Source organism: Drosophila guanche, unplaced genomic scaffold (genome assembly GCF_900245975.1).
Source record: "Drosophila guanche unplaced genomic scaffold, DGUA_6, whole genome shotgun sequence".
NCBI lineage: Eukaryota > Metazoa > Arthropoda > Insecta > Diptera > Drosophilidae > Drosophila > Drosophila guanche.
The window spans coordinates 4,040,864-4,110,891 of record NW_022995753.1 but is presented as its reverse complement, the minus strand read 5'-3'; the positions used below and the strand labels follow the sequence as shown (position 1 = coordinate 4,110,891).

The 70,028-nt window shown below is 47.9% G+C and overlaps 6 protein-coding genes and 7 non-coding genes across 13 annotated transcripts in view; 8 read left to right on the top strand and 5 right to left on the bottom strand.

Moving 5' to 3' along the window:
- LOC117588710 overlaps nt 1-185 on the top strand; it is a 387-nt gene extending 202 nt beyond the window's left edge. The window contains exon 1 of the mRNA XM_034280159.1: nt 1-185. This exon is cut by the window's left edge and continues 202 nt beyond it. Within this exon, the coding sequence (XP_034136050.1) occupies nt 1-185 (185 nt within the window).
- A 9,307-nt stretch (nt 186-9,492) lies between these two features.
- On the top strand, nt 9,493-9,574 carry Trnas-aga. Its single transcript has one exon. It is a non-coding gene; the product is annotated as a tRNA-Ser (tRNA).
- A 1,327-nt stretch (nt 9,575-10,901) lies between these two features.
- Nucleotides 10,902-11,258, top strand: LOC117588709 (sperm flagellar protein 1-like). The gene has a single exon (XM_034280158.1). The coding sequence runs from the start codon at nt 10,902-10,904 to the stop codon at nt 11,256-11,258; it is 357 nt and encodes a 118-aa protein (XP_034136049.1).
- Nucleotides 11,259-16,147: 4,889 nt separating this feature from the next.
- On the top strand, nt 16,148-16,495 carry LOC117588708. Its single transcript, XM_034280157.1, has one exon. It carries the CDS (start codon nt 16,148-16,150, stop codon nt 16,493-16,495), a length of 348 nt encoding a protein of 115 aa, XP_034136048.1.
- An 11,981-nt stretch (nt 16,496-28,476) lies between these two features.
- Nucleotides 28,477-28,896, top strand: LOC117588707 (sperm flagellar protein 1-like). Its single transcript, XM_034280156.1, has one exon. The coding sequence runs from the start codon at nt 28,477-28,479 to the stop codon at nt 28,894-28,896; it is 420 nt and encodes a 139-aa protein (XP_034136047.1).
- A 654-nt stretch (nt 28,897-29,550) lies between these two features.
- On the top strand, nt 29,551-29,632 carry Trnas-aga. Its single transcript has one exon. It is a non-coding gene; the product is annotated as a tRNA-Ser (tRNA).
- Nucleotides 29,633-40,336: 10,704 nt separating this feature from the next.
- On the bottom strand, nt 40,337-40,418 carry Trnas-cga. Its single transcript has one exon. It is a non-coding gene; the product is annotated as a tRNA-Ser (tRNA).
- Nucleotides 40,419-40,940: 522 nt separating this feature from the next.
- On the bottom strand, nt 40,941-41,022 carry Trnas-cga. Its single transcript has one exon. It is a non-coding gene; the product is annotated as a tRNA-Ser (tRNA).
- Nucleotides 41,023-41,329: 307 nt separating this feature from the next.
- On the bottom strand, nt 41,330-41,402 carry Trnar-ucg. Its single transcript has one exon. It is a non-coding gene; the product is annotated as a tRNA-Arg (tRNA).
- A 978-nt stretch (nt 41,403-42,380) lies between these two features.
- On the top strand, nt 42,381-42,462 carry Trnas-aga. Its single transcript has one exon. It is a non-coding gene; the product is annotated as a tRNA-Ser (tRNA).
- Nucleotides 42,463-46,366: 3,904 nt separating this feature from the next.
- Nucleotides 46,367-46,448, bottom strand: Trnas-aga. Its single transcript has one exon. It is a non-coding gene; the product is annotated as a tRNA-Ser (tRNA).
- A 6,301-nt stretch (nt 46,449-52,749) lies between these two features.
- On the bottom strand, nt 52,750-53,139 carry LOC117588706 (sperm flagellar protein 1-like). Its single transcript, XM_034280154.1, has one exon. It carries the CDS (start codon nt 53,137-53,139, stop codon nt 52,750-52,752), a length of 390 nt encoding a protein of 129 aa, XP_034136045.1.
- A 15,953-nt stretch (nt 53,140-69,092) lies between these two features.
- Nucleotides 69,093-69,485, top strand: LOC117588705. Its single transcript, XM_034280153.1, has one exon. It carries the CDS (start codon nt 69,093-69,095, stop codon nt 69,483-69,485), a length of 393 nt encoding a protein of 130 aa, XP_034136044.1.
- Nucleotides 69,486-70,028: the final 543 nt, after the last annotated feature.

The window sequence follows — 70,028 nt, the reverse complement described above, 5'->3', positions numbered from 1 at the left end:
TCAACTGGCGCGTTTTCAATGCTCGAGTCCTCAAGAAAATGAACATGGAACTCACTCCAAGCGATGAGGATAAGTTGGCCAGGGGCGAGGAGTGGGTACTGGATGCGCTGCTCCATCAGCTGATGATGAGTGTTGTTCGGAGAGTGAATGTCGCGCAGGACTTGGCGTCTGAGCAGAGCCTCTAATTCTAATTGAAGCACATTTGCTTGCACTTTGCACTCAAAAAGGATGCAACAAAATAATTGTGAAAGGACAAACTGTAGCTTCCACGAAAGGCGTATTCCAAAATAAAAGTAAATTCATTAAATAAACTCATCTTTAAAAATTGTGCAAGGCAAAATACTGAGGTACTGAGACGCACTGCTTGCTGGAGCAGCTTGTAAGGGAAATCGAAGCAGCTGTTCAGGTTTTATATGACGCACTGCTTGCACCAAGCCTGCGGCTCTCAGAAGGTGAACTGCTTGCGCAAAGCGTTCAGGTTTCGGCAGTGCACTGCTTAAAGCCAGCTCTCAGGCTCGGTGAACTGCTTGCTGGCTAAGTTCAAGTGAAAATCGAAATTCGAGTGGAAATTCGATGAAAGCAGCTGACATTGGAGTGAAATCGAATGCCGATCTGCTGTGGCCTGCTGTGTGACAAGCACAAGAGGCAACAAGCGTGGCCTTCCCCATTCCCCATTCCCCTATCCTCTGCCCGTAGGTGCATCAAATGAATGGAGGCAGCCTTGTGCCCGCCTGCAAGCAGTGCACAAAACATGCAATTGCATTTGTAAATCCTTGTAATCCGCGCATTAGTCTCCACTCCCCCACCCTGCGCTTCCACCATTCTTACTGCATGTCTCTCCCTTCCTGCCTCTGCCGCGCTTTACCTCTATTCTCTATGCGTTTCGCCCTCTTTCGGTCTTGGAAAAATTACCTTCACGACCCAAAAATAGTGTGTGCCAAGAGGAAGGGCTGGCTGGGAAGCCTGACAAACCACATGCGATTACAGCTGGTGCCAGCAGCAGAGTGAAGGCGCCAGAGGGGTGCTGGCGTGTGTGTGGGAGTCTTGGGAGCGTAACAAATCGCTGAAAATATGCGATGCGTGTGTGGCGCTTCCCCAGCACGGGATGAGTGGCAACAGCAACAAGCGCCAAGGTAATGCATGCCATGAAATGCTCCAAACAAGTACAGTAGTTCCTCGTCCCGGGATCCTAGAACTAGCTAAAAGAGGCTTGCAAAACGCTTCAACCATCACGAATTATCTGGATATTTATCCATGATGCTAATAATTACGCCTACAATGTGCGGTGCTTTCCGCCATGCCTCACTGTGGCATCAGCACCCGCCATGTGCACACTCTCCTCCTGAAAGAGGCGCCCAAAAAGATGGCGGCGTGGGCAAACAAGTAAAAATCGTTTGCAATTTGAAGAAAAATATGCGAGAAGTAAACTTTTGAAACGACGCATTTTTTGTTGTTGCCAGCCCCAGCGCCAAGTACTGCACTCCGCCCCCATTCCACACCCCCTGCTTGCTCTCACAATCCATCCCTTGGGCGCCCTGCACCCTGCACCCCCCACCAGCCTCTCTGCTCATCATAGCCATGAAATGTGCAAGTGCGTTAGCCCCAAAACCAATTTTCAGTAATGACTGCATTTTGCCGTCGTCTCAGCTCTGTAGCCCCCGTGTGGATGCCACAGCGTGCCCTGCCCCTGCCCCTACCCCTACCCCTCGTTGTCGGTTTAAATGCACAAAAGCGCGCCAAAGGACATGCCAAGGACAAACGTTAGTTGAACTGAGACGACGACGACGAGAACGTGGGAGTAGCACCAGCACCAGGATGTGGAGTACAGGCACGAAGACGAGGACGAGGACGAGGACTAGGAAGACTAGGATGACTAGGACGACGCCTTGCGTAATTTGCTGCGGCAATGGCGGCAAAACACATCGCAAAATGGCGACATATCCAACAGAGACAGAGAGCGAAAGAGAGGGGGGAGGGGAGAGCGGCCACCCTCAGACGCTTTTGCGGGTTTTACAATTTTAAGATTTATTTACGTGCTCCGGGGAGTTGCCCCCCCCCCCCCCCCCCCCCCCCCCCCCCCTCCCCCCCTTTCCCTTTCCCCTTTTTTTCTGCGCTGTCTCCTGCAGTGTTTGTTGGGGGGCGCCGCCGCCAAAGTTCCACCCAACACCCCCCGCACCCNCGCGCCAAAAAGTTTTCCCACAGACGCCACAGCCCCACACCCCCAGCCGTACGCCAGCTGCATACTAAATGGTTACGGGGGAAGGCAAGGCAAGGCAAGGCAAGGCAAGGCAACCCTGCTGCTGCCAGGGTTTGCATGTGCGTGTGTGCATGACTGCAAAAGTCAGCCTGTGACCTGTTTGTCCTCTAAAGTGAAATATTTTGCAGCAGGCGAAATGCAATTTTCTATGCGTTCTCCCCCCACACACACACACACCCAAAGATAAAGAGAAAGAGAGAGGGGGAGGGGGAGAGAGGAAAAAATCGTAAAAAAAGGCAACTCTGCTGCAGCGCGATGGCAGCGTGACACGAAGTGGAAGTGGCTGGAATTTGTGCAACAAAATGTAGAAATGATTTTGTTTATTTTACAATTGCAAAGCAGCAATTTGAACAATGATAATAATAACAAAGTTGAACACAGTTTTTAGCATCTTTGAAATGTTTCTTAAATAAAAGTTTGCCTGGCCCGACTTCCTGTTTAAACGTTCATTGAATTGAGTTCAATTGATTGACAATTATTAAAGCAAATAAACACTTAAATAAAAGATTTTGGTAAGTTTTAGTTCCAGAAATGGTTACATAGCCCCAGGTGCCATCGCTAACTGCGTGCTGGAGGAACTATCGGCCATTCGTCCATTGCGTAAGATGTCGCTGGGGCGTCATTTAATGCGCCGCCAGTTGTCTTAGCAGGAGAAGCAGAGGCAGCAGCAGCAGCAGGACGCACATTGGGGGCCAAAAATGGAGAATGGAGAATGGTCGGTGGGCGTTGGGCGTTGGGCGCTGGAGACGTCGCTGGCATATTTCATTTTCCAGCTACTTTTTTGCCGCTTCATTTGACAGGGAATGCGATGGGGGAGCCGCAGTGCAAAAGGGATCTCCATCATAATCTTGCCTCTGTGCTGCTTCAGCTTCAGCTTCAGCTACGACTTTGACTACTGCTCCTTGCTCCTGCCGCCTGGCTGCTCTAAAAGCAAAGAATGTATTTGAAATGTTTCAGCATTGATAAATAGTTCTGCGCTGTCCTGCGGGGCTGCAGTCGGAGCTCTGTGGCATCTACTCCCGCCAGCCAGCCAGCCAGCATCCCCTGCGCGTGTGTGGGTTGGCTTTCGAAATTAGGAAAATTAATGTGGCAAAATGCTGTTGGCCCCCAAAGTGGAGCGAACGAGCCGAGGCGAACAAACGCATTTCATATATCAAAACCGAAAAATGGCGGGCGTAGCGAATATACGAAATATATATAAAAAAATGTATATGCATGTTTATGTATAACTGGCATTGATTTTCCACTGAACTATTTCCTTTATTGCTTTTTTTGCAACTAAAAAATCATCAAATTTGTTTGCAGTTCGAATATTTATGGGTTCCTTTTTAGCTGTTTTATTACTTGCTTTTATGTCGATGTCTTTGATGTACTTAAACACCATTCCAATGGGCAATTGGGATGATATACTTTGGTGCTCCCTCCGACCGTGGCTGACTGGCTTTGTGGCTTTTTCTTTTGAGAGCTTCCTGTGTGCTCTTGTCGCCTCTTCCGTCTGTCAAATCCAATAATCGCTCGCACCTCAGCACTTAAAAACAGCAACAGTAAAAGTAAACAAAAATTGAAATACAAAGAACTGGCACGAAATTGCAGCAACAACTTTTGGCAGGCTGGAAAAATTGTAAGCAATTTGCACGCAAGGCGATAAAAATCATCTTAAACGCGCGATTAATGTCAATTTTTATCAATAAAATTATAAATAAAGACATGAAAACGAGCCGCAGAGTGGCGAGTGAAGGGGCAGGATAAGTCCAAGTCAAAGTCGAAGTCGAAGACGAAGACGAAGACGAGATAAACGCGGAATGAAATGCGAATCGAAGTCACAGCAGTTGGAGGGGCAAGCGGAGTCAGCAGACAAGGAGGACAGCGTGCAAATTATTGAGTGTGGCACACACACAGCTCACGTTGCATGTGGCAAGAGGAACAGCAGCAGCAGCAGCAGAGAAGCTAAAACGCAGCTGCGGCTGGCTGGGGCTGCCTGGAGTGCGAGAGGGCAGGCAGGCAAATGCGCAGCTGCCACATGCTCTGGCCTGCCAGAAGCCGTTGCCATTGCAGCATGTGCGGGTGCACAGAAAGAGAGAGAGAGATAGGGAGAGAGCGGTGCGGTGCCAAAAGTGGCAATTCGGCTAAAAATTTCATTTCATTTCATTCAACAAGCTTAGCACGCTGCGCACTGTGGCACCAACGATAAAGGCAATGCTGCGAGTGGAAATGACATTTGAATGTTTGTGAGTCCTTGGGCAAATATTTCGGCATAAATAAAATCCAGTGGAAAGCACAGCAAAACCAACAATAAGGTCATCTACACACTTTTTACACATTATATTTTGAAAGCACAATTGAAATCTGGTTAGAGTTCAGCCAAAATTCAATCTAAATTGAATTTGCTTTAAGTACATTTGATCAGCTACCACATGGCAGCTGTTGCTGTCTTTGTTTGTGCCACTGTGCCTCATCTGCGGCGTTCGCCGTTTCCCACGCCGACTGTCAAGTGGGCGACGCGTCGGTTCAGTACGGTTCAAACCGTTTTTTGCCCGCCAAGACTTCGCTTCCAATTACACAAACGATTTTGCTGAGAGCTCGCCAGAGAGGAGAGGCCACCTACAAAATAGAATCCGAATCCGAATCCGAATACCGAGTATTTGAATCTGAAACTCTCTCGAGGCTGGAGGCTCGGATTATGTTTTGTTTTCCAGTGAAATGTGAACCAAAAATAAATAAATAAATTGGGTTCTGCTGGAATATCAAAGCGGTGACTTCGCTCCGCTCCTGCTGTGCCACTTGTTGCCAAATTGAAAATTAAACTCTCGCATGCCAAAATGCCTCTTTCCGATTTTCCGCAATTTTCGCTTTTGGGTTTTTTTTGCGCCGATTTGCATAAACTTTGTGTGCGATTTTCGTCTCAAATTATGCCTATGGCTCGGCACTCCCCTCTCCCCTCTCCCCTCACCCCTTGCGCCTTTGTCGGCGTTTGCTTTTGCTTTGGCGTTTGTCGTCGTCGTTGAAGCGCGCAGAAATTTTGCTTAATGAGCTACAAACAATGCTCGTAAGGCAAAAGCCGAGCCGAAAGCCAAGCCAAATTAATCGCCACGTAGCATGCGATGCTAATTTGTTATTGTTATAGTTATAGTTATGGCCTGTAACTAGTTTGTCCAGCCAGAATTGGAGCTGGCAGAGCCAGCCTGAACACTGAAAGACACTGCCAAAGTGTTGACTGAATTTATAGAGTGTCTGTCTCTCCGGCAAAGAATTTTCGATGAAACGATTTCGAATGTTTTTGTTTGGGCAGGTCGTGGGTCCAAGAGCTAATTACTCATCAGACAAATGTGTTTACTCCCCTCGCTCTCTCTCTCTCTCTCTCTCTCTCTCTGCGCTCCTCTCTCTCCCGCTGGCGACTGTAATTACAGTTTACGAAATCAAAGTGCGGTGGGGAGCTGGAAAAACAGCCTCGGATCAGGTTGACAATTGAAAATAAACTAAAATAAAAAGGGCGCTGTGGCAGGGGCAAGATCAATGCAGGAAAAGCCGCCACACAGTGGCAAAGGCTGTGCCCGAGACGAGGAGCGAGAGGATGGCAAGGGGAATGAGGCTGAGGCTGAGGCCTAGGTGCGATCACCCAAACTAGTGGCAACGTCAACTGCACTCAAGTGAGCTGCCACAAGGAAATTGCAACTGCCACTGGCACCATGCAGCATGCACCATGCAGCAAATTAAAAGCGCATCTCACAGAGACAGAAGCCAGCGGACAGAAGCCTCCACAGAAGAAGAGGCTGCTGGCATATTGAAATAAGATCAATATCGGCTGGGGCAGCGCGTAGTTGCGTTTAAAAATATAACTACGATTGTTCATGCCACAAGGCAGGCTACAGCTACAGCTACAGCTACAGCTACAGCTTGCTGCTGCCACAAGTCCAGCCAGCAACAACAACAACAACAACAACTGTCAAACAAGCAACAAGACATATTACGGGCGCGGGCAGAACTCCGCTCCTCAGACGACGGCGACCCTTGAGACTCATTTACAACTGACCGAATGAAAGCCTCCCCATCCTATCCCATCCCATCCCGGAGAGTATCTAAGTATCTGCTAGTGTGTGTGTGTGTGTGTGTGTGTGTGTGTCCAACACTTTGCGCCAAATCGATTGTCCTGCCCTAAACAGATGTTGAGCATGGGATCTTTTGAAGGTGTTCCTTCCGCCCAATTGCCAATGATGCGGCCACTCCACACGACCAGCCAGCAGCAAAAGCCTTTCTGGCTATAAAATGGCTAAAAAGACAATCAAATGGAGCCCAAAAAACTGCCAATAAAGCGTGGAAATTGTATGAATCGATATACAAATTCTAAGCGAAACTTGCACTAAAATAAGTTTCGGAGTTTTTTGTATAATTTCAATTCATGGAAATCCTTCAACAAAAAGTGTCTTTGTTTCTTACTTAACCATTAGTTAGTGCTTATGCATATTTAAGTCGTAATTCAACTAATATATATATTTACTTAAATATTTGTAAAGCAACTAAAAAACCCGCCAGATACCTTCAATTCATGCTGCGGTTTGTCTCGGCTCTGACTCGAGAGCTTGATTCCTTCTTGTTTTTATTTTTTGTTGGTTTTTTTTTTGGTATTTTTGTTGCTGCTGTTGCTGTTTTTTGGTTGGTGTTGTTGTTGGGTTGTTTTGTGTTTGCTGCCGCTTCAGAGGCACCGCCGCCAACGCTGCTGCTGCTGCCGCTGCCTGCCTGCCTGCCTGCCTGCCTGTTGCCTACCACAAAAACAATTGTTGTTGCCACGGCCCTGTACTTGATGTTTGTTGTAGTTTCCTTACGCTGTGTTGTTGTTGTTATTGTTGTTGTTGTTGTACGCAATTTAAATGGAATTTCTGCTACTGGGCCCACGAACATTGATCGCCATAAATAATCGCACAGTTGCTGCGGCCCCAGCTCCATCTCCATCTCCATCTCCATCTGCAGCTCTCTGGCTCTGGCTATGGCTCGATCCCAGTCGTTGCTGCTGCATCAATGGTGGCGGTGTCGGCGGCGACAACAACTGCAACTGCAACAACAACAACCACATGAACAACGAGAAACTGCAACGGCGACCGCATCTCAGATCGGCGCGATAAGGTAATTGGACTATTATGTCAAAAAGTATTTGGCGTTTAAGAAATATGGCCTGGCATTTGACATTTCGGCAGCCAGTAGTCGTTGTGCCCTCCTCCACCTCATCCCTCCGCCCCTCATCCCCTCATCCCTCATCCCTCATCCATCCTGCTTCTTGTACAATTGGAGTTGCAATTGCCACAGAACAAAAGGTGCACATTAAAAACTGCAGCAGCAGCAGCAGCAGCTCGGGGCTGGGGGCTCAGTTATCGATTTCGCGATTGCATTGATCGTAGCAGCATGGAAAGGGGTGCAGGGGGATGCAGGGGGATATCGTGGTGAGGGGCAACGCATTGTCACCAAAGTCGGCTCTGGTTGAAAGTGTTTTTTGTTGTTGTTGTTGTTGTTGTTGTGGAATAACCAAATGATCAAAGCCCATGTGCGTGGTCATGTAATTGATTACGCTCCGATCGCAGATCGTTGTTCAATTGAATGGGGGGGGGGGGGGGGGAATGGTATAATGGATATGCTCCAGAGGGGCGGGGGAGCAGGTAGCTGCAGATAAGATCTACCTAGAGATTAATGGCTGAGATGATGAATGGAGTGCGAATCATCTGCAGCAGGCCTAATGACTGCCCCTGAGAGTGTGTTGATTGAGCATAAGATTGCAGATTGGGAAAACAATGTGAAATAGATAGAGTTGGATGCATAGTGGAATTAGGAATAGGAAAAATAGAATTGCTTTACATTAAAGCTCCATAAAAGCTCTGGGTTGTGGGTTCTGGGCTCCCGGTTCTGGGTTTCTGGTTTCGGCGCTGTGTTCTGACTCTGTCAAGTCGATGGAAATGCGTATCAATATCCATACACTGTTGGCTTTTCGCTGATTCCAGAAGTCCCTGCCAAGTTCAGAAAATAAACAAAGTAACAGCAGAAAGGCTTAGCCAGCGGAAAATTCCGCCGATCGGTGTCAGGCTCAACGATCCCCGCCTAGCCGCCCAGCCGCTTGGAGCTTGGAGCTTGGAGCTTGGAGGGCGGCGGCCCTGCAATCGATCACCTGTGGGTGTGGTGCATTCGTGTAAATAAATACGCACAAGGTGCATGTGCACATAAATGTACACCTGTGTGTGAGGATGCATTTATATGCATTTGAGCTTTTATAATTATTTGTTTGCCATTAAAAGCGATTTGTTCAGTACTGCTGACATATTGGGACCACACGGCCACACGCTGGACTCGGGTGCTCCTGGATCATCCACCCCAATTGCTTGAACAAACCAATCAGATATTAACACTTGGATCTAGAGGATAATTTCTGGATTGAGCAGCAACTTCTGTAAGTACATCGAATGCTTTAAATCATTTATTCAAGTTGATACTTTTGCGGGGGATGGCCTCCATGTCCGCTGAATTTTATTTTCCGATTTGCTGAGCCTGCTCCGATGCCTTGGCATCTCATCTAAGCACTGCTTTGGCTTTTCATTTGGTTTAGGATTTCATTCGCAGCAACTTATTTACTGACATTCAAAAGGGAAAATACTTAGCAAGCAAAGAGCTGCAAGACATGTTGATACAAATGCTAACTCCATAAAAGGAATTTCCGGAACTATAAATGCGAGTCGCTTGGGGAATTACTGTTGTTGTAGCTAACAGCTAAACAGTTATCACTTATTCGCATGAAGCAGTGGCCGGTAGCAGCGTCATATTTCCAGTGCATAGGCAAAGATCACGGGCAGCGGGCAGCGGGCCATCGGCGCACGCAGCGAACAGCGAAAAAGCTTCGTGTGGCCTCGGCCCACGCACAAAGCAACAACTACGTATGGGCCACGGCCTACGCGGCAGAGGACGCGGCAGAGAAGCAAGAAACGTTTTTGTCTGTCTGTCTGTGCATGTCTGTGCATGCACAGATGCACCGAATCCTCTGAGTACCTACCTGAGTGGCGAATAACAGTTACATAATTGAAAGCAAAACCAAAAGTTCCACCACTCGAACTTATCTTTCAACGTGCAGATAATCTGTATTCTCTGTTGTTTTCTCTGTCAATTATTTATTTATTTATCTTGCAAATCTATTTATGGACGGATCGTTTGCATAACCCTTGCCGCTGATTTGGTTTTAGGGGGGAGCATGTCCACTCCACGTAGCAGTCGTGGCCGAGCGGTTAAGGCGTCTGACTAGAAATCAGATTCCCTCTGGGAGCGTAGGTTCGAATCCTACCGACTGCGTTGCATCTGCGCGCTTTTTGTTTGAAAATATATTTATGTGAATTATCAAAAGCATTAAAATGCCTCCGCGCTGAGCATTTAATTAGCCGCAGGCCAGCGAAATTGAACATCCTCATACTCAATGGCCAGGAGGCAGGCAGGCAGGCTCTCAGGCAGGGGGCAGGGGGCAGGGGCAGGAGGGATGGGAATGGGAATGGGAACAAGATGAATTACCTTTTGCCACTGCACGTGAAACTGACACGCCAAGGTGTTTGTGTGTGTGTGTTTAGCAGGAGGGAGAGACTTCGAAACGGAACACCCCCCAGCCCCCTTTGAGGGCCATCATGCCACACATGGCTTTCAACACGTTTTTGGCCATTTCCTTAGCCTTTGTCTTTGCTTTTGCTTTTGCCTTTGGCTTTCCCTTAAGCTGCAGTTGCCGTTGCCGTTGCAGTTTGCTGCGTGACGACTGCGAGACTGCGACTGGGACGAATGATGGCTTAATTCATTTGCTCGCCCAAAATGCATTTTTAATTTAATTTCAACAGCAGCAGCAGTAGGGAAAATAATTGAATTATTTACTCTGCACAGCGATGTTCCACAGGGCTCGACAACGAAGCCATTAAAATTACTTTCAATATGGCTGGATGGATGGATGGATGGATGGATGGAGGCTTTCGATTTGGATTAAGTGGTGGCCACGGCCACAGTGTATCAGTTCCCGCTCTACCGCACTCCCTCGCCCCGTACACTCCATTTTAATTGCCACCTCAATTATGATAAATAGAAGTTTGCTCCTCTCTCCCTCTCTCCCTTTCTCTCGCTCTCTTTTTGCATAATTTTCCAGCGCGGATTATGCTACGCAAATCGTCATTGTTGGGCCGCAGCTAATTTTCGTATATTTTTCCTTGTGTTTTGTTTCCCCCCTTTTTGTATCGTGTTCGTTTTTCGCTTTTCATGCATTTAATTGGAGTTGGAGTTGGAGTTGGAGGAGTCTTTAAGCGACTGCGATTACATTCTAATTATGAAAAAATTCTTAATAGCCAAATGATACAAGGCGGCATGAACAGGAAGAATGTGGGGGGGATGTGAGTATGCCGCTGATGGTTGGTCGGTAAACTCTGCCTCTGGTAGAGGGCGGGGGGAAGCCACTGTTGAACGATTTTTCAATCTAATGAAAACTTATCTCTCCATAGGACAACTAAATCAAGAATTGTATTGCTGCTGCTGCCTGGAGAGCTGGAACATCACGAGTCGAGCACAAATTGTTGAAGCCTAAAGAGCAGAGCCCAAGGCTGACACAAAACTCTGCTTCAATTTATAGCTCATTTATATAGGACAAGGGATAATGTCACGCCTCGTGAAACTAACTGACTCACAGTATGAGATGCTGTACGATTGGCTGGAGACGCACGACATCCAACTGAATCGTCACACTAGGAATCAGTTTCGCGACGCCGTGGCCATTGCCCGTGTCATTGAGCGGATGCATCCCGAGTTTGTGGCTCTGCACAGCTACCAACCGCGCACCGGTGTGGCCAGACTGATTGACAACTGGCAGATATTCAATGCCCGCGTCCTGACTAAACTCAATATGGGCATCACACGCTTGGATATGCAGCGACTGGCCACGGGCAACGAAGATGCCTTAGAGTCGCTCCTCTATGGCCTAATGGTCGCCGACTACAGCCTGCTGATGCGTTAGGAGCCGGAGAAGAGGGATTCTTCAATCAGCTGGGAGGATGTTTGCTTCGAAGTATTTATGTATTTATGAAACTACAAATTATATGTTCAGCGAATGCAAGACCAGCAGTGTGCAACAAAACAGATTCCATAACTACGCATTAGTTTATTCCCCAAAATATTATCCAGAAACACTTGTCACTTAGCAGCTCTTTTAGTTCCAGTTCCCAAAAGGAAACCATGTTTAGCGTCGATTGTTAATTGTGTAATTGTTTACCAGTCAGTCAGTCAGTCAGTCAGTCAGTCAGTCAGTCAGTCGGTCAGTTGTGCTTGTTTGCATACGGCTAGAAATTGTTTTGGCCATTTATGAACTCAACGATTTCTATATACTTTTATTTATATTTGGTCAGGTTGACGTGTTGTTGCCCAAATGCGCATATCAGCCATCAAAATGCGCAACATTTCAACGTCTTTGGCCACAGTTCGGCATCGAACATCGAACATCGAGCATTCAGGCAAGTCAGTTTGGGGCCTGACAAGGATTTGAATATCGCCGCAGAATTTGTGTCATTTTGTTGTTGTTGTTGTGCTGTGTGTTCGGTTTGGCTGCAACCACTGAATGTTGCGGCAACATGTTGCCGCACGGCGATCACTTGTCAAATGTTTTTGTCAGCAGAATTTTTAGTTCATTTTCGCGGCACTCTAGCAGCTAAGCTGAGCATTTGTGCAGAAACCAAAGACAGCTTACGGTTTTGTGCCATTTATAGGCCAGCATGCCCGCGTTTTGCACCGAGCACAGGGTACGCACGACTATTGGCCAATTGCAACATTTGACAGGCAGACTGCAGAATTTGGACAATGGAGACGACGACGACGACGATGACGATGACAAAAGCAGCGGCGGCAGCAGACAGACAGGCGGACAGCAGCGGACATTGGTTATGCGGACAGCGGCTGTGCGTGCCACCAAAATACTCGTGCATCAGCCCTCTCTCTCTTTGTGCTGTGTGTTGCACTTAATTGAATGAATGAACAGCAACATCAGTGAGTGGCAGCAACAAAAATACAACAATCTCAACAACAACAACAATGAAATTTACAACAACTGCAGAGGGAAATAGCAACAAGGCCTTTACGATTTATTACTCTAGCAAAGATAGAACCAAAACTAAAATATTGAATACTTCAGCCATCATTGACTTCACTTTTTATTCAACAACAGCGCCAAAAAATTGCAGCAGCTAACTGCAACTACAACAACAATCCACAATCGCACTTAAGAAAGTATCAAACTGATTTTCATTCATTCTTGATACACATTTTACTTATTTATTTCAATAAAAACTTGAACACAAACGCTTCACCAACAACGATCTTTTCAACAACCTTCTGCGTTCGCCGTTCTGCAGCCTCCAACTAAATTTCAGCCAAATTGCGAACGTCAGCGACGCTATCAGCGGCATTTATCAGTGGTGGGGCTGCTGCCTACCTGCCTGCCCCATTCTGTGTGCTTGTGCCTGTGCCTCACCTGTGCATGCGTGTGTTGCTGCAGTGTAGAGGCTGCATGGGCTGCATGCTTTATCGCAATATTTAATTGGCAAAATATGCGTCTAAACGCACATAAATTGCATTGCTAACGCGTTTGTCGCGTCTCTCCGCCGCTCTGCACTGCTTGTCAGACATCATCTTCTTCCGCTGCTTCTCCTGTGGCCACCGCACGCCAATTACCCTCAGCAGCAGCAGCAGCAGCAGCGGCAGTGCAGAGGCAAGATCCGCACACGCAATGTCAAGGCATTTCACTCAACTGTTGTTGCTGTTACAAGTACCCTGTAATCGTGCAGAGAGCACGCACAGGGTATATAGGGCTCAATCTCAAGAAAGAGCATTTACTTTTGACACAAAGAAAAGCAAAACTTGACTTCCTTGCTTTTCATTAGCATTTCCGCTGCTGCTGCGGCAATTTCCCAGGCAAGTGCTGTGCGGTTTTTACATGGACATCTCATCGGTTCCTTCGTATACTTTGGTGTCACTATGTTCTGCCAAGAAACGTTTACAAGCAGCAAACAGCACAAGTGTTGGCTAACAGTGTTGTGCAGTTGAATATTTTCGAATGTTTTCAAGTGGCTTTAAGCTTTAACCAACTGAACTGAAAGTCCAGTTCCCACCCAGGTCCACTGCTCTTGTGGAACAGTGTAAACGTGGCTTAAGCCATTTACCATTTGAAGACGATTGGCAGTTCGACTGCTTCGTTTGGCTCTGGCTGCGGCTGCGGCTTTGGCTTTGGCCTTTGCGGCTTTTGGGGGCTTGTTAAATTGTCGCAAAGTTATGACTCGAAGAGGAAACAACTTTTGTGGTCAATTGCAATCGATTCCCTCCCTCTCTCCCTCTATATGTCTCTTTCTGTGTCTGCGTCTCTGGGGATGGCTTGGGATGGACAAGTGCCTGGTTAAAGATTTGTTTGGAGCGCACTTTAAGCTGTCTTTAATGCCGTGGCATAACCTTGAAAATGTTGCAAGTAGAGAGAGAGAGCAAAGTCTGAGGCAAGTCTCGGGCATAATAATTGAACTTGTCCCGGACAAAACTTTTACTGGCACAACGACCTTCGGTTAAAGTTGTCGAAAAACCTTTTTCCCAAACCAAACCAAACCAAACCCCATCCCATCTCTATATCCCACTTTTGCTCTCTCTCTCTCTCTCTGTGTGTGTGTGTGTGTGTGAGAGCTGTATGTGGGAAAACTTTGTCTTAAAGTTCAAACTGGAGCAAAAACTATTTGCCCCAAATGCTGTGGCCACAATGCATTCCAAGCTGCTCTTCGCACACACACACACATCTCTCTCGCTCTCACTCTCTGTATGTATATATAAATATATAAATATATACATGTATATGTGGTGTGGTGGTACAGTCCGTACATAACCGTAAACCCATGCTCTTCTGAGTGCGCGTCTCCAGTCTGGCCGTCTGAGTGTGTATATAACTCTTTTTTATTTGAATGGCAGCACACTGCACAGTGTGTCCACACCGCACAAGGAATGTTGGCAATAAATAAATGAATAGATTAAAGATGTGTGGCAAGTCGCTCCACAACCATGCCTAAAATATTTATCTTTATGCAAATTGAAGCCCATAAACTTACTCCAAAAATGCACAACATTTCCTACAGATTGCAATGCGAATTTGAAAGTAATTGAAGAGCATTCAAATGAAAGAATTGAACAGAAACTGTTGGACTTTTGGAGCACTGTGCAGCAGCAGCAGCAGCGACGAGTCGCTTCCTCGCAGCTGTTTTCCGCGAGCAACTTGAGCAACGTCCTTGGCAACTTCTCCTGCTCGCACTTAAGCCTTTCTCCAGCGCCAGCTCTCAGCTCTCAGCTCTCAGCTCACATACCCGCTGCTGCTGCTGTTGTTGCTTTTGTTGGTCTGGCGTTGTCTGCAAAGTTTTCCATATTTTTAGTGCCAGCGGGAAGGAAGGAGCATGGGCGAGCGGGCGAGTGGGACAGACATTTGGAGTTTTGCAGTTTCCCCACTTTGCAATAAGTTTCAAACTTAAATAAGGATAATAAAATGCTGTCGACTGCAGTTTTGCCACCCCCCCCCCCCCCAACCAAACCCACACCCCCACCCCTTTCCCCCCNCCGCCTTCCTCTCACTCTCTCGCAGCATCCTGGGATGCTCTCTCTTTCTCTGCGTCTCATTTGTGCGCTCAGAGCCCCAGACTTAGGTAGCCATTTCCGTCTGACGTCCTTGGGTTCTGTCTGCTCGCTGTCTGCTGCAGCTGCAAGAAGAACAACGACTTTGCCTGCAACCTTGCCACACCACACCATGCCCCTGCTGAAGCATGATTCACTCTTGAGCAACTTTTTAACATAATGAAATCAAATAAAATGTAGGTAGCTGCTGCAGCATCCTAGATCCTGGGCGACACCCACACACATATGTATCTGTATCTGTATCTGTATCTGTGTCTCTGTTTATGTATCTACACTTGTCTGCGGTTTCCTTAACCCTCCACAAGCGCCGCCACTGGAACACTTTCGCTTTCCGTGAGGCGAGACAGACCGAGATACTTTCTGAGCAGCTAAAGTGCAGTTTATTATTCCATATCTACTTATTCCTTAGCCCCCAGGATGCAACCACTTGATCAGACTGATTATTTGTATTTTGTGTGCACCTTTAAGGACTGAATGTTATTTCTAAGCGGCACACACTCGTGTAGCTTTATGACTCGCATTTGCTATATTTTTAGTGGCACATTCGCTGAATCAAGTCTTTTCCTATTGCTCATGGACTTACATCCCTGGCACAATGTTTATCAGTTACTAAAGCTTAAAAGTTTTCATTTCCCTTGCCATTCGTAGGTAAATGTTTTACTTGCTTTTTAGTTGGCTTTGGCCTTGTGGCTTTAGCTTGGAGAATGTTCCAAAATGATTAGCAAAATCACAAGGACGCAGACAAAATGTGAATTGATGGCAGACGAAAAATCTTTGTGGGCTGAGCACAAAACTTGGCTGCTGTTGGCAACATCTAAATCTACATTTGGCTTGTCCACTTGGCCGCTGGTCCTGCTGCCTGACTCCAATTGAGCCCCCGAGAGGAGTCCAAAGACAAAGGACACGCTGCTCGGGCCAGACCGTTTAGCTCGTGCGCTCCTTCCTGCCTTCGTTCAGACAACAATTTAAATATTTTCCAAGCAAGCTGCAAAAACGGGGAGAGGACGGAGGGGCGGTCTGCTATCAGCATTTGGGGCACAATGACAATTTGCCACAAAGACATGGCCGCCTAATGAGCCAGAAAATGTGCCTCATCCTTCATACATTCCCTCCAATGTCACACACAAATCTCTCGTCAACAAATTCAAAAAATAATACAAAAATAATAGTTCTCGGTAGCAACATTTTTGGTGCTTTGCAATGGCAAATTATTTCTTGTATCCGGAGGAACAGGAGTCGCTGAACAGTTGGCTGCTGGAGTGGAACATCGAATTGGATCATCGGACGCGAAATCAGTTCCGGGATGCACTGCCCGTGGCCCGGCTCGTGGACAGGCTGCACACGAATCTGGTGGATCTCAGCGTGTACAAGGTCAGCACCAGTGTGGCCGGCATGCAGGACAATTGGAAAATGTTCAAAATTCGTGTGTTGAAATCACTGAAAATCGACCTATCCGACATGGACGTGGAGCAGCTGGCCCTGGGCACCAGTGGGGCGATTGAGCAGCTGCTCTTTTGCATTAAGTACACCCAGCATGAACGGCTCTAAGTTGTGGCTTTTCTCTATACGATTCATTCATAAATGATAGCAGCGAATTTTTCCTATATTTAAATGTAAATTTGATGCCTCCCATCCTCTGGATGTCCTGTCTACCGGGGGGTGGCTGTAAATTCCTGCCCTTTTTTGTGTCTCGTTTGTTTTAACTTCCGTTTGGTTGCGTCTTGTTTTAAGCTTGACTTCCTCTCTGTCCATCACCTGACCCCTGACCTCTCTGCTGCTGCTGCTGCTGCTGCTCATCCTGCGCTTCATTTCGTGCGCTGTCGTCCATCAGTGAAATAAAAATGTCACTCCCATTGCAATCCATCACGTGACAAATGTCTCTGCCGCTCCTCCTCCACCTTCTCTGTCGGTCTCTCACTCTCTCTCTCTTTCTCTGTCTCTGTCTCTTTCCATGCTCTAGTGTGTGTGCCCAAAAAAAAAAGAGGAGCTGCAGGACCTGCAGGACCAAAGGCAAGCCCAACGAATGACGTGACATGGCGAACAAAAAATTCTTTTAGTTTTTCCCACACACTCACACACAACACGCAGTGGGCGGCCAGAGGCGTGGCACACACATGTGTGTGTGTGTGTGTGTTGCTTTTGTTTTCCAACTACACACAGTTTTTGCTTCCTTTTTTGTATGTGCCTCAGTCGGCGGAGCTCTCTCTCTCGTTCGCTCTTGCATCCAAAATTGATGCTGTGCCGGGGGGTGGAGAAAATCCAGTGGGGTGCAGGGCGGAACGGAACGGAACCGAAGGATGAACCTTGCAGCCTTGGCCAAAATGGCCGCTCGAGTCGATTATTTATAAGCACTGACAGCGTCGCGTCAACTTGATGATAAACTATGTTTGCCGCGGCGCCCTAATTGAAAATAATGTTAGTCTTCCGCACCCGCACCCGCACCCGCACCAGCACCGCTCCGTGCCACTCTGTGTTGGCCAGGATAAAAGTTTCCAGCAGCCAAAAGGAGCCAAAAACTGTAGGCGCACTGGACGTATACGCAATGTCACGTAGCCGACGACGAGGGGTGCGCCACCGCCCAGGACAGAGAGACAGGCTGCAGGCTGCAGGCTGCAGGGTGGGAGCCTGGTGGGGGGTAGCTGTGGGTTGGGAGTAACAAAAAAAATGGCGCAGCCCCCGAAAAATTGCAATCAACTGCAAAATTGCCGACGTAAACGATGGCCAAAATAAAAGAGAACAAAAAACATTTTATATAGCAGAAAAAAAAGGGAGCAGAGAAGGAGGCGTAGGGCAGGCACGGAAACTGGCAGGCAAAGACTGAGGAAAGTAAAACGAGTAGAGAGAGAGAGAGAGAGAGAGCAGTAGGTGGACTCGTAGTAGATGGTCGATGGCGAAGGAGAACTGCAGCCAGCAGCTGCCAGGACACGTACAACGACGCGTCGGAGACGCTGACGCTGATGGAGTCAGGAGCCAAAAACGATGGAGGACACACAACGTCCTCCTCCTTCTCTCCTTCTGTCCTTCCTCCCGCGTCCACCCACTCCTAGCCAGAGTTTTTACTTCCTTTTCAGCCGTGCCTTGCCCTGCCGTGCCTTGCCTTGTGTGTGTTGTTTTTTGCGCCAACCTCGTCGTAAAAACAAACTGAACTGAAAAGCAGCCCAAGGAAGCAGCAACCGAAAAGAGCCCCAAAATGCAGCTGCAGCGAGGAACAGCCCGACACATCTCCGGGGAAAATGAAACCGGGCGGAGGTGTGGCATCGAGTAGGTGGAGTAGGGCGGCAGCAGGCCCAAGGAGCTCGAGCAAAAGGCCAAGGAAACGAGCAAATCAAGTGGCAGCAGCAATGGGCAGACTCGACGAATGCCCTGGAAAGATGAATGGAATGTTGGCAATGAAGAGAATGCCACAGGAATCATGGAAGTGAAGAGCGACACAAATGGAAATAATTTGAAAAGATTCAACTTCCAAGTGAAAGTAAGAACAAAAATAAATAGGAAAAATATACAAAATATAAGCGAGAAAAGATCTGAAAGACCAAGAAGATTGGACCTTAGATTGGATCGCAGATGATTCTCGGTAGATTTTGAGCTGTAGATTCCTTGCTGCGAGACTGGCCCAAGCCACTGGGCCTGCGTGGATGTTAGGGTATCCTGCAAAAAAACAGGCAGAAATTCCATTAATTTTTGTCCTTCTTATCGCTCTCGCTCTCGCCCTCGCTGTCGGTGGCTCAGTGGGTCGGTCGTTCGATGCGAATGAAGATGGGAGCTGGGAGCTGGAAGCTGGGGGCTGGAGGCTGGGTGGGAGCAGCACTCTATTCCCAATGCTCCGCCTGCAATCTTTCGTTTTCAGGGTTCCCTGCGTGCCGTTGTGTGGCAGCTTTGGCTTAGCAGCGTCACGTGCTGCAGCGCAAACTTAACGCATTTCCGTGCCAAAAGGAGACCAAGTAGGTGGCTACCCCCAAGCCATTCAACCATCCAACCAGCCAGGGAGTGGGTGGTGCTTGGGAGCTTGGGAGCTTGGGGGGTAGCTGCGTGCACAAGGACCTTATTGATGGCTGCAGCGACATGGCTACGAAAATTTATTGAAGCGTTAAGTTGCTGCCTTCGGAGACTTGGTTTAGTTTGCTCCCCCCTCTAGTTTGCCTCTCTGCTGAGCAACTCCCCACCCCACCCCCCAGGTATGCAGCATTGCTGCTGCTCTTTTGCATGACCCCAGACCAAAGCCTCCTGACTCGTCTGTCTCGCTGCATGTCCTGTGCTGACCCTACTGGACTCTGTCTCTCTCTCTCTCTCTCTCTCTCCAGCTAGTGGTTTTCAGTGTATGCTTGTCCAGCTGTTGGTCAATACACGAAAAATGCATTACCACTGTGTAATTTCATTTAATTAGTTGTTTGACAAACCCATTCAACGGCCAGCAAAACAGACAGCAAGAGTCCGCAGAGGACTCTTCCACTCAGATGGGAGGCCAGCAAGAGGCGAAAATATTCCTTCAAGAATCTGCAAACTTCTCGTACTTATTGATGAATGCTCAACATAATTGCTACACGAAATTCAAATTACTTTGCATTGAATGTGAGTTGAAGCATTTTAATTGATTCACAAAAGCATTTCTGCACATTTCTCTCTCTGACTGGGGCATGAGTACTGCAAATTGTTGTGCACCGATCACTCAGCATTCAGTTTTTAGACATATTTGCAGATGTTTTTGGTCATCTATTTGGTCTATCTATCGTTTGTGCATTTTTAATGTACTTCTGGCCTTCTTCCGCCTATTATGCGCACACAATGCCTTTAGCCTTCTATTATGTAAACTGACTCAAGAAGCATTTCGTTGAATGAACTCTTTATGCATTTTGTGGAGTGAAATAATTGGCCACAATAATATTTCCTCCTTGACTTCCAGCTACCCCTCCCTTCCTCCCTGCATGTTTGGCAATTTTTCCATAATTTATTTATCTACAGAAATTGTTTACAAATACGAGTAACGCTGCCATTGGATCCCCTGGCATTGTGTTCTGCTTGTGCAACGTGCCACAACGTGCCAGTTGGAAGAAGAAAAAAAAAATGTGTTTATTTGCCGACTCTTCATGTCGATTAAGGCAAATTAATAGTTTATTTATTTTTTCGCCGGTCTGACATCAAAATAATTCGACAGCCGACATGGCAGGTGGAGTGGCACTAGCTGCAGAAGCAACGGACTCGGATTCGGATTCGGATTCCGATTGGGCTTGGGCTTGGGCTTGCTTGTGTTGTTGTTGGTGGTGAGTGTCCTAGGGGACTGGGGTGACTGGGGTGACGGCCAAAAAGTTGGCCAAAAAAAACCACTCGAAAGTAAATAAGAAATTTGCCCAAATTGTTGTGCCATTAAAAAATGAATTAAAGAAAAGCTTCGTGCATGGCGGGGTGGTGGGGAAAGCAAACTAAACTGTTGTTTTTGAGTGATGTGCGCCATTTTGTTTTGTTCACGGCGGAACGGTGGGTGGGGGGGAGTCCTGCATTATCGATGAGGCGCCAAATTGATTCCAAGTGCCGTTACGTGCATGTAATTTGACTGCCACAAGGGCTGAGGGTTGTCTAAGAAGTGGGAGGTGGGAGGTGGCAGTGGGAGGTTGTTTCTAGCAACTCGAAAAACGCATAAACACAACACAAAGGAGAATGAGCACTCTAGCAACATTTCGTGTTGCAGCAGCAGCAGCAGCAGCAGCAGCAGTGAAGAGCAGCAAAGTGCAGCAAAAGCTCAAGAGAGCGCTCGCTTAGCCAAGAAAAAGAGAGAGAGAGAGAGAGAGAGCGAGAGAGAGAGAGCGCAGCTGCTGCAACTGAAGTTTCACTCAAGCCTGGCAGCGCAGGCAGCGTTAGCGTCAGCGCTGGCAGCAGCAGCAGCGGCAGTAACAGCAAAATGCAAAGACCCAAAGAGAGTCAAGAAGCATGCAAATGCAAAGGCCCAAAGAGAGTCAAAACAGGAGCGCCACAGCAATAAAGCCTAAAGAGAGCAGCAGTGGAGTCGGTCGGTCGGTCGGTCGCTGTCGTCTAAGCAGAGCCAGAGAGAGAGAGAGAGACAGAGAGCGAGCGCTTGCTTGCAGTTCGAGTCAAGTGCCGTTGCTCGAGTGCAGAAACTTTTGCAATGCTGACCAGCTGTTAGGCGTAAGAGAGCGAGACCGAATGCGACAGAGAGAGAGAGAGAGAGAGAGAGAGAGCGCGAGTACGATGGCTGACAGGGCTGTCGGTGGGGGAGGCCCAGGCTGGAGGGTTCGACAACGTTCGACTGCACTGCTTTTGGGCGCCGGTGCCTCTGCACTCCCTGCACTCTGTCTGACAGTTTTTGCACCATGTGTGTGTGTGTGTGTGTGTCCATTCCCTTACCCTTGCCCTTACACCACCGTTCCACACTGACGCCACACAGACCTTCGGCCTGCGCCTCTGCACGCACCGTCGCTGGCGTTGTATGATAGCCGCAGCCGCAGTTCGGCCGACTGGCCACGCCTACGCCTGCAACACACCCACGCAAAAGAGGCGCTAGTTAGGATTGGTTCAAACGGCTGGACACGACATGCATGAAGCCAGGGCTAGGGACACCCCACCACCCCTCCCCTCGTGTCTGTTGCTCTGTTGCTGTTTCTGCTGCTGCTGCCGCTGCCGTTGCTTCTCACGTCTTCTGCTTGGCCCCTCCACTGCTTGGCTTGTGTGGACTGCTTCTCGTCGATGCTTCGGACATGCCGCGTAAAAAGCCGCTGCTGCTGCCGACGCCAGCGTCGACCTTTCCTGTAAAAATTTTTGGGGATTATTGATAGTCGGTAGCTGGTGGGGTGTTGCGTGTGTGTGTGTGTGTGTGTGTGTGTGTTTGTGTGTGTGTGTATGTGCACCTACTGCACGTCGACATCCCCTCTAAAGTTTTTGTTTTTGCTTTGCGTTTCCTTCATTCTTCTATTTTTTTGTTGTGTGCAAAAAGCAAAGGATATTGATGAAGAGCGAGAGCTCGAGTGAAAGAGAGCATTGTGTGTGTGTGTGTGTGTGTGTGTGTGTGTGCGTAAGGGATTACGTATGTATATTCGTGTGTTTAGGGTAGGTGCAGTAGGGTAGGGGGTGGAACATAACTGCATAAATGAGGCTATAAGCTTGTTAACAGCCAACTGACGCAGCATCGACGTCGACACGATGCCGCTGCCAGAGAGCACTGTCCGGCGCTTCGTTGGGTAAAATGTTTTCTTTTTTCTTTTTTTTTGGTTTTGTTGGTAATAGAGTTACGATGAGAGGCTGGCGGAAAACTAATCGTGTGTGTGTGTGTGCGTGTGTTTGCGGGCAGGAGGAAGGGACCGAGATCCCCGGTTAATCTGTTTCTCGCACACTTTGTGCGGACACACGGACACACGGACACACGGACACCGCCAGTCGACCGAGAGTCCATATTTTTCGGGTTAATTACGCAAAATTTTGTGCATAAATGTTAACGGCATTGTAGATAAGGGATAAAAGGCGAACCTTAAATGGGGATTACCACCAGGAGGGCATTATGCATGCACAATATAAAGAGTTGCCAGATTTATACATATTCAAACATATATTTTAGAGCTGTTTATGGCTGTTTATAGATGAGCTTGGAGGCCAAAGACCAAGGATTGTACACCTATGTAAAAGTCTTCGATTGTTGAGTAAATATGAACGATTTTTCTTGGAATTGAAGCCACAAATGAGCAACAAACAATGACGATTCATGGGCAGACCACATGAGTGGTTCCAGTTGTTAATCCTTCAGGCCTCCATCCTACAGAATATTGTTAAGTTTGTGTAAACATTTTCGGGGCAGAAAATGTAATCAATAAATTTTGCCGTCTATCAATAAGAAAGCCCAGACAGGGTCCACTTTCATTTCCATCACACGCAACTATTGGGAATATGAAAATATATACAAAAACCCAGCCACGAAAGGGACACAGGATGTGCATACATTTGTATGTATCCTTGTGTGATGTGCTGGCCAGATGATGGCCAAAACTAACCTGGCGAAACACAACTGTACCTGGCTGGTGTGCGTTGTCTCGAATCGAATTCATTTGCAAATACATCGCGACATGGCAATCGCTCTAAACAAACACAAAATGCAATAAATTCAGTAGAGCCCCCGTCCCCGAACACCCTCCCGAAACACCGAAACACCGAAACACCGAAACCTGAGCCCGAAAATCGAGCTTGAATCGTGTGTGTGCGATGGGCAACGGGCCATCGATTATGGGCCCAAAAAAACACATAACCATAGCCATAGGACCATAGCCGTAGACGACAGAGAAACGGACCCAAAAATGCAAAATGTTTTGCATGTGTAGCTGGCCAACCCGCCCGACCGCCACCCCCTGACCACACTCAAGTACATAACCAATAGATACGCATTGATATAGTTCTACTTGGGCAGAGGATAACCCGATAACCAGACAGAGAGACAGCGAGACAGCGAGAGAGGGAGATGGGGAGAGAAAGGACAGTGCCAGCCAGTCATAGACCGAAAACACACACAGAGAGAGACATGGACGACAAACCAAAACCCAAAAAAGTATAAAAAAAACCGAAATCCGAATCTGTAACTGAACCGAACTGAACCGAACCGTACCGGTAAAGGAGTAACGGAGTAACGGGTGGTTACCATGTGGAGTACTGGGATACCACCGGGATACTGGTCCTTGTGCTCGGGTACTGACTGCACCTTCCTCCGACCATTACCCGTACGGGTTTTTTCCTTTTGTTAATTAAGTTTCGTTTGTTTTGCGAGCGCCCTCAGACCGCATCGTTGTCGTATTTGAACTCTGGCCAGGACATGCCTGGGATAAGGACGAAAACATAAGGACCACCCACACACACGCTTCAAGTGGCTGAGCGTTGGAGGCTGAGCTAGCCAGGATACATGGGACAGGTGAGTGAGATTTTATTTTATTTTATTTTATTTTATTTTATTTGCGACATGCGGGCGGTCGGTCGGTCGGTCGGTCGGTCGGTCGGTCACTACAGAGTTCGGTTCAAATCAGTTCAGTTGTGCGCTGTGCTGTGCCCTTCTCTTCTTCCCGGTTCCGGTTGTTCCGGTTCATTGTCACTGGGTCCAGCACGAGAATAAAATATATATTGCGCAGCACTTGGGATCAACTGGCATGCGATCCGCATTGCCATTGTGCCCCGAAGGCTGCTGAAGAACCAGAATAGGAGTCCCAAAACCGATTGATTTTCTGCCGATACGAAGTCCCAGGGACGCTGGGGCTGTGGCTGTGGCTGTGGCCAACTTACTTTAATTAATAACTTGTCAGTGTGCAAATGACATGGGAAGGAAGCTGCCAAGTTAACGCCCTTGGGCCAAGCAATTTTCAGCTATCTGGCCAGCGTTTCGGCCAACATCTTTGTATTTGGCTTTTGGGTGGTGGTAGCCCAAGGAGTGTCAGGTGAGGGGCAGGAGGCATGCACCTCAGTTGCGCATTTCATTGTACCTACAATTATGTCAGGGATACTGCTTGCTGCCCTGCTTGCATCTCTCTCTCTCTCTTTGAGTGTGTAGCAGCAAGCAGTAGCCATAAATGTATCAAGCAGTTCTATCATGTTTGACGCACCAACAGCCAGGACACCGCACCTCGCACCACTAGACAAAAAACTAAAAACTGAAAACTCTTTTGCTCGCTTTTGGCCACTCCACTCCCCTCCTGCTGCACTTAGGGCAACTTCACTCAAAGGTCAAGCAGTTGGAATGGATTCAAATAGAATAAATAAAACTTCAAGACATAGACCCAACCACACTCCCCCCACCCTTGGCACCATCTTCATCACCATTTTGGCCAGCGTAGCAGCCATGTTGACCCAATTTTTTAGCCCCAGTGTCGTTTTGGCGTTTGCTTGTCTGTCTCTCTGTTTGTTTGTTTGTGCAAAATGGGTTAAAAGTTTTCTCAATGTGTGTGTGTGTGTGTGTGTGTGTGGGGGTGCGCTGACTGGAGGTTACGTTAAGTAAGGCAAACTTAAACAACTTCAGCTCCCATCACTCTCTGCCCCTGCCCCATGTGGCACCCCGCGCGAAATGTCACACAATGACGCAGCGCTTAAATGGCGTTCGCTGGAAATACAAAAAGGGGAGAAACACAGATAGAGAAAATGACTGAAGGAGAGCGAGAGGGAGAAGCTGCAAGAATGTCAGCGTCCTTCAAGGATACACTGACTTGGCCGCCGTAACAAATGCATTGGGGTGCAATCCAGGGTGCAATTTAATAGAAAAAGTTAAATTAAACGCACTGACATGGGGGTTCTCCTCGGCCAGGCAGGGAATTGCTGGATGGGGCGGATGAGTCCTAATGCCAAGGATGGCTTGTTGCTGGAAAATGGCTTATTAAATGTATATAAATTGACCGTGAATAATGGCCACTACTTGGGGGATATATAAAGAAGGGAGGAGGAAGCTCAAGGATAGCTGCTGGGCTCCCATGTAATCCCAAACCCATCCGATACCATTTTTGACAACTTACAATGTGTCCTCTGTCTGTGTCTCCCATTTGTTAGCTGATTTGTTAGATCATCGTCTGGCTCTAGAGTCTTTGCTTTGCTTTCCTCGCCCCACCTTGTCGGTGGTTATCCAATCTCAAAGATTGAGGCATGCAACCAACAACCATCCAGCAGCACCCATCCCCATGCCATTGCCATTGCCATGCCAGCCAGCCAGCCAGCCCATCATCAGCCGCATCATAATCGCGATTAAATTGCAATTTTTCTCACTTAAAGAACGTAATTCGCTTCGAGCCAACAATAATGACGGCCAAGTTAATGTTTTGCTTACCACATTCATTTGAGCTCGCACCGAACTTTGGACACGGACACGGATACAGACACGGACATGGACATGGACACGGACTGCAGAAGAAAGGAGAAACGTAATGAATAGAACGCAGAGTGAAGTACTCGTCGTACCCACCTACCACCTATCGCTGCTGTTAGCTGCTGGTGGCTGGTTGCTGGTGGCTGGTGGCTGTGCCACGCAAAGGGGCGCGCTCTGAGGAGGATGCCGGCAAGCAGCAGGCTGCAGCAAGATGTGGCATACTACGGAACATAATTAATAACTCAATCCAAGCGGAAACCTTAAGACAGGCATTCAGCTCAGTTCAGTTCAGTTCACTGGAGTTTAACTTGACTCGGAGTGGAGTGCAGGAGAGGAGTGTGGACGGAGGAGAAGTGCTGCAATTGCAGATGTTGCTGGGATTGGTATTCGTATCGGGTTGGTGGGGTGTTTGCCACTCATGTCTGCACATTTGTTAAGACAATTCGCTGCTGCTGCTGCTGCTAATAATAGTGATGATTATGAGGATGAGGTGCGTAAAACGATTGACTTTACATCAGGATTAGTATTTGCCATTTATCTCTGTGCATGGAGCGATGAATGCTATTCTATTCTCAAGTGAATTTTTGTACTTCTATGCCCACGCATTCCCATCCAAGAAGCCAATTAAAGCAGCGGCCGCACATGCGCAACGCCAATGGCAAATGGCAATGGCAAATGGCAAAGGCGGAAGCGTCTCCACTTTGGCGGACGCACTGCTTGGCAGTGCAACCCGTGATTAAGTTAATGAATGGACTGCCAGACGCACCTACGAGTACCTGGAGCGCCTCTATGCCTCTCTGTAATTAGCAGCAGAGTGCGTCTAACGGCCTGCCGCACTGCCACTCTAGCCAGCGGATGGCCCACAGGCCGTGGGCGTACTTGGGGAGGTGTGTTTGATTGTTCAATCATAAACGGCAGGACTAATGACAGTGCTACATACACGTAGTGGAGTGCAGAGGCGGGGAGTCTGTGCTGTTTGCTTTCGCAATTAGTTGGGAGCCTTCTAGGGGGGTGGGTATGGGCGCTCTCCCTCAAGTGGTTCCATGTGGAGGGGGCTGATCTTGATAAACGGCGAATGAATGGTTTTATAATGGATTTCTCCCCGAAGCGATTGCATCACAAGCCGAACCCCAAATGAATGCAAAGCAAGTGGAAATTAATTATGCAACTTCTGGGGTGTTTAATAGCGGCTACAGCAATACACAGCAACAAGATTTCTGATCGGTTTATAATTGTTTTCGGCAGGCAGACAGACACACAGCGGATCAAAGCTGATACTCAAGACGAAAGTGGAGAGTGTGCCAAAAAGATGAGGTTGGGAATAGCCGAAATTTCACTTTCATGCAGCAGCAGGCGAAGCAGCCAGACACTGGCTTCTGCTTCTGCTGTGCTGTCAGCATGCAATCGGTGCCAGCAGCAGCCGCCGCCGAGTCGATTGATTGAGTCGCCAAGAGTCGCGCCCGAAGAGTGGCTTCCTCCCGAGTGCCTACCAGCCGACCTGTCTACCTGCTGGAGTGCGGAAAGAAATGTGTATGCAGATGTGTGTGTGTGTGTGTGTTGTACATTTTTGCATATACTCGTACTCTGTACTCGATACGAAGTGTTTTGTAGAGGGGCATTTAACGCGCCGCTTGCATGTGAAACGAACAAGTTGCTTGCTTTTGGGGGGAGGGACGGGACAGCTGCACCTGCAATGAATTTAATTGCAGTTAGAACTTGGCTTAAAGCCACAGCCACAGCCACAGCCACAGTCATAACGGTGTATCGCAGCTCTCAGCTCTCTTCTCTGTTTGTGGGCCTGCTCTGGCTCTGGCTCTGGCTCTGGTCAGCGATGATGATGAATTGCATTTTGCACACTTTAATTGGACGAATGTGTAATTAAGTTGTGTGCCAGTTCATAAATTGAATGCAGCTCCTCCAACTTTCCAGCTTCACACAAGCTACAGCTGCAGCTACAGCTTCAGCTACAGCTTCAGCTGCCTTCTTCCCAGCGCTTGGTCGCAGTGTCTGTATTGCCGGAGCTTGGGTGCTGCCAGAAATTTCCATGAAATCTTCAAATCAAACAAGACACATGCGTTGCGCATGCGCATTGTCCATCTGACCATTGCCACGCAAGAGCAAGAGCAAGAGCAAGAGTCCTGCTGCAGTGCCCGAGCAGCCACAGAGGCCAGCAGCCTCAACCTCCAGCTCCAGCTCCAGCTCCAGCTCCACCTCTTTGGTGGGCCACCTTGCTGGCTCGTCGTCATCGTCAGCGTCGTTCCACTTCGTGTTCATTAACGCTTTGCCCATTAAACCTGAAAATGAGGACTGGTTCCCTACCCATCAGCAACAACTGCCCTGCCCCCTGCCCCCTGCCCACTGCCTCCAGGCCCTCTGTTGACTGTCTGCTGTGCCCATCCTTTGGCATTCGGAAAGCGTTTAATCGCATTTACATAGATTAGGCAGAATTTGTGTGAAATTGAAACTGAGAGGGCAAAAACAACAAAACAATAAGCAACACAGAATCGAAGCCAAAACGAACTTTGTACACACTTCAATGCAGATTGGTGTAGACTTAAGGATCAATTCTTGGAGGTATTTCCCAACCATTCAGAGGATATTGATTGAGCTCCAAGTACGCCTTTATTCCGTGCCAAAATGTCACATTTTTTAGACTTTTAAAACTCGGAAAACCCCAACAAAATTTTGGATATTATCCACCGCAATGTCTACACTTCGGAAATTGAATTATTTGCAGCTTCTGAGACTGGAACTGTGGCTGGAGTCCTATGGCGTGGTGTTGAGTCATCGCATGCGCCACGAGTACAGTGACGTGCTGCCGGTGGCAAGACTATTCAACGAGGTTCATCCAGGACGAGCGGATCTCCATGGCTACACACCCAGCAGCAGTGTGCCGCTGAAAGCCAACAACTGGCGCATCTTCAATGAGCGTGTGCTGGCGAAAATGAACATGGCCCTCACCACAAATGAGCAGCACCAGTTGGCCATTGGCGCGGTTGGGCGGCTCGAGGCACTGCTCCACAAACTGATGCTGAGCGATCTGACGCCGCGACTCGAAGGTGGCGCCCAAAGCTACAAAAATAATACAATACCCCAAAAAATCATTATGGGGGAGTACAGTTAGAGCAAGCAAGTGATCGGAAAAGTGCACAGTGGATCTACAAATGCAAAAGTTTGTGTACTCAAAGCCGTTCTGCTGCTTACTAATCTGAATAATATTTATTGCAATCTTATCCAACTTGCTGTTCTTCCCTGCCTTATCTCGAACGATTTATTTATAAATAAATAATATATGCTGCCGGGGTTGTAGCTGATGGGGGGAGGCCCCATAACTGTTTTGATGCACTGTGCATAGGCAAAGATCTCGGGCAGCGGGCCATCGGCGCACGCAGCGATCAGCTCAAAAGCTTCGTGTGGCCTCGGCCCACGCACAAAGCAACAACTACGTATGGGCCACGGCCTACGCGGCAGCGGACGCGGCAGAGAAGCAAGAAACGTTTTTGGGCTGGACTTCGTGTCTGTCTGTGCATGTCCGTGCATGCACAGATGCACCAAACCCTGTGAGTACCTACCTGAGTGGCGAATAACAGTTACAAAATAGAAAGCAAAACCAAAAGTTCCACCACTCGAACTTATCTTTCAACGTGCAGATAATCTGTATTCTCTGTTGTTTTCTCTGTCAATTATTTATCTATTTGCAAAACTATTTATGGACGGATCGTTTGCATAACCCTTGCCGCTGATTTGGTTTTAGGGGGGAGCATGTCCACTCCACGTAGCAGTCGTGGCCGAGCGGTTAAGGCGTCTGACTAGAAATCAGATTCCCTCTGGGAGCGTAGGTTCGAATCCTACCGACTGCGTTTCACGTGAAATTCTTTTTTGGGTTTTAAAATCTTTCCAAGGTTCCGGGTTTGTGCTTTCCAATCATATCTCATATATGTACGTAAATATTTGTACATTTGTGCATATAAAATGTTTTGTGCCACTTATCGTTTGTCTAACTACTGAAGCTCTACGAGTATCAGAAGCCATTTGGCTGCCTCAGTCCAGGCCAGGAGTCTCAGACCCATATACCCAACCCAAGCACAAGCACAGCCCCAGTCCGAGCCAATCTTTAGTGCATATTTTCTCGATGCTCACTTTCTTGTTCATTTCGTTTTGGCATTTCTTGTATTTCTGTTTGTAGCAAGTACCAGGCAGTAGTACCCTCGAATGGAGTAGGGTATGCTGCTGCAGTTGTAGATATTGTTATGAATAACATCGAAGGAGCAGGGAGAGGTATTCCCATAGTCGCAAGGTCGACACTTTCTTTCTCGTTTGCTTCTTTGCCGTAGTCTGCCATTTTTTATCACAACCCAAATTTCTTCATCAATTAAGAACATCAACTCGTTGTCGTTGCTGGCGGCCGGGCAGGGGAGGCCCAGGGCAAGAACAAAGACGACAACGAAGCAGCAGCAAAACCCCACCAAGAAAAGGCTCTGGCAAATGGGTGGAAATTGGCGTCGGCTGCTCTGGCTCTGGCTCTGGCTCTGCCTCTGACTATGCCTGTCCATACTTGTTATTATCCTTCGAGTCGAGGACGCTGACACTTTTTCGTCATTACTGTTAAAAGCGTTAAGGAAAAAGGACGAGCAGGACGAGCCAACAAACAACAAAATGAAAAGAGTTTTATCAGCCAGCGAAAATAAAGAGAGAGGCAAAAAAAACAAACAAGAAAAAAACCCAAAGAGCAAAATAAGCACACAAAAAAAAGCAGCAAGACAAAACGGGAGGAAAAACTAAAGAAAAAGAAAAGAAAACTGCAAGGGGCTGGCATAAAATCTGTGTAGCAGGATCGACCAGCAGAAGGGGTTTGCCAGGGTGCAGGATGTTTGTTGGCCAGGGTGCCAAAAATTGAGGTTATCGCTGAGCAACGGCAACGAGGAGGAGCACTGGCAGGAGGAGGAACAGTGGCATACAGGACGCAAAAATGCCAAGGCGCGTGGGTCGGCATGTCCTTCATCAGGCTCATCAGCACGGACAGAGACGTACAGAGGGACATACAATAAGGGACACGGGGGGGAAACGGAGCAGGAGGCAGCTGCAGCAGGATTCTTGTCGTCGTCGTCGTCGTCGTCGTCGTCGTAGTCCTGCGTGCTGCACGCGTCGTTGCGCTTAAATGCCAAAATGTATTCCTCTCTCCCTCGCAGCCCATCTACAGCCCCCATCCATGGGGCAGGGCAGCCCTCTCTCGCCCAGGCACACATCTTATAACCATTCCGAATGACATTACGAGTAGAGTACAAGCAGAGCATACGCCGTTTATGCTCCATTTGGTGGAGAGCAAGCATCGAAGGATCTGCTTATATTCAAAGATATTTAATGAGTGAGCTTTACCTGTTTTCCAATTCTTCCAATTCAGGACATTGCTTTGAGCAATTTAATGATTTAAACTCTGGAAAGGCATGTGATGGAAACGTTTTTGGGGTTCTAAAAAGAGCAAATGATCCACACTGAGTAATACTATAAATACGTAAATAAATGATGTAAATTAATATTCAAATATTCTGTCAAATATATATCAGATTTTAGATTTCAAACTGGCTAAAAACTTCAAGTAGGAGCCACTTGCCGCACTAGCAATAAGGCAAATATAAAAAACGATTCTCCCACAGCAAATTGATAGTTTTTAGTGTAAGTTTCTCCTCGTTTATTAAACCATAATGCAGTCTCAGGTAAAGCTCTACAAAATGCCTATTTACAGGACCTGCCAAGTGATTTTCACTTTGCGTAAGTTCCTTGAAGCTTATGCTCCCCAAAATACAATTGAAAAATCCCAGTGCAATGGTGTTAAAGGCTTAAGACTATTGCGAGTATAAAGTTTTAGTAAGTAAAAATATGTCCAAATATTTCATTGCATTTTTATCCTTTTTCAATCTGCCACTTAGGCAGGGTATCAGCTAGTTCTATGCATCTCCATTTGATCCTTCCTGCCACGCGTTTCTGTAACTCTTCTTTATTTTTTTTTGTTTTTTGTATTATTTTGTTGGTGGCAGGGGGAGGAAGTTTTTCACAAGTTTTTGGCAGAGATTGATGAATTTTGATGATGTTTACGCGCAAGAGGAGCATTTTTCTTCAGCTGCATTTGTAGGTCTTTGCCTTCCCCTCCCCGGGGGGAGGGTGGTGCTTAAATTTGTGGCAACAGCAGCGGCATCCTTGAAATAACCTTAATCCCCTGGCACGAGGGGCGAAATGAATGATGTGCCATGGAGGCGACGCAGTTTGCTGGAACGATGCTGCAAGGATTTTGCTGCTGCTTACCCCAAGTCCTTTTTGCGAGGGCTTTCTTGTTCTTGCTGTTGTTGGTGTCAGCGGCCTGCATTCCTTGAGTTTAGCACAGCCCCCCAGCCACTCCTGGCATCCTGGAGCCTGCCTCGGTTTTATGTTTCAAGGATATCGTCTCATTTTTTACCCCACTTTTGTGCTTCTTTTTCTTGTGTTTGCGGTGCGTCGGCCCCCCCTTGTCGTTGTCCTCGTCCCCGTCGTTAGATTTTCATTTTCATTTTCATTGCAATTTCATTTGCTTGCCACACGACGAAACGAAACGAAACGAAACTACACGCAGCACAGGACAGGACAGCACAGGACCCTTTTGCAGTTATGCCCCAAATCCCCCCCTGGGCCGCCTGGTCACACCTCAACCCCCTGGTTGTCCCCAGTTGCACCCCTGTGTCCTTTGGTGCGTGTGGCAAGCAAGGACGCATATTAATATCCTTACTTAGCTGCATGAAATGTGCTTAGCACGTTTCCACACTTTCCCAAGCAAAGCGACCACATCCCACCTCCCTCCCAACCCATCCAGAAGCATCTCAGGATGTTTCCTGGCCCTGTCTTATCTTCTGGGCAGGAGCCTTGAAAGTTTTTTGCGCTTTAAATTCTTGAAGCGAATGCCCTTTCAGATTTCAGTGGCACATCCAATGGTGGGGAGCTGGAGGAGTGTGCACTCTCCATAAGCAATTAGTTTCATTATAATTTGCAGGCGGGTTGGGGGTTGCAGTGGGTTGGCTGATGCCAATGCCAATCGATGGACGACAGGCGATGGCGATGGCGATGGCGATGGCGGAGGCTGCACATCGATGCAAAGTGGGCGGCAACAACACACATGTGGATGCTGCTCCGCTCCTCGTGCAACAAGGACAACACAAAGACTACGTTTATGCAACAGTCATTCGCTGAAATTGACAGGCAACGAAACGGGCCAGAGAGCAAAAGAGAGAGAACGACAAAAAAATGTTCAAAGGAAACGAAACGAAAAGAAAAGAAAAGAACGAAAAATGTGCAAATGGAATGAAAATGAAAACCTTCCAGGCAAGGAGGCTGCAACTGGCTGAGTGTGTGTGTGTGTGTGGTGTGTGTGTGTGGCAAAACGCAATAAGAGCATCAAAGTGCAACACTCACACACACACACACAGAGAGAGAGAGAGAGAGACAACAAGGAGAACGCAAATCAAATGAAACACCAAAAACAGCAACGAAAAAAAAATTCAACACAGAGGAGGATGAGCAGAAGGGAGGGAGAGGGTGGCCGAGAGAAATTGAGTGCCGCCCATGCAATTTGCAGTTATTGCCCCAAAAGGCAATCCCCCGCCCCAAGTGTACCCACTCCCCCCCCCCCCCCCCCCCCCCCCCCCCCCCCCCCCCCCCCCCCCCCCCCCCCCCCCCCCCCCCCCCCCCCCCCCTCCACACACAGCTCTGTTGGCAACAGGCCGAGGCTTTCATTTCGTCAGGATGAAAATTTCATTTTTGTTTCGCTCGTTTTCCCATTTTTGTGTGTTGGGCGCCCTTTGCCGACCATCTACAGAGCATTGCCAAAAAATGTTCAACCGGACGCAGTTGGTCAGCCCTGCCACACACACACAGCTACACCTACGCTGCGGATAGAAGTCTGCGCAGAAATGTATGCAACGGTAGGCGGCAGGCGGCAGGCGGCAGGAATGCGGAAAAGTGCAAAAGAAAATGTAAATGAAAAGAGCGTGTGCTGCAAAGTGAAAGCACAAAAAACAAGCGAACAGAACGAAGAAGGAAGCACTGCCAGAGAGGCACACACACACAGAGAGCAAAAAGAAAGAAAAACTAATTCGATTAATCATCAGGCCAAAAGGCAGCAGAAATAACAGCAGAAGCAGCAAGAGCAGGAGTGGCAGCGTGGCAGCGTAGAAAACGGGAAAAAGGGCATCCTCGCTGGCAGACAGGCAGCACAACAACAACAACAACAACAGCAACAACAGCAACAGTCAGTGCTACCATTCGCATAGAGGGGCGCAAATCCAAAAGGAAAACTACACTCAAAAAGGACCAACACACACAGCCACACACTGGGACGCATGCAGCATGCTGCAGCTGAAGGATTGTTGTTGCTGTTGCTGTTGCTGCCAACGTTGATGACTGCCCCATACCAAAAAACAAAAACAAAACATAAAAAAATGGCATGAAGCTAGAGGGCAGGGTGGCAGAGTGGCAGGGGGCAGCAATCAGAGGCAACAGACTATTGCGAATGGCAACAGCGAACGGCAAACACACTTCCCTTACACATATGTGAATTGGAGATATTCCGACAAGCGCGTGGATCGTGAGAGTGCTGTCAGCGAGAGAGAGAGAGAGAGAGAGAGCGCTGCTAACAGTGAGCTGTTGCCATACAGATCGCTTACAGTGAGCTGCAACGGGAGCAGCCTCGGGCAGTGACAGCAGGCTGTTAACAAACATCGGCCACGGGCTGTTATCTAAAAGCGGCCTCAGGCTGTTAAAGAACAGCGGCCACGGGCTGTTAACCAAAAGCGGAGATAACAGGCTGTTAACTAAAAGCGGAGACAACAGGCTGTTAACTAAAAGCGGAGATAACAGGATGTTAACTAAAAGCGGCCATGGGCTGTTAACGAAGAGCCGCGACTAGCTGTTATCATTGGAGATGGATTTAATTGAGAGCCGTAACAGAGCCGCTGCACTGTGCACAAATTTCTGTAATTTTCATGTAATGTTAAGGCAATTCCAAGCAGCCCAAGTTCTGCACACATTTCTGTTATGTTCAAGCGACTCCACTGTTAATTGCCAAGCAACAAACAGCACGAGGGAATCATGTAACCCCTTTCGCATTCGAATAGTTACCCTTTGGCACTCGCACAGCCGAAACGAGAGTGTGGGAATGGAGCGGAGCGGAGCGGCGAGGAGGGTTTGGGGTTCCCATTGTGGGTGTTGCGAAGGCGTTGCTACTGACGCTGCTGCCCCGTGCCCTTGCCACTGTCATGGCTCTTACTGCTGCTGCTGCTGCTGCTGTTGCACCACTGGGTGGCCTGGCCAAAGCTGCCCCCGTAGCTCAGAGGAGCGACAACGACGCATGCACAGAGCCATCAGGCGAGTGTGTGTGTGGCAAGGGATTTGGGTTTGGAGTAAGGTGCAAGGAGTCGCCCAGCGGATGTCAGCTTTGAACTGACCAATCTGCAGGCATATATTGCAATAGGCGCATGCTGCAGGGTGCACGGGTGCACAGTGCGTATGCGCAATGCTCGGTTCAGGTGGAAACACTGCCAGTCCCCCCCCCCCCCCCCCCCCCTGCACCACGCACACATCAACTGGAAAATAACGGAAATACCAAATGGCAGTAACTGGAGCACAAAAGTGGGCGCTGCGGGTTCGGGGGCGTGCGGACTGCCCACAGTGGGAAGGGAGGAGGGGGGCCGTGGGGCTGTGGGGCTGGGGCCATGCAATTAGTCTAATTGCTAAGCATGCTGGAGGCCATTTCCATTTGCATTCGGCTCTCCAACCAAATACGAATCTCTCGCAAAGACAGATCGAAGTTGGGAGACAGTCGGCAGAGGAGAGGAGAGGAGAGGAGCAGCAGCAAGAGCAGCCAGAGACAGAGACAGAGGCGGAGGCGGAGGCTGGTCCCACTACTTGGCGCTAATCGTTCAAACGAAATCAGCAACAATTCATTTGCACAACAAGCGCCCAGCGGCCGAGAGGCAAGTCTCCCAATTCCGACTTGCAACTCCCAAGTGCAGACCAGAACCAAGTCCAAGACCAGGTCCAACTGCCATTCCAGTCCTCATCCAAGTGCAAGTTGAAGCCGTTGCTGCCTGCCTGCTCCTGCCACAGATTATCTTAATTCACGTTGTGGGAGACTAATGAGTGCAGACCCTGGCCCGGCCACCAAAACAAAACAAAAAAACCACACAAAAATGGGAGACCTCATCGCAACGCCAACGTGAGGCCTTTCTCTCAGCCAACCCTACCCCTACCCCACAGACGCCTCTCATTTGGTTGTGACTTCAGTCTTCAGGCTTCAGTCTTCAGGCTTCAGGCTTCAGCCTGGTGCCTTTTTTTGTTTTTGTTTTTGTTTTTGTTTGGACGGACGTTCATCCATCGTGGGGCATTCAACATGCGTGCGTCGTTGTCTTGGCCTCGTCTTTAATTGAATTAGTGGGACCAGTCAGCCAACCCAGGATCACAGAGACAATCACAGAGTCAGAGGCCACCGAAACGTAGTCAATCTGCACTGCACTGAGCGAATTATCAGATGAAGCCAAAGGCAAACCGATGGATGTGAAGTGGAGCTGCAGCTGCAGCTGCAATGAGACAGATGAAAGGTTCCAATTGGTTGCCCAATTTCTCGCAGTGCTTGTGCCCGATCTGTGCGTTTCAAAATCGCATTAATTGTGCGCGAGTCGCTCCAAGACGATTCTCAAAGTCTCGCCTCTGGAGTGGTGCTGGAGCCTGCCCCCTGCCCCTGACGCTGCTTGTAACCCGCTTGGAGCCAGCTTTATCTGGCTGAACGCGTTGTGCGTTGCGTTGCCGTGTGTCGCCTTGTGTCGCTTTTAATTAAGCATAAATTTCATCACATAAGATACGAGATGGAGCTGAACGGGGCACGCATCTTCTGGCTGCGCTGCTGCTGCCTCTTATTGATGTTGCAGCAACATGCAGAACAGAGCTGCGGTTTGGCTTGGCTTCAGTGCTACACAGCATTATGACAGCTGCCTAATTGATTGAGCCATTTCCATTGTTGCCTGGGCTAGCCGCACTCCAAACTCCAAACTCCAAACTCCAAAACTTTTGGCACTCCAAGACACACTTCGTGGAGGAAGGAGCAGAAAAGTTTGCATGTCTCTAGCATTTCTTGTAGGTCTCTCGTTTGTCACTACTTGCAGGCACAGCACAGCTGCTGGCCAAGACAAATGAATTGCCATTAGCCATGGCCAAGAGCACGAGCAGCTCAGGGCAGAGCCTGAGAAGAGTTTGCGGCTGGGCAGCATGTTTCCGGGAAGCTGCGGTTCAAATGCAACAAATAAACCCAAAACGAGCGATTAACAGCTGCTTAAGCATCGATCTTGCACATTGAAGACTCCTCCGCATCGATGGAGCTGGGCGGGAAAGGTGTCTGGCCGGACATCCGTGTACCCTGTGCATCATAAAATTCTATTGAATTCCCGCTCCCTCAGTACCCCTCTTACCCCTAAGCGTCGGTCAATGACTTTGGCCGAAAGCTTTTGTTTGGTTATTGCTTTTGTTATTACAGAGAGAGAGAGAGAGAGAGCGAGTCCTCATATGATGGCCACTTTTTTCTGCCGTCTTACTTGTTGTTGTTGTTGTGATAAGAGCCGCAGACGAGCACCGCAACCCACACACCCAACAAAGAGCCTGACAAACACCTGTCTGGCTCCTGGCTCCTGGCTTCCATCTCCTTGCGGCCTCCGTCTGAGCCTGAGCCAGAGCCTGTTCTGATTTTTTGTCATCATCGTTTGAAATTGTATCGCATTTTTTTTTAAGGATATTGTTTCAAATAATTCAAACTGTAGTCCGGACTGGCGGCTGTTCCCTCTTCCTTTTGCATGTTTGTGCGCCAATATTTTGCGGGCAGGTGGCAAGTCTGTGTCTGGCTCCGGTCAACGTCAGGAGAGGCGCCTCCATCAGTCGCCAGGCCATCGTCGTCGTCAGTGTGTCCACTGAAGCGTGATGTCGTCTGACATTTACGGATATGTATATGTACATGGACACCCGATTACTCACATAGGAGGGCCCCGGCGATCGGGAAGGTGGCGCGAATGCGGACATTGCGGACTTTGCTTTTGGCAAAAAGTACCTGGCCCCTGCCCCTGCCCCTGCCCCTGCCCAAGTCCCTATCCCTTCCCCGGGAGCTCACGTTTTATGTATTTCCCGTATTTGCGTTTCACTGCTGCGGCTCCTCCTTGGCTCTCGCCCGACCTCCCACAAAAAGAAAAAACTTTGCTGAACAATTTTGTTAACGTAAAAAAGTCTCTTTGTTCCGCGACAAGCTGAGGGGGGGGCAGTGTCTAGTTGGGGGGCGTGGGGCAGATATTCCATAAAAATATGCCAGCCGTTTGCTTGCTCTTTTTTTTGCTGCTCGACAGAAGGACCATGGAGCTTCGAGACAGATCCACCAGTTAGGGTATTTTCACTTCGTTTTGATTAGCTACTGCTGGACCCTTGAGTAGTTCCACACACACGCACACATACTCTCCTTTTTTTTGTCCACTTTTTTGGGGGCCGCAGACAGGCAGACTGCCAGCTGCCACAGCCTCGATTCGTCTCTGATGTATCGTCAATATTTTGTACCTTTATCAAAATTAAATTCCGGCCAGATGTGGACCCACATCGCATGGCATTCCTATGCCACGAAATGTTCCTCTTTTTCCATTTTGAGTTTTGCATGTCTGATGTCTGGGCTACCGCACTGGGGTGTGGGGTGTGGGGTGTGGGGTGTGTGGGTGAGCAGCTTTAATAGTGCCCCCAATTAAAGGGGCCAACAAATGTTGTGCGTTCTTTAGCTGCTGTTTTTGGTGCACATTTATTGGGCCTATCAGCGATGTGTTGTGGAGAGGGTGGCTGCGGCACATTAAGGGTGAAGTGCAGCCCCCATTTTGTGTGACTGCAGTTGGTGCCTCTTCCTGAGCGTTAGATGAATGTCGGTTGTCCTTTGGGAAAGCTGCGGAACTGCGGAACTGCTGAACTGCGGCTGTCCTGTGCCACCCCCTTGGGGGTGGGCTCATCGATATGCGGCGCAAAAGCCGCAACCAATCGCAGGGCGAATGCAATGCTGCAAAAAAACGCAGCAACAGCAGCTGGGGGTAGCCGTGGCAGCCGTGGCAGCCGCGTCAGCAGGACACGCTGACCAAAACGTTGACGCCCATGTGCTGCGCCCTGCCCTGGCTGCGATTTGCATGCGTCCGCATCCCACCATAGCCACAGCCACAGCCACAGCCACCCGTCGCACTGTGTAGCTGGTGGTGGTGGCTGTCAGGAAGGGGAAGTAACGGGAAGTGCTGTGGCGGGGGGTTGGGGGGCTTTGCTTATGTGCTCGCCGCGTGTGCACGTTAATTACTCCGCACTGTATGCGCTCTCTCTCTCTCTCTCTCACTCCCACTCACTGCATGTGTGTGTGTGTGTGTGTGTGTGTTGTGTTCATCAATTTGCCATAGATTGCAAAAAGGTGAAGTCTCAATCAGGGACAACAGCAGCAGCAGCAGCAGAAGCTAAAAAATGAACTCTTAAAAATCAGCAATTATGATGGCAGCTGGCTATACCCTGTGGGAAATTTAAGGAAATATTGAATAAATATTTGTAGGCTGCCATTTAGATGTTCTTTTTAATGTGCATAGATTTGTGCACAAATTTCCACCAAAGAGCGCTCGCTGGCAGCCAAACGACTGCGCCGCTTATGCCCCTTGCCGCGGATGTGCTTGGGCACACGCAGAGAGCAGAGCGTGTGGGGGGGGGGGGGGGGGGGGGGGGGGGGGGGGGGGGGGGGGGGGGGGGGGGGGGGGGGGGGGGGGGGGGGGGGGGGGGGGGGGGGGGGGGGATAGTGGTGGGTAGTGTGTGTGGGGTGTGTGAGAGCCAACCAATATGCTTCACATGCTTCACCCAATGTCGTGGGCATTTATGTACTTCCCATTTTATTTTTTCCGCTTCTTTTTTGTTCCCTCTTTTTTTTTCGTATCACAGCAAGTTGGTTCCCTCCCGGCCAGCCACACTCCCCACCCCCCACCGCCTTCAACCATTTCTATCCATAATAATTGAATTGGAAAAAGCCATAGAGAGTGTGGGTGGCTGGATAGTGGGGGGGGGGTGGCTGCGGTACTGCGACTGGGTTTAACGCTACGCGACCACAGGAAAATCGTAATTAAACAGGATATGATGTTGGTAAAGGTCCAAGCCATCTATACATATGTGAGCGAGCGTATGGACGTGATTGTGTATATGTAGCTTCCCACCCCCCACCCCCCCCCCTATGTGATGGCTGAATAAACTTGTTGTCTCCTAATTGGGAAACCACTGGGGAAAAAAAAACAAAAAAAAAAACCTATGCATAAGCCAAAAAAATCTCCACCAACGCCAGTTCTCTTTTTCGTATAAAACCGAACTTAAATTTGTCTTCAAATTTAAATTGGAAAATATGGAAATTACTCAAAACGCCAGAAGGTTTTTTTTTTCAATTTTTAGTTTCAGCTTTTAATATTTTGAGTAAAATTTAAAGAAATACAAAAAAAAAAGTTGTTCCGGATCGGATAACGAAACGCAGCCGGTAGGACTCGAACCTACGCTCCCAGAGGGAATCTGATTTCGAGTCAGACGCCTTAACCACTCGGCCACGACTGCTTACGGAAATGTGCAGCTATTATATCTTGCTAAATAATTGATAATCTATGTGTTGGGGAAAGGGTGAAAGGATCAGAAAAGAAGCAGAAAGTACATACAATACGTAGTAAATGCAGCGACTCCAAGGCATTTATCTGTTTGAAAGCGGTAGGCTGGATGAGAGTATAAGACACATTCCGCACACCCACAATTAGTGGTCACCATCAGGAATATAATGAATGTGAGAAAAAAGCAACAACATTTTCATACAAACATGTAAAAAAATGTATTTACACATAAATTCATGAAGGATCCTCTGCTTTTTAAATGTAATACTTAAAGTGAGTTCAGTTGTTCCCCGAATAAAGAAGAATAGAGACATTTCTTCTTAAAGGGAGACAAGTATATTTTGACTGATCGGAAATGTAATTATGTAAGAGAAATTATAATTGAAACTCATTGAAGTTATTTAATTATTATTGAAAATAATTAAATGAAGAAAAAAATTGCCAGATACTTGTAATATCTTGGAACCTAGAGGAGCGCAGCCGGTAGGATTCGAACCTACGCTCCCAGAGGGAATCTGATTTCGAGTCAGACGCCTTAACCACTCGGCCACGACTGCTATACAAATGCTAATGCCTCGGCATTAATATTGCGAGAGCTACGGTAAGGAGAAAAAACTAAGCAAATCCACCCTAGAGGAAGGGAAACCACAAATTAAAGGAATAATATAGAATATAAAATAAAGTAATTGTCCGTTGAGTGTGAATTGAGAGTATTCTTCTTATCCCACCTTTCTTCTGTGTATATGTATATGAAATATATATTTCAACTTTTTGGCAGCCTTAAGTAAGTCTAAAAAAAATACAGACAGATAATTTTTGTTTACAACTCCATTTCATTGAAAACAAAAAGATCGAAAAAAAATTCGACCGTGACAGGACTCGAACCTGCAATCTTCGGATCCGAAGTCCGACGCCTTATCCGTTAGGCCACACGGTCAGTTAAAATTCCTTGCCTGGGACCGCCACTTAAGGGATGGGACCGAATCAGCGCTTATTATGCCAAAAAAACCAGGAGCAAAGTCAGGCTCTAGAAAACCACAGGCTCTTCCTCCCAGATGGCTCTTCGAACAATGCTAAAACGCTAAACTGTAATATCTATGCATCTGGAATGTTCGCCAGCTATGCGTCCCACTCGCACAGCGTATGTCGCTGCATGAAAAAGAGCGAGAGGAGAATAAGTATAATTGTGAATTAGAGGGAGGTGGCCAGAGTTATTTGTATCAGTGCGTACATATGCAGATGTGTTTGTGTGTTGTGCGTGTGCGGTCAGAGCGATCGACAAGTCCGGAATCCAACAAAAACATTGGATTACAAGCTGAAGACAAATTGTTGAACTAACCACATGTGGAACGTGGATGACGTTGGATGACGAGTGGATCGTAAGTTATAATGGAGCGCGCGCAGTGAGTGCAGAATTCGTATTAGATATGAATGTAGATGTAATTTCAGAATGTAGATCTCTCATATACATATGTTTGTATGTATGTGTGTATGTATGTATGTTTTTCCTTGGGTTAAGACTAATCCATGCTGAAGGCGGATATTTATATTCATGTGTACATACACATCTACATATCTACGCACATATAATACATACAGAACGCATGAAAAAGAGCGAGAAGACTAGAGGGAGATGGAGTGATATAATTCAATTAATAATGCATCCACATCATCCAATCATCATTTTCGGACCATCTGATATTGATTCAAGTCTGACCAGCTGGACCTTGATTAACTACGAGTCTGTTAAACCAGGACTTGTTAGAGTTTAAAAGTTAAAATCTTTCCAGTCCATAAATATATAAAACAAATCGGTTTTCCATAGCTACACATATACACCCATACATATACATACATACATACATACATATATATTTACATTCATGGATATGACAAATCGACATAAACGTATCAAGCAGTCGTGGCCGAGCGGTTAAGGCGTCTGACTAGAAATCAGATTCCCTCTGGGAGCGTAGGTTCGAATCCTACCGACTGCGTAGCGTTCCTTTTGTCCTCTTTTTTTGTAATTTTTGTTACCTTTAACTAGTTCTGCCATTGACGAAGAGCCGTGATGCCTGCCTAGTGGCATAAAAACGTGTTCATAGGTATGTAAATTTTCTGCCAAATCAAGATTCCAGCCCGTACTTGCGTCTCCTCTATGGCCAAAACGCCGGCCAAACCCGACTACGTCCAACAGCCAAAACTGAACACAAAGGCACAAATCAAAGACACCCGCAAACGGGGCCCAGTCGCGGTCAGGTGTGGGTGGTAAAGGGGGCAGACAGACAGACTGATAGCCATGGATGTGGACAGGGACGAGGACGTTGCGGTGGGAAAATCCCTCCGAGTGGCCCGGAGACAGAAACAGTTTATTTCATATCTGGGAGAATATATATCTCGACCTTAATAATTAATTTTTGGAGAGCGCCTTTAGCGCCGTGTCCCTTGCTGTAAGAGATCCTTGCAGTGGCATTGGCAGAGGCAGCGGCAGCGGCACAGGGACATCCGTTTCAGATTTGAATCTACGTCTACAATATTTTAGTTTTATTTCGTTGTTTTGCTGTGTGTTCTGGTTGGTAGTTGATTAGCCGCACTTAGTGGAACGGCATTAGGCCACTTGACGAAATTAAAGGTATACGCCAGCGAGGGGGGACTCAAGGGCTCAGAGCGGTCCTGTGTCCCGTGTCCCGTGTCCTGTCTCCTGGCTACCAGGGCGGTCGTGTGTAACGGCGACAGCTGCTAAGACGTGCAAATAAACAGAAAATTCCTGCCGAAAATATAATCCGGAAGCAGCCACATAATGACAAACGCCCAATGCGAGAGCGAGAGAGCACGCGACCCGGAAGACCCGCAGTTGGGGTGGGGGCTGACAAAACAGACAAAATGCCTCCTCCAACCCCGTAGAAGCCCCGACAAGAGGAAAAGGATTATAAAATACGACAGAACCAACAAAATAAAAGCTACACAAAAAAACAAGAAGCAAGCAAGTGGGAAATGCCAGGCTAAAGTTGCGACCAGCGGATACCCTTGAGAAAATAATTAAGAATAATTACATCAGAATGAATATTGGTTTGAAATGTGACCCCAACTTTGGTGTAACTTTTGCTTCTGCCTTGGATGGCCCTACGGCTGTACATTATGGTATGGATTCCATGGAGCATACGTACGTACATGCGGAGGTATCATTCAATCTAAATATGTACCACATGTGTGCTGGGTATCAAAACTTTGACTCAGTGTTGCGACTGCAACGAAAACAACATCGACAGCGGCGTCATTTGGCGTGCATAGAAACCGTTAGTCGGGCCCTCCGAAAATACAAGTAAATATATCCCAAAAAAAAAGAGAGGCGGCCCCCCATCAGAACGAACAGACAAGTAACACAAGAGTGAAAGAGAGAAGATGGGAGAGAGAGAGTGCAGAATGTTTGTACTTTAAATGACATTCCGCAGTAAATTTCACGTTTATAGCCCAACATACAACAAATAAATATCAAGCGTAGAACGTTCCATGACGGACGAGCTGGTGGCGGGGCCATGGGGCTGCAGAACAATTGAAAGTGGACGAAAAACGAAAGAATAAAAGCAAAAAAAAAAAACAAAAACAAAAACAAAAAACGGATGTAGAAACTGTTGTGTTCGTTAAGGGCCAACGCCAGAATCAACTTGCCCAGCAAAAACAATAAAAAATTATTGCACAAAATAATAAAATACTCGTCGTAGCTCCTACTCTTGTACGAGTGCAGGCGGTGGCTGGGTGGAGGGGTAGGAGCAGGGCTCTGGCCCTGAGGCTACGGAAACATTTCTTGGTGAGATTCTCTCATAAATCGAAATGAGTGAGAGAGGCCATCATCAAAGGATGGAAGCATGCTCAAAGCACGGTTATAAATCCACGAGATGTGCAGCAACTGGCACATGGGAGCACATGGGATGTGGATAATCACATTCAACTTTTGGAGCAGTAGATATTGTTTATTGTTTATTCACAAAAGTATTGAAAACTATTCAAAATTTCTCGTATTGATTCTGTTTAGCTTGGGAATTATTCTCTCACTGCCCAGACATGTGTTTGGCTCAATAATTTGCATGCAACTTACGCTGCTGGTGGCAGGGACCAATTCCCAGGGCAGCGGCAATCAGCAAGCCTTAAGACCTGAGATACTGAAACGGAGTTTGTCTCGAAGTTGGAGTCTGCGGGCTCGAGATGGACATATCAGCGGCACTTCATCTTGATTGACATGCGCATTCAGAGCGTTGACATAATGATGGACAGACCTTGGTGGCCATGGCTACAGCCAGAGTACACCCAGACTCCGAGTCAGAGGAGCTTGTGCTGCGTTGCTTGATCTGACCGCTGGCATCCATCCATCCATTCGGAGCCTGTGGTCGGCGCTTGAACCTAAAATTGTATCCTCCATATGCGTAATGAGCGGTTAGTCGTAGCTTGATATCAGCGGTGATTTCGGCCTTTAAGATTTCCCTCAATATCAATTTTCATTGTTTTGAATCGACGACGAATCGAGGATACCCAAGATCAGTTCTACATACATATGTATGTGTGTGTGTGTTGTATTGTGTCGTGGCTGCTTTTGGTTTGTCACTCACGATCTCTGGTGGTGCGATCTGCTGCTATCTGCGATGACATAAATAGACGCCAATTAAATGGCCCTTTGATGGGCCACGTTTTCCGTAAGCCTTGCTCCCCCCCTCTTCTGCCATTCCCCACTCACTTTTTTGGCTGGCTTGCTGCTGCTGCTGCTGTTGTTGTTGTTGTTGCTTTCGTCCACAAAGTAACAGCAAAACGGAAATAATTTTACAATAAATTATATCAAAACGAATCGCACACACACACACACAGACAAATATGACATAGAAATTTCTGCCCGCGGTGCGAGTGTGGACAGTGTGCTGTGAGAGCGGGAGAGGTGAAGAGCGAAGAGCGCAGAGAACGAGGCGTTGCGAGACGGAACCCGTTTCTTGAAACTTTTGCGAGACATAACGGCGGCGCCTGCCTGCCAAAAACGGAAACGAAACGAAACGAAACGAAGAAGCCTCGAGCACACAACAACAACAACAACAACAAAAGCAACAAAAGCAATATCAAAGGGTGTGCTGGGGTGTGTAAACGTATACGGAGCTGATATTAAGACCATGAAAATACCCATGAGAATACTTCAGATATTTCTGCAGAGGTTTATCTTTGGCTGATGCCTTCCAAGGGAACAACAGATCATCCTTTAGGCTATTGTCAGAGATTAACCCGACTAAGATGTACCCTGGGGAGAGTGTACGGCACCCAGTAAAAGCCAAAAGCCAGTGCAGAACTTTTGTGGCGACAATTTCTCTGGCTGCCACCCACACTGATTGTGGGGATGTTGACTGCTGACTGTTGCCTCGTCGGCGGCCGCGGCCTGAAATGCTGAGACCTGTCGAAACTTTGCCATCGACTTTGGTTGGGTGCCTGGTGCCTCGAGGGGGTGTGGATGGTGGGAAAACTTTTGTTGCTTATCGCCAAGTGGCAGGAAATTTTATTTTATTTATTTACAGCGCGGCGACTGCTCCTCCAACGGCTGTTGTTCTGGGAGAAGATATCCAAACCAGAGAGCAGGGAACATAATCAGAGTGTTGTATGTGTATGGGTTTCTTTTGCTCTTTCAATTGTTTATCAATATTCGAGCTCTTCACTTCTGTGATGAATTAGAAGGAGACAGTATCGAGTGATCTATAAATAGAAAACAAAAGTACGATTAGAAAAAAGAAACAGCTGTGACGACACAAAGAAATCCATCGAAGAGACTGGGGCATAAAAGCAATTATGCAATCAACAAAATGTTGCACTTAGGCAATTACAAAATATTATATTAAGCACTGGACTGGAGAGAAAAAAAATAATTGGTTATTGCGCAGTCGGCAGGATTCGAACCTACGCTCCCAGAGGGAATCTGATTTCTAGTCAGACGCCTTAACCGCTCGGCCACGACTGCCTCGTGTCATGATCTTTCAATAAATATACAGAAAAGCGTTTTACAACCGAGTTCGCTTATGGATGCTTCGGGGTCGAAGTTTTCTTTTAATGGATATTTGAGGGTTTGCTCTATTTAATGATCTACTACCCGCCTTGTGACCGTTTCTTATTCCACTTTAATGCCAGCTGTCTCTGATTTCACCTTGGCCGGCGTTTTGTCAGATTTTCTTATTGCGTGCACTTAATGACACGGCTCCAATTAAAGCGGCGCACATTGTCAAAACAGCCGCACCGCCAACGAATTGAAATCAGGAGAGTGGCGGGGGGAGGCATGCAACACAACAGACAGCAACAAGTTGAAAGCTTCAATTTACCACCCATTGTGCCTTATGGCAAGCTCTGCGGACAGCGCCCCGAACCCATACCCATACCACACCACACCACACCAATGTTCCCCCCTCCACCCGTTTCATGATCCTCATGGCACATTTGACGAAGCGTTGCGTTCCTTCTCTCTGCCATTGCCCGTACGATTCCCCTGCTCTCCCACTAACTGTCCCTGTCCCACTTCCATTCCATTCCCGCTGCATTTTGATATGCAAAGAGAGCGCATGCGGCGCTGTGTGCGCCACCTGTTCGGGGCTGGCAGATCGGGGATCGGATCGGATCGGATCGTTGATCGGTTTAGGGTTAGCGGATTGCCACGGGGGTGCTGGGAAGATGATGGCGCGTGGGTTAAGCAAATTTCATGATTTACGTTTTGTTGTTGCCGGTTGACAGGCAGCCGAAGCCGAAGCCGAAACCGAAACCGTAGCGGCAGTCGCCGTCGCAGTCGCAACTCAAATGGAACCCCGAGAACTGAAAACCGAACCCCAAAACCTGAACAAAAAGCAGCTATAAAAAATGACTCTTTGCGGTTCCCCTTGATCTGGATATCCATATCCATGTGTATATGGTGTAGGGTGAGGGGGGGACCCTTGTTACAAATTTTACAGCTAAGCAAATCGTTGGAATTAATTGCACTGCGATAAGCAGCTGCCCCTTTGGGTGCCCCGCGAACAACGCGAACATTCAATTAAGTTGTTGCAGGAGATCTCATAAGGAGATCGGCTTTCCCCCTTTCCCCCTTTTTCACTCTTTTACTGGTTGCAGCTGCAGCTTGCCACAAAGATGTGCGTGCCGTGTGACCCCGCTCGCTCGTGAAGGTGCGAAATCCTCGGCGCACGGCAGCCAAAAAATGCCAATCACTTGCGGGGCAGCCCAAAGGAGGGAGCTCGCACACACACACACACGCACGCACACACATGTGTGTGCATCCTCAGCCATCAATCGTGAACCCTTTTTCTTGGCCATCTGTGTGGCACCTGCCACTGAGGTAGTCGCGTCGTAGCATCGCCTCAGGGCCAGGCAATTTATGGATATGTTAAATATGTATGGGCAATGAGGGGAAACACACAGGACTGGCTGGAATCCCTTGAATTTGGCTTAATGTATCGTAGGGGATGGGGGAGTGGGGAGGGGAATGTGGCTATTAACATGATGCCGATACGCATGCCACGCGTCTGTGCTACATGCCTGTGGTTGCGCCTGGTATTTGCCCTTTAATAAATTATACTTTTACACTATTATTCACGATATTTACTGTGCTTTTGAATTACCTTTCCTTTCTTTGATATTTATTGCATATTTTCGAAGCAGTTTTTTCAAGCACTTTTTCGCTGAGATTCTTCTGGAGTAAAATTTGTTTGTTTGCATTTTGTTAATTGCTTGTTAATAATTAAACAAGATTCTCCTTCTGGCATTGCTTGGTCAGATTCTTATCTAATCTTGTAGCTAAAATTGATCAGCATTCTGCCATTTCTTTGACAATCGCCCACAGGCTTCGTCAGCATTTCCATCTTGTAAGGCAGCCCACAGAGCACAGCCAACCCCTCCACTCCACTCCACTGCTCTCTGTTGCTCTGTCCCATGCTGCAGGCTGCAGGCTGCCACAATGTCAAATGCACGCAACACCAGCCAAATGCCATTAGCTTCTCTTTCAGCCGCTTGCAATTTTTTTTTTGTTCGCCCACTTTTTCGCCAACTCCGTTTGGGGGCCTTTCTCTTTCTCTTTCTCTTTCCCTGTCGCTGCTGCTGCTGTCGCTCCGCTTCACTCCACTCTGTGGCTCCTCTCCTTCTGCGCTGCATGCCCCATTACGCTGTCCATTTGAGTGGTCATTATAGTAAATTTGATTTGGACTTGCGTTGCGTTGCGTTTGCTCGAGAGCAGATCGGCGCCCGAATGGAATCGAATGGAACACTTGGCTCGGCCGCCCGGCCCCGGCCACATCATCAATACCAAAGTGACACAGCAGGAGTGTGGGGGAAGGGGAAGGGGAAGGGGAAGGGGAAGGGGAAGGGGAAGAGAGGAGCTTGTGAGCTGTGGAGCTGTGGAGCTGCAATATCGAACACGTAGTTAATCAATCCATTGGTGGTCCGAAAACACGACGCGCCAGCAATTACTGTTAACTGGATTGTTGCCATGCCCCGTGCCCCGTGCCACATGCCGCATGCCGCAGGCAGCATGGCTCTCCACCCCCCCTGCCTGTACGCACTTTTCGGCTGTTCCAACTGGAACACTGCTCGGAAGGTACCCTCCAACGTGGGCGGCAACATCCTCTCACAGTTGGCCAACATTCTATTTTCTATTTTCTAATTTTCTAATTTTCTTATTTTCCTTCCCTCTGCCTGTGCTCCTCCCCTTGCCACTCACTCTCTGAACTGCAATTAAAACGGTTCCTGGGCGGCAAACGCTCTTTTGCGCAAAGTAATTATGTTGTCATTTGATTGGAAAAAGGCCTAGGAAAAAGTGCCTGCCGGGCATGTGGCCCGTGGAGTAGTTCAAGTGTGTGTGTGGGTAGGGTGTGGTGTTTGGGGAAGGGTCAAACAGACCTCGGCGATATATTTGATTAAAATAATTACTAGTAAAAGCTATGCAGATGCTGAGGGGGCTGCTGCAGTCGTTCCTGTGCTTAGATTAGTTACGCTTGCCTAACTCCGCGATTAATACTCCGATTTAGCTTCAGATTCAACTTGAAATCCCTCAGCAGTTGGCTTGCTGGGCAGTTGGCGGCAGCTTGAAAAGGAAAGTGGGCGGCGGCCCAAGTCCGCGTGTTCGCCGCTTGCACAACATAATTGGCCCTAGACCCTAGTGAGAAGAGGGGACAGGGGGAACTGGGTAACTTCACTTTGCATACACTTGCTCGTACTCGTACTCGAACTTCAACTTCAACTTCAACTCGTACTTGGGCTCCGTGTCTTTGGTCGCGGAATCTTTTTGTTGTCGCGTTTCGCATAATTACGCGCCAAACATAATTCCAGAGTTAATTAAAATTATTAATACGTGTGGCTGAGGCTGCTAAAAGTGCGTTCAGGCGTCCGTAACTAATAATCCCGTGCATGCAAAGCAGCAGCAGCCCCGCGAAGCTTTTCTATTGCATCCCTTTGGGCTGTGGGCCAAGAGGCAGCCGATGGCAGTGTGTTTCCAGGCAATTCCAGGTGATGGCAGCGTGATCTGTGGCACCTCCAGCGATGCCAAATAGCTGCCAGTGAGTGTCCAGTGTTCAGCAGTTGGTTGTGGTGTCCCGAGTGTGCTGAGAGTCCCGTGAGTGCTGCCCATCTCTAGGCTGCCATGGGGCCTTCTGCTGGCTCTTTCTCTGGCCATCCTCTGCCTTAGCTCTGGCCACTTTCAGTTCGTATGTTTCTGCTGGCACTTCTTGTTGCACTTGCAACCGGCAATCAGCACGCAATTGCGAAATGTTGTGGCCTAATAGAATTTCATGTGCGCATCGCATCGCCTAGACCCCACTCGACTCGACTCGACTCGACTCGCATGCAAATTGCGAACAATTATAAAGGAAGGCAAAGGCAGAGGCAGCAGCAAAGAGAAAAGCGAAATATTTTTATAAAGAAAATGTTTGCAAATTTTCATATTTGTGCAGGCAGCCCGAACCAAAAAAAAAGAAAAATTATAATAAAAAATAATCTGCGCTTTTTAATAGAAATAATTGCAGATTGGGGCTGGGGTGCACCTGGCTTTGTATGCTCCTCCAGCCTCCTGCAACTTCTCTTCCTGCTGCTGCTGATGATGATGATGATGATGATGCTCCTGGTACTGGTATGTTCGCACTTCGTAATTTGTTGCAACATCGCTGCAGTGTCGCCCCATAAATTTGATGCCCAATTATTGAAATTGCATTAGAAGTGCGTAATTGCAACAAGGCAACAGCAGCAGCAGCAGCAGCAGCAACATTCACTCTCACACACACTCATGTACACTCGCACGGACACCTGGCAACACGGCGGTGTGGCATGTTCAATTAACACTTATGTATGTCATCGAAAGGTGCAACGGGGGGCAGAGGGAGCGCCGCTGCTCTTCGCAGGATGAAAATGGTTTGGCATTTTTACAGCCTGTTAATTGTGCCCGCTGTAGCTTGCAGCGGGCGGGGCTGCTCGAAATTGGAACTAGCTATGGAATGGAATGGAATGGAATGGAATGGAATGGACTGCCCAAATGGCCAGTCGCCCTCCCAATCTGCACTTCCAGCCTGCGCATTCCGCTCTCCGCATTCCGCTCTCCGCATTCCGCTCTCTGCGTTCCGCTCTCTGCGTTCCGCTCTCTGCGTTCCGCTCTCCGCATTCCGCTCTCCGCTCTGCGATCAAGAGCTGGTAGTTGCTTATTATATTTGACTCATCAATTGTTTTTGGTTTTCTGCATTTATCATAGAGCATCTGCTAGTCGTTGCACTTAGTTCGCTCTCTCTCGCTCCCTCTAGTGTGAGCTTGTTTATTCATTAGGTTCTGCGGAAAAACGTGTTTAATTTGTGACAAAACGAAACGAAATCTCTGCTCGTCGTCGTCGCCGTCGCCGCTTTCGTCTACCTGCCTAGTGGGGCTGGCTACTGTCCCGATGGCTCATCTGGCTGCTGTTGCTGCTGCCTACCAACTCATATCAGTGGAATCTTGGTCTGGGGCTCAACCTCAGCCAGAGGCCTGAGTCTGAGGCCAGACCCGAGTCTCAGTTGCAGTCAAAGCCTTCTGGCCGTAGTCTGATTCTCAGTCAAAGTCTCTCAGTGAGGCAATAAAAATTTATGAAGCCAGCCACTGTAGTTGAGGGAGAGAGGGCGAGAGAGAGAGAGAGAGAGAGAGAGCAGACACAGTGGGTTCAAGAGATCCTCTCGAGATGTGCGTACACAGCGGACGACGACTGCGTCAACTGTTCTGCCAAATTAATAAGAATCGGGCACATGCATGCGGCATGTGGCATGTGGCATGGGGGAACTCGTTTCTCAACTATGCACCCACAAGCACACCCCTCCCCCTACCACCCACCACCAAGCCCCCTGCAGCCGGCAGCCGGCAGCCCGAGCCTAAGCCTGTGCCTGAGCCTTGGCAGATGTCACGACGCGCATTGTCAAACAAGCCCGAAAAAAATCAAAACAAAACGTACAAAAAAACAAAGACAAACGGCAACAACCGAATACTTTGATACCCTGCCAAAAAATATACGATTCCATAATATTATCTGCGTATAAAGAGCCGATTGATGAGGGATCAGCTGCGGTTGGGGAAGTTCTACAAATAAAATTCTTGAGATTCCAAGAAGCGTTGGAAAATATTTGACACCTCTGCAAGGGTATGCCCCAAAACGGGCAAGGGTGAGGACGGGGTGCTTGCGGGGGCTTGGGGTAACAGCAAAAGCAAACGCAAAGTTGGCAACATTTTTTCGCTTGGCAGGCACCAAATTGTAACATAAATAGACTGGCAAAAGTAAGCTAGAGGAGAGTTGCAGAGAATCCACGAGGAACTGGGAAATCTCTGCTACAAATGCTGCTGCACATGCGCAGTAACAGCAGCAGCAACAACAGCGGCAGGCAACCGGCAAGAAAAGTTCAACATGGCTCGGAGTCGCGGTTGTCGGTTGTCGGTTGTCGGTCTTGTGGCGACCATGAAAAACGTGACATTTTTATGTTGCAAACTTTAAATCTTTCATATCAGAAAATGAAATGTTGCAATGCAATTGACTGCAACAGCAACAACACGCGCTCTGATGACATTTTCAGCAACAACATCCGACAGAGCAACAGAGCAACAGAGCAACAGAGCAACCATCCAGCAGTCAGCATCCACAGCACATGTTCTTGGTGCCCCGCCGGATCTTTGCTGCGTTTTGTGTACTTTCCATCTCATTTTCATTTCTGGGGAGCTGCACAACTTCAGCCCCAAATGTTATTCATTTCAAATGTATATTTATTATGGTAATTTTAATCGAATAATCTCTAATAATCGAACTCGTCCAGCTCCTGTCCGCCCGCGACTCTCGCTGCCTCATCATCGGTCAGCATCAGCTTGTAGAGCAGCGTCTCGAGTGCCCAGCTGCTGCCGCTTGCCAGCCTGTACAGATCCCGCTGGCTGAGGCTCATATTTATGCGTTTCAGTGTCCGCACGTTGAAAATGTGCCAATTTTGCTTCTTTAGAGCCAGGCTGCTGCGCGGCACATAGCACCTGAAGTCCACGAGGCCGGGGTGAACCTTCTCGAAGAGCTTTGCCACCGCCAAAGCATCGCTCAGCTGGGTGCGTGTGCGATGATCCAGCTCCAGTTCGAATTTCCCCAGCCAGTGCTGAAGCCTCTCACGTTGCTCGTAGTCCAATTCGCGTGGCAGAGGCATCTCTATAATTTGGTGCAAATAATTTTGTTGATTTTATTGTGTAGCCGAGACTGTGTTCGGAACTAAACTGAGAAACAACTGGCAACTGGCAACTGGCAACTGGCAACCGGCAACCGAAAGGTTACTTGATTGAGGCCGCTTCCTGCGCTAATATTTATTTGTTGAAAATATCTTTTAGGTCCCTGCGAAATGCAGCAGCAGCAGCAGCAGGAGCAGATTTAACAGCTAATTGGCGTGGAAATATGCAACGAAAGTGGCCATTAAGTGCGTTGTGCGGTGAGGCGTTGGGGTTGTGGCTTCTCTCAAGAATTTATAACGAGTCCTTGGATCAGGGCGCCATGGCTTTAAGAGCTGCCTGCCAGTGGTGAACATTTGTTGGTACAAACTGCATTGATTAGCGACGCTAACAGAGGGAGAGAGAGAGAGTTGTGGCTGGGTTGCCTTGGGTATGGTGTGGCTTATGGGTGGGCCGTTGCCTTGGCTTTTGCTGCGGACTCTGTCGCGGACGTTTTTAATTTATGTTCGTATATTTTTTGTTTATTGCGGTACACATAACCGAGACTGCACTGCATTGGGGGCTTGGGGGGAAGGGTTATACATATGTCCAGCGCTCCTTGACGCTGTTCGATTTTGGTTGGTCAGCGCATCGATAGGCGAGCCAGCGAGCCAGAGAGAGAGGGAGAAATCCAATCCACGCATCCATATCCATATCCATATCCATATGCATATGCATTGGCTCCCCCCCTCCCCGCCCCACCCTCGTACTTTTTCCACTGCTTCTTTCCTTTCTGTTTCTTTGCTTCTTTTTGGATATTTTTCTTTTTAATTACAGAGCAAGAAAGGAGGAAGCACTACAGCTTTCACTCTCCCTCTCTCGCTCTCTATTCTGCTCCACATGTGAGTGAGAGCGGGACAGCTGCAGTGGGTGTGCCATGTGGGTGGGCAGCGTGTGTGTTGGGTGTGCCTGGTGGGTGGAGGGGGGGGGGGCTGCAGCTCCTTTGCAGTGGCAATAATTCGATTAGTGTTCGTGTCTATTTTCAGCCTCCTCTTTCTGCACAAATTTTTTCCTCCTATCGTTGCTTCTTCCCTCACACTCTCTGCCCACCTCCCCCTCCACACTGCCTGTGTGTGTGTGTGTGTGTGTGTGTGTGTGTTGCTGCGCCCAACAGTTTTTCCAGTTTTCTGCTTGTTTTGCTATATTTTCCATTCGTTTTTCTTTCTGTTGTTGCTCTCGTCCTGTCTTTTCTGTTGCTTGTTCCTGCTGCTGCTGCTGCTGCTGCTGCTGCTGCTGCTGTTGTGTGCTGTGGATGTTGCATGCTGCGCTGCGCTGCGCTGCGGCTGGTGTGTGGGCCGCGCACAGGACTCTATCGGCGTGGACACCCGCGCCTGGACATTGGTCATCATTCATCAAAGTGAAATGTTGATTTAGTGCTGCGAGCTGTGGGGCTGCCTGCCACCCATCCAGGAGCAGCAGCAGCAGCCGCATTGGGTTGCACTTTTTGTTGTCTTGTTGTTGGGTGGCTGCTCGGGGAGGTTGGGTCTGGCATCCAAGGATTGGGTGTACGCTATATATCCACGGCCACGGCTTGGGCTCTGTCCTCGTCCTGGGCCTGATGGCGCCATTTTGTTGCTGTTGTTGCATGTGTGATGAATTGATGCTGTTTATTCGACTGCAAACATAACCAGGATGTGGATGTGGATGTGGATGTGGATGTGAGGAGTGGCTGTGGGTGGACTGCTGCAGGGGCCACAGATACGTCCATGTGTATATAGTTTTTCCTGCCACCCAATGGGCTTGGTTGGGCTGCTGCCTTCTTCCTGTTATGCTTTTTGATTATCAACAAAAAAAGAAAAGAGAAACGAAAAAGTGAAAGACAACGAATAAGCACCAGAAGCCGAAGCAGATGCAGAAAGAAGAATTAAAAAATGTCCAGCAGAAAAAAAGTGCAAGCAATATGCAAAAACTGAGGCCGGGAAGGGTGAGCGGCAGACAACTAGGAAATGCTCTACGAAATATTTAAATTTCAAGTAAATGGCAGATTAAATTTTGATTTAAATTATGCAATTAGTTTATTTAGTAGCCTCTCAGCCCTGTGTCTTTCTTTAATAAGGATTCTTTCCCGTTGGAAAAAACCCTTTCAGATCGAGGCTCTCGTTTTGCCTTTTTCTCTCGAGTATTTAAATTAAATTCAAATATTTAAATGTCCATAAATTTCCTAGTTTATACATTTTGCAACTTGAGCCACATGTTGCACTTGCCCCGATTTGTGGCAGGGTATGCAAATTGCACTTTTTTTTCGTAAATGCAAAAGAGAATAATTTTTTATGTTCTTTCATTTTCATTTTCATTTTCTTGATTATTCTTTTTTTTGTACCCCCTTTTTGTGTTGTTCTCGTTTTTGTTTCTTGTTGTGGGTGTTGGGTGGGAGGTGTGGGGCAGCTGCCACATTGGCCAATCAAATTGGCGGAGGCGTTAACATGCATGGGCGTGGCATGGCCGGGCCGATATGTATGGGGACAAAAATCGAGCCATAGGTGCAGGATATAGCTGCCGATGCTGCCGATGCTGCTGCTACTGGATATTGGAGCGCAGTCGGTTGGGCGATGGCGATGGCGATGCTGGTCACATGCACATAGCCGGAAAAGGAAATGCTATGGAAGGGGGAGGTGTAGGAACGGCACTTTGACAAGCTCTGGATGGATATTGATTGAATGGCACCCCCATGTGGGTGGTGTGCTGGGACTCTATTTTTTTTTGCAGGTGTATTTTGGGGTTCCCTTTGTGCTCGGGTGCTACGTTTTTCGCCATGTTCCATCTTCCCTTTTTAATTAACGCTAATTCCAATTACATATTTCGTTGCCGCTGCTGTCAGAGATTGCAGATGCAGCCACCATCTGCTCCCATCTGCAATGCACAGAGGAGGAAGTACACATTAATCCTACATCGAGTATTGTTTGTAGTTCGAGCAGAGCTTCTGGCAGTGACTCAATGCGGCTTAGGGGCAGTCGGATAGTCCGCTTAAATATCTACTCAAAGCTGCTCCAAAGCGGGCCAATTATTGTGGCAGCAAGAGGGAGAGTCTAGGCAAGAATATTTATATTAATCATTGATCAAAAATGCATGAAAAGTCCAATGGAACAGTCTTCCTCATACTTTAAAGCCCAAATTGACTCGCATTTTTTCTGGCAATTTAGTGGCCAAATTTTTGTTTTCTTTGGTCATATTTTGGCGGTCCTGCCCTTCAATAATCCTCCTTGAACAAAAGTCTATGCCTTGAAAAAAATGCTAAAATTAACACTTAAATTTCAGCGAATAGGTGTACAAACTCCTAGGAGATGGTCAGATGAATGACAGCAGCAAACGGACCGAAAGTGGAATAATTTGAGGTTTAATATAATGAAGTACGCTGGAGGAGTCACTGCGCAGGGGGGTTATGTGAGGGCGCACTCTGTAGGAGTCACAATAAATAGTTTTCGATTCGATTTGGTTTCATAACCATAACCATATCCATAGTACGAGCGGTAACCCAATAAACCCAACCGAGGGGGGAAGTGGCGTTACTGCAGATAACTGCATTCAATTTACCTTTTTTCTGCTGCTCCTCCTTCTCTTTCTCCTCCTCCTCCTCCTTCTTATTTTTAGTTTGTCTTTAAGTTGCGGGCGCCATAAACTTGCGATCGTTTTGCTGCTTTGCCGGAGATCTGCGAGCGGGAGAGCCGAGCATTGCGAATGACATTCGCTGCACTATTTTTTCGTTCTCCCCCTGCCTTTCGCGCTCCCTCTCTTCACATGCTGCTGCTGCTTTCGCTCTCCCCTTGCATTTCGCTCTCTCGCTCTCTCTCTTCTGCTGCTGTTTGTGCGGCTGCTGCTCTTCTTTCACTAGCCTCACGTTGCTCTCTTTTTTATTTGTTGTTGCTGTTTTTGTGTTTGTGTTTCTTATGCATTCCAATGGGCAATGGGCAATGGGCAATGGGGATCGTCGAAAAATGCGCAGATTTTCGTAGCGATGCCCTGAAGAGAGGGGTGTGGGTGTGGGAGAGTGCTTAGGGGGAAGTCGGTGGGTGGGGGGTTGCGAGCAGACAAAAAGCGCAGGCGGGTGGGCGCCGTTGGCCCCATCGCGAGAGCCAAGAACGTAAAGCATAATAAAAAGTCGTGCCTTACGTGCAGCAGTACGGGGCCAGCCCCCGTCCACAGTCCCCAGTCGCAGCTTCCTCTCCCCCCCCCACAGCATTACCCCTGCCCAAACTCTCTTAGCCGCCAATAGCGACCTCAGTTCAAAGCATTTGCTTTACAGGGTAGCATGGGCATGCACCATGACACAAATAATTATACAAAAATTAAGACAAATATTTAAAAGAGCAAAATAATAATTCTTCCTCTTCTGAAGTAGCCAGAATACTTCGACGGCTACCGTTATCTATTGCAGGATTATGTATTATTTATTCGAATTCAATTGAAATACCAATGGGTATACCCACAGTCTCCACCTTCTGTCCTAAGTAAATCCACTTCTATGCTGCACTTTTGCTTTGCTCCTTTTCTTTTCTTTATATTTTCTTCTCTTTTTTTGTGTGTTTTTTTTCGGTTTCCAAAGCAAAACATTTTTAGTGGTTCTAGGCAGGCTAAGTTCTATCCCCCTCTCTCGGCATTGCTGTTCCTTCCCGTCCCCTTCTGCGACCGTTTTGCCATTTGCCATTCGCCCGTTTTCTGTTTTGCCGTTTTTTATGAGCGTCTTAAGGGCACGCACGATTTTTTGTGATTTTTGCGTGGCGCGTTTCACTTCAGTCGGCACCAGAGTTGGCAGTTTTGCAGTTTTTGGGTTCAGGCTTGGACTTGGACTTGGACTAGGATTAGCACTAGAACTCTCTCAGCATAGCCGCTGATGCCTCACCGCTGAGTGTGCGTTATGTGGCACTGATTACCGTTGGCTGTGCTTCGGCTGTGTGTGTGTGCACCAGGGGTCAGGCACCAGAGTTGAGCCATGAAAATGTTTCCTGGGCATCGGCTCGAATGCTTCGAAAATTGAATCTAATTTATTTTGAGCTGGCAGCACTCTGATCATTATTACATGCCCAACAAAGGCCAACGAACCTTAATTAGCTGAAATGCATTTTTTCCACTGAGAATTTCCTGGCGGAGGGCGGACGTATGGGATTTATGCGACAATTTGCATGCACAAATTGGTCAGTTTTTGGACAGTCGGTTGGTCGGGTTTTGATCATTTTTTGGTAAATGTTTCCTGCTCCGAAACTCCCGAGCAGCAGGCAGCACACCCATTTTTGGTTCTTTGTTTTTTTTCTCTCTTGGGCTGAACAAATGTGAATTTGCTTGCCACTAAAAACTGCAGCAAAGCGGCACGCTGCGGACCCCCACTGCAGTTATTTTGCAGTAAGAAAGGATGCTTGCCACATCACATTTGCCCCGCTGCACCGTTCCTCCACACCGCTTGCCATAAAGGCCAGGCATTGTTGGTCCTTCGGGCATTCCTTGTAATCCTGTCAGAAGGAGAGAGAGCCACACACGTGTGTGTGTGTGTGTGTGTGTGTGTGGGAGGGAGGTTGGGAGAGTCCTTGCATTTTATTTTCGTTTATCATTTATTTACTACTCAATTTTTCTACTACTTTAGTCGCGCTTCCGCCTGCCCCTGTCCCCTGCAACACACACTCACACGCCTGCTGCACGGCATGGGCTGAGCTTGGGGGTGTGGCATGCAACTTTGGGGGGCCATCTGTGCTGTGGTGTGCTGTGGCTGGTTTATTTCGTATGCCAAGTAACGGCAGCTCAGTGCAGCTGCTGCTCCTGCTGCTCCTGCCTCTGCTGCTGCACGCGACTTTATCCTTCAAATGTCCTTGCGTGCGTTGCAAACGCCGACGACCATTTTACGTGCTGCACCCCGCCCCACCACCACCACCACCACCACCAGCACTCCTCCTGCTCCTGCAGGTCCTGGCCAAGTACACAGGCAGCTGTGTATTTTAATGGCTGCAGCAGCAGAAGTCCCCACAGTGCGCCGACCTCTCCCCCTCACCCACCCAACGTCCTTGCATTCGTGATGCGGCCTGTCCACCGTTGGGTCTCCTCCTCCCTAACCACCTCCCTGTTTGCGGCTCCTGCTGCTGCTGCTCCTGACGTGCCTCGTCGCCATTTTAATTTTGCCTGCTGCACAACGTCGAATTTTCTAATCTTGTGCGGACTACGGCTCCCCAGTTGCTGCCTCGTCCTGCTGCTCCTCCACCCCTCTTTTGCTTGTTTGTTGCTGGTTAGGGGTCGCAGCATTTTGGCGCCAGAGGTCGTTTAAAGGACTTTTGCCGCAGGCCTTCTGCTCCTACTCTTTCCCTTTCCCCTTCCCTTTGCCTCTCTCCCTCTGTGTGTGTTCCTCACCCCCGCCCAAGATGGATGACGTGTCAGTGGGAATTGATGATGCTGGGGGGGGCTGCTGGCCAGAAAACAAAAATGGCGACTTCCGCAGCAGCAGCAGCAGCAGCCACAGAGCCACATGAAGCCCCCCACGTCAGGCCACACAAGGCGTATGAGTGATGCAAGCCCAGCAGTGCCTTTATCCCTTTATCCTTTATCGAGGATGTGTGTGCAAGTGCGTCAATAGACAGAGAGAGAGAGAGAGAGAGAGAGAGAGAGGAAGCGAGAGAGTGACTGAAAAAAAACAAACAGTTCAGGGGGCAAGTGCCGCAGCAAAGAAAACTCTGAAAGATCGCTGAGGATTAGCCCAGGAAAGATAATACAAATGGGGGAGGAATACATCCAATATTTCCATTCTTTGATGCCACCTGACAGGCGCTCCCCTCTCCGTCTCTCTGGGAAAATGAAAATGATTCCATGTAAAGTTTCGCCGATGACAGCTGCCGAAGCCAAACTTGATGGCCATTTGTGCCAGTCGCATGGCGAAACAATTTGATGATCGAGTTGCTTGGTTATGCCACAAAATCCAATCACAAATTGCCAACGTCGCATCGTGGCTGTGGCCGTGTGGCTCGCTCGCTGTGGCTCTGTGGCTCTGTGGCATGATGTGGCCGTGGTCATGGGCAAGCAAGCAACAACAGCGACAACATGCCGCAAGATTTGCCCAAAAGCTTTTTGACCAGCGTCGTCATCTGCATGGTCCGATTTCCTACACTCAGCTCAGCTCAGCTCAGCTCAGACCTGAGCCCGGCCCGCCTGTTGTTACTCCACGACGAAGACGACGTTGTGTTGTGGCAGTTGTAGCCGCTGTTGTTGCACTCGACATGGTGCCGCTTTTTGTTGTGTGTTTTTGCTCCGGGACAAAACTGTGACTTCAACTCTGGCTGTGGCACTGGAGGTTGAAGCTGAAGCTGAAGCTGAAGCTGGATCTGTGCCTGTGTCTCTGCCTGACTTTTGGGCTCATGTTGCGCGCGCGTTTCCACTCACCTGGCGAGATTTGTGCCAGCAGACAAGTGCGACATGATGTTATGTGTCAACAGCTTAATTCGCAGCGAGACGAGAGAGGACAGAACAGAGAACGAAGAACGGAGAACTGCAGATGAACGAGGAAGCGAATTGAATGCGAATCGGGAACGGGAATGGGAACGGGAACGGGCCGCGACGCTCTGCGCTGCGCCGCGCCGTCGTGTTTTGTACCATTCCATTCCGTTCCGTTGTCCGTTGTCCGATCCCAATCTGCGATTTGCAGTCGCTGTCGCTGTCGCAGTGGTCCCAAAAAAAAAAAAAGCAAAAAGACAAATCTCAACAAACGCACAAAAGTCAATTATTTATTATACAGAGAGTTCTGGGACTGGGACACTCAACTGATCCGCAGAGCTGACGAACTGCAGACTGAAGAGCTGAACAGCTGAACAGCTGAACAGCTGACCAGCGGCTCTCCTTGCAGCTTTGACACGTGTGAAGAGGCGAAGCGGCGACAGGAACATGGTCAGAGACAGAGACAGAGACAGGGAAAGGGAAAGGGACATGGACAGAGACATGGACAGGGACATGTACAGAGTAGACGAGCTACATCAGTCAAAGATTTGCCGATTAGTTGGAACTGCAGATATATCTAATGTGTGTCCCTTCAAATCATCAAAGCAAACTCTTCGTAGATATTCGCAGTCGTTCAAAGACCAAACAAAATTAGCTGCTGAAAAAGGTCATTCCAAAACAAGCAAAAAACGGTTGGCCCAATTTTGAGCAGCTTTAAATTTGCATATTTCAATGCATGGCTTTCAGAAGTTATTTGTGGCAAAATCTGGGCCAAAACTTTTGCTTTGCGGGCACGGTAACCTGCCTCAATATATTCTGCTGCTGCTCCTTCTGCTCCTGCGCTGCTCCTTGTCAATTGCCTAATTAATTGGCCACATTTTTCCCACGCCCACGCAGCGTCGCACTTGTCTGCCAGCCAGCTCAGCCGATCGAAGGCAATCCAAATGATCTATGGCCAGAGACAGAGAGGGGAAAGGACAGACAGACATGAAGCTTGGCCAAAGACCAAATTTGGCAGCAGCAGCAGCAGCAGCAGCAGCAGCAGCAGGCAAAGGAGAAGGAGAAGACATCAACATCCCGGGGGCCAAAGGCACGCTACTTGTGCCATTCCCCACCCCAAAAAGCAAAAACAAAAACAAAAAAGCGCCAGAGCCTGGGTAGGATCGGAGGAGACGTTGCAGTAACAGTCGCTCAGAGAGCTCCACCACAGAGAGCAGAGCAGAGCAGAGCAAGCGCAAGAGCACCCCGGAGGAGAGCCAACAATAAAACTCATAAATCAAATAAGACAAAAGACTTGGGGCGAACGCAGGACACGAAAAACGAAAGCTGGCGTGCGTCGTGCCGCTGCGCCTGCCCCCTAACTGAGTGGGGGGAGAAGGTACGGGGGGGGGGGGGGGGGGAGTACGATACGACGACGCAATATTGAGCCACGAACTGCGAACAATGGGAGCAAATAACTGGCAGGCATTTGGAATAAGCGCTGAAGCTGAAGCCTCAGTTTTCATCTGCAACTCCTAGTCCAAGTCCAAGTCCAAGTCCATGTCGTAGTCCTAGTCGGAGGCAAACATAGACATAGATGGTCCCTAGATGAGTCTACCAAGCGATGAAACACGAAGCAGCCAAGGAACATTCGACCGACCGACCGACCACCGTAGCAGTTTTGCTCTCCTCTCTCTCAGCGATTTTCAAGGTAAGACAAAACACTCGACCAGGCCAAGACGAAGACGAAGACGACGACGAAGACGGAGATGATGAGACCTCGATCAATCGAACATCACGAACTGGGAATACACTTGGGAGCAGGCAAATAGATTGGCAAGGGCTTTGGTGGCAACGCTGGGAAGCGCGGGGCAGTGGGAAGAACATTTTCCGGGGCATTCGAGGCAGAATGATGCAAAAGAAGACATTTATTTTCATTCAAGAAAATGCTAAAGTAAAAACAAGGAGAGGAATGGGCAATAAAAACAATTCCTAATTAAAAACTTGAAATAGCTTTCGTTTGACCATTGGACCCTGCGTGATGGTGAGGGCAAAGAGTCACCCAAAATGATGCACAAGTGTCGCCGCAGATCGAGGGCTGAGCGCATTATGGGAATGCTGATTGGAAGAGGGGGGCAGAGGGGCACAATCTAGGCACAATTCTGGTGCAGTTCACCAAGTCCAAGTGCAGGCTGCACCGGCACTGGCACCGGCACTGGACAAGATGAATTTCCAGCGTATTTTGCTTTGTTCTTTTGGTTGTTGGTTTCATTTTGGTCATGAGACAGCCCCTCCACTAACTCCTTTAACTATCCAACTAGATATATATATATAGTATAGTAAATATATATAGAAAGATATTTTTTTGGGCGCTTCGTTACACAAAATCACGAAGCGAATCGTGCACGACTATTTTGCGTGAGCTGGGAGCATGATCAGGCACTCCAGAGGCACTTGAGAGTCCACTCCAGAGAGGCACCCAGAACGCCTTCTGCCTTCTGCCTTCTGGCTTATGCCACATGCAGCTGCGACCTGTTTGCCCACCTTGCCCCTTGCCGGCCTCTTCTGCACCTTCACACCAAGGCGCAGGCGCAGGCGCAGGCACCTTTTGGGCTTTTTGACAGTTTCAGCAGCAGCGAAAAATTGGATTTGTAATGTGAAACTGCCACACGCCCCAAAAGTGAGCTAAACAGGTGAATATTTCCATCTATCAGGAATATCATTTGAACTAAATACTCCAAAAATTATTGAGCTAAATATTATTTATTATTAATTAATGTGGGCAGACATTTCATGTGTGTTCCCCTTTGATTTATGGCTTGTTTACATTTAATTTCCAGGGGCAGTTGCTTGCGGCACAATTTGGCTGTTGAACTGCTCCATGAGATTACGCACAAGGTTGAGTTGTGCGACAAGTGCAGCCACGTCTGCAAATAGATTTTCGGATGACTCATACGCAGTCGATTCGACTGCGTCCAGCTGCGCGTCCAGCAGTTGCATTTGCGTGCACATTTCCTCAGCTAATTTATCGATTGGATCTACTTCGACTTCTACGATTTTAATGGCCATTTTAGAGTTGATAATTTCGAAAATACTTTTACTCTCGATGACAATTTCGGAATAGGAGATGACATTTAACTGGGTACGCCTGCTTTTGGGAGACTTTTCTTTGCCCTTTCTTTGCATTTTCTTTCACCTTTCTTTTCTGTGAAGGCAGGGAAGAAAGTTTTTGGCTTTGGCATAGCGTGAACATTCCATGCTTCCTCCTTAATTATTTCCCAAAAATCTGCATCCTCTTTTTTTGTACTTTTTTATGAGTTTCCTCAGCCAGAGTTTGGGTTTCATTTCTCACGCCTTGAACTTGACTAACAACTTTGACCTTTCGCCAGCGTGCCATGGCCTGTGTGTGTGTGTGTGTGTGTCGGGCTAATAAAAATAGCTTCATGTTGCAGAGAGCTCAGTGGTGGCAGCTTGCAACATGTCCAACAGCAAACCGACTCAAAGGCAACAACAAGTGTGTCGGGCGATGGGGAATCAACATCGGAAATTCGTTGACATTTTTTGCCATTTGTGCGAGAATTGGAGACAACGAAAATGACTATGACAATGCCAGCCAGTGTTCTGCTCTGCTCCGCTCAGTACTTGTATTACTGCCACACACACACACTTGCAACAAGATCTTGAGACCCAGAAATGGCAGCAATCCCCGGGCAGGGGCACGGAAACGGGCAATTGTGGCACAAGTTCTAATCGATTATTTGGAATATTTGTAGCACCAGAAAGTTGTCTGGAGAAAAAAGTCTCTGCAAACTGGAAGATGAACCAAAAAATCGTTGAATGCTTCGCGCATACACCAAAAAAAAAGAGACTCCATAAAGGGATGCAAGTTTGTGTTTACATCGGGAATGATCTCTATAAGCGAATGCAATAAAAATCAGGGGAAAAAACACTCAGAAAACGCATTGAGTGTCAGCTTTCTACCCACAAGAAAATGTGCAATTAATTCAGAGTCAAATGGCCAGCTCGGTGGCGGGCAGGAACAAGTGCATTTCCACTTCGATACTGACTACCCATTAGAATCGAATCAGTTGCACTTTTTGTATGTACTTGAAACAAAGCAAGTAGAAAGAGCCTGCCTGCAAAATGCTGACTGAGGCAGAAGAACAAAGGCGAGCATTTGCCAGGAGATGTCAGCAGGTGCTGCCTGGCAGAACGGGAAGGTCCATGAGCGAGAGATATTAGAGACAGTGGACGGGAGGAGGCTCTGTACGAGTACGTGTACGTATACTCGTATATGTGGAAGTGTTTTCCAGTTGATGTAACATTACTTTGAAATCTTTTGGCCCCCGCCAAAAGGGCAGGGCAGGGCAGGGCAGGGCAGGGCAGCCAAATGAAAAGCAAAGAGAGAAGATGCTTTCCACGGGGGCCAAGCCAAACCAAAAACGAGAGAAAAACCCCACGGCCGATGGTCCGATGGTCCGATGGCCTGCTGTTGAGACAACGGATATGGATACTCGTCGGCTTAATTTCTCCAGCGTTCGTCTCTCTGTTGGTCAACTGGCCAAACAAAGTTCACTTCTTTTTTCGCCCCCTTTTCTTCTAGCGCTTGGTTGGGGCGGAGGTTTGGGTTGATGCACGCGAAACGCTTCGCTGGACAATGAACAAGCGAAATTAGAGAATGTAAACAGCGGATTTTATCCTGTTGGTTGCCTTGCCTACACCAGAAGCACCACGAGCACAGCCCATATAGGAAATATATCTAAAACACAGATATTCCCGACCCTGGCGATACCCAAAAATCTTCCACTTGAATTAGAGGCTCTCCCCTCTCTACAGCCGCTTGCTGTACAGCAGATCCTTTTACTCCACAAATAGCCACAGGGTACACCAGCAGCAGCACAGAAGGAATAGCAAACCAAAGCCCCCTCCCCAAACTGAAACGTGGACCATTTTTCTTTGTCTTTGGTTCCGTGTCTGGGACCTGTCGCCGCGTAGAGGACACCGGAGATGAGAGCACTGCACAGCGGTAGAGCGGCAGAGCGGCAGAGCGGCAGAGGGAGTGAGTTGGAGGGGGGATAACAAACAGCAACAGCGGCGCCAGTTGACACGTCTTTTGGCTTTGACAAACATTTAAACAGGCGCGTCGGACAACGTCAGCATCAGCGTCAGCGCCAAACAAGAACAATTACAAGCAATTCCCCAGCTTCCAGTTCCCACCTTAACCTTCGACTTAACCTCCAGCGGTAACGCCAGAGCAGAGAGCAGCGCGACACAACGAAAACACAAACATGCTGCTGCTGCCTGCCTGCCTGCCTGCGTGTCTGCCTCCCGGCAAGCTGATGTCATAACAGTAAATTAGCAGCGACAAGCCATGCCAAGCAGCGCAGTGCAGTGTGTGAGTGTGAGTGGGTGGAGGTGGAGGTGCAAAGCAGTGGTGGATGGATAGGTGGAAATGCAAGCAGTGTTGTATGGATGGAAGTGCAAGCAGTGCTGGATGGACAAAAATCACTGCCACGGAATTTCAGAATGGCATTTGAGAATCTTCTTTGGATGACTCCAAGCACACACAAGCTGCTTCCATTACGACAGTCGCCGCCAGATAATCTGTTCAAATTGAGCCAAACCAACACCAACCTGTCCCATACTGCGTGCGTTTAATGGCTACCAAATCATTGGTCTTACACTTCTTTGCTACCTTTCTTTTAGCATCAGAAGATCGCTGGTTCTCCGCTTGCATATTCGCAATCTAGACACTCTGAGCGTCTCTGAATGTCTTTCTTCTTCATGGTCATGGCAGAAGCGTTACAGTCTGTAACTATCTTGAAATGGTTCCCTAGGACGTACACTCGCCACTTTGCCAAAGCTCCAATAACCGCAAGCACTTCCAGTTCATAAGAATGGTACATCTCCCCACAAGGCTTTGTTTTACGACTCATGTAGAAAACTGGATGCCACAAATAATCACCTGAGTCGCGCTGCAGCTTAACAGCACCGAATCCGAATTTCGAAGCGTCCGTGTGAATCTCCGCTTCCAGCGATTGATCATAAATCTTCAAAACTGGTCCACTAATCAACGCTCCCTTTAACGCGCTACGACATAACCCAATAAATGTACCTTCCTCTTCAAAACCTGACACTTAGTCCAATGAATACGTAAGCCATTCCTCTCTGCTAGTGCTAAAACCTTTTTCAATTCCATGTATGCAACCGCATCCTCATTCTTGCTTAAATCACATTTCTCTTTGGCTCTTAGTTATCGATCATAAGCTTCACTTCAGATGCGACCTTCTGACTCGCTTCTCTCCATTTTACGAATTTTACAAAAACAAACTTTCTGGCAACGCTCCGTCTCCAGTCTGATCTCTTTTGCCCCGCGTACTCTCGGCGATGATTGCTGCTGTCCTGCTCCGTCTCGTGTTCGCGCCCCTCTGTAGAGGCAAAGCAACGGTTAATCCCCGGCATAGAGATTGAAATGGAGTGCAAATGGAAACAGCCACTTATGTTTGTGTCATTTTTGTATGTATTTAATTGTAGTGGGTATTTACAATAACTTCAAAAACTTAAACGAGAAACTGCAACACAACAAATGTCTTTGTTTGGTTGTTTAATCGTGTTGTTGATCAGCCCATCTGAAGGAATAAACTGCTGTATGATTTGACAACTCATTTGCCATAAAGTTACAGTTACTTACAGTTAGACAGTGGTTGTGCCTGCCCTCCTTGTGCTGTCTTCTTTGTGCATCTTGTCCGCTTGTGACGTCTGTTTTTGTTTATTTTTCATGTTCATGTGGAACGTGTGTGTGGGGCTCTCGCTATTCTTCAAGAAAGGGAAGAAAAAACTTTATTAGATCATGCAGATGTTCCACTTCGATGCCAAGCTCTACGCATGTTTCGAAATCGGCATTATCCAACTGAGCATCAATTTGTTTAACTCTAAGGTTAATTGCATTAATAACTTTGGTCACCGCCTCAGGGCTAACGTTGAGCGCCATTTTACACAGAATCAACCAAATGTTGTATGCTTGAAGAATTTGTTGTAAATTTTGTAATCTTTCTTTCGATGTTTACGCTCTCACTTTGACTTTTGGAATGAAGTTAAATGTGCTGGAAAGGCTTTTGCCATGCACAATATTGTCGTCGCCTGCTTGATCTGTGATTTCCTTTTGAGTTTTGGCCACGTCATTCTCTTTGGGGTTGCCACCAATATATATCACCAAATCGATAGTTTTGCAGTTAAATATTTACCGTCCCTAATCCGGTCCATGGGGAAAGTGGACAACTGGTGGCTTTTCCCATTGACAAAATGCTTTTATTCCCCATTTGTCCCAGACGATCATCAGTTTGTAATACTAGTTGCAGCCCACCCAATGCTAAATACATTTCTAAATTCCAAAGTTATTCTACTGCCTGTAAATTGTGTGTGGAGATTACTTCAAGCCGTAAAGTTGAACAGTTGAAAATGTAAAACAAAACCTTGGACTCAGGGGGGGTTGAGGCCGGCCAGTCGCCACTTGACTCTAGACAGACAGCCCAGTTTGTGTGTGGCCACGACTATATATATAGGGATATACATAGATAAACGGATGTACATATGTACATAGTATGTATGCATTTGTGTACCGGGCATGTTGGACTGCGTAAATGGGAAGGCATGGAGCCATGGCACACACACAAGCTGCAGAGGAGCAGAAGCAGAAGCAGAAGCAGACGCAGCAACGAGACGAGTCGTAGTTGGGATGCGAGTCGAGTGAATATCTATCAATGTGCTTTCGGTTATTCATCAACGAAAATGTCTAAATTATTCAAATGGAAATGTGGAAATGTCGCTTGCGTTCCCCGATTCCACCGATTCCCCCCTGATTCCCACACCCACTCCCATTCCCATTCCCATTCCCATTCAATTTCCCATCCGTTGATGTTTTGTTTCTGTTCGGTTGGACTTGGACTTGGACATGGACCGAATTGATGAAGCGGCAGCAGACCGACAAACCGTTAGACGTAAAACCAGCGACTAAAGACTGAAGCTGTGTTGGGGTTGGGGTTGGGGTTGGTGGTGGTGGGATTGGTGGGGGGTAACCGCTAACAATGGCCTTCGTCCTGTACCCGAAATGGCTTGGGTATTTTGGCCCTGTCTGTCACTGGCTTTGGGCTTTTGGGTTTTCACATATAAATGCCACGTTGGATTTATGTCTAGTCAGGGATTGCAATAGTTATGTACCTATGTATTTACATATGTATTTATGTACACATATGAGAAGTTCATTTCACTTCTGGCAATTCGCGTGACACGTTCCCTCGGCTTTGGCTACGATGGAGCTACGTAAATACATATTCACATTTGAGCTGCAAATTCTGGTATTTATTTATGTAGATATTAAAGCCTGCTTTTATTGGCTTTTCATCAGCAGTCAGTCAGTCACAAAAATAGTAAAGCCAAAAAAAAAAAAACAACCATTTCGGCCACATTCGAGTTCTAAAATTTTAGCACAATGAAAAAAAAGCTAAGCCAAAGGGGGAAAATGCCAAAATTTCGCGTATTGGATGAGGGGGATCGTTTGGTGTTGACTTCGTGGTTGAAGGAACAGAACATTGAGTTGAATCATCGCACCAGGCATGAGCTGCGCGATGCCGTTCCGGTGGCCAAAATTGTGAAGAGGATCCATCCCGAACTGGTCGATCTGCAGGCGTACACGCCCAGATGCAGCCAGAAGCTAATGCTGGACAATTGGAAGATATTCAACGACAGGGTACTGAAGAAACTCCACCTAAGTCTGTCCCATGCTGCGCTGCAGAGGCTGGCAGTGGGGCAGTCATGTGCCATCGAGTCGGTGCTCTATAAGCTGATGACAACCGAGTTCAACCTGAAGCCGGGCGAGGGAAAGCTGAATCTGGCCAGGGACAACGAACCATAGGGCCAAATATGGCTTCAAGAAATAAAGAAATCAATTAAAAATGCATTGCATATATTTTGAGAAATTCCTATTCATTATTTATGAGGTGGTGTGTGGCATGTTGGAGTTAGTTGGGTTGAGCGCGGATGCGGCGGCGGATGGCCGTTTGCTTGTAATGATTCGGTGGGACTAATTAATTTGTATAATGTGCTGACTGAGAGACGACGACTGATAAGTGGCCGTAAACACACAAAGGCATCGTAAACCATATGCCTGAACACCAACCGAAGCCAAGCTAAGCCCCTAGCCCCTCTTCGCAGAGCCTGCGGCCAATCAATTAGAGGACCTAAACACTTCAGACAGATAGAGATGAAGAGAGAGAGAGAGACTAAAAGGTAGAGGAACCCCTCGTACTGGCTGACTGGTGCGAAATTTAAAGCGTTTATAGTGCGTGTAATCAGCTCTTAACTATAATTTATAAAACTGCATTTTTCCTTGCAGTATTCTGTCCGTTTGGTTCGCAGCTTAACGCTCTTGGAGTCTTCTCTGGAGCTGCGGCCACGC

Bases quoted from the DNA above. Each gene is read 5' to 3' on its own strand.
- LOC117588709 (XM_034280158.1), top strand. From the start codon at position 10,902: ATGTCACGCCTCGTGAAACTAACTGACTCACAGTATGAGATGCTGTAC.
- LOC117588708 (XM_034280157.1), top strand. From the start codon at position 16,148: ATGGCAAATTATTTCTTGTATCCGGAGGAACAGGAGTCGCTGAACAGT.
- LOC117588707 (XM_034280156.1), top strand. From the start codon at position 28,477: ATGTCTACACTTCGGAAATTGAATTATTTGCAGCTTCTGAGACTGGAA.
- LOC117588706 (XM_034280154.1), bottom strand. From the start codon at position 53,139: ATGCCTCTGCCACGCGAATTGGACTACGAGCAACGTGAGAGGCTTCAG.
- LOC117588705 (XM_034280153.1), top strand. From the start codon at position 69,093: ATGCCAAAATTTCGCGTATTGGATGAGGGGGATCGTTTGGTGTTGACT.